General features: G+C 41.8%; 1 protein-coding gene across 1 annotated transcript; it reads right to left on the reverse strand.

Moving 5' to 3' along the window:
• Positions 1 to 30,306: 30,306 nt before the first annotated feature.
• On the reverse strand, positions 30,307 to 54,392 carry OLFM4 (olfactomedin 4). Its single transcript, XM_064474530.1, has 6 exons — positions 54,247 to 54,392; positions 51,991 to 52,068; positions 48,265 to 48,417; positions 41,984 to 42,196; positions 40,895 to 41,048; positions 30,307 to 32,468 (listed from the first exon to the last, which is right to left on the reverse strand). The coding sequence occupies exons 1-6, from the start codon at positions 54,325 to 54,327 to the stop codon at positions 31,675 to 31,677; spliced, it is 1,473 nt and encodes a 490-aa protein (XP_064330600.1). The 5' UTR covers positions 54,328 to 54,392; the 3' UTR covers positions 30,307 to 31,674.
• Positions 54,393 to 72,089: the final 17,697 nt, after the last annotated feature.

Below are 72,089 nucleotides of genomic sequence, written 5' to 3' on the forward strand. Positions count from 1 at the left end.
CCTCTGAGCTATCAACCTGATCATTTTCTCTCAGACTAAATACACTTTCAGATAGTTTTGGCAACAAGCAATTCTAGTGCCAACAACTGCAGCTTTTAGATATGAAAAAAAAAATTACAGCCTCCCTCTAAAACTTTGATTTATTCTCCACAATAAAATAAAATTACGGTGTAGCTGAAAATAACAGCAGCCCACAGCTCTCAAATACCCAGTAGAAACGATCTGCCTGGCTGACCCCTTGCCTGTGTTTCCTGATTATAGTGTCACCAAAATCTAGTTATAATGATATTTTCTTTATTAAATTATATGCTCCTGGCAGTTATGCTCTTTTGTAGAGGACAAAGTATTAACTAATCTGTTTTAACTGATCTCAATGCAGTTAAACATCTAAGTCATCTTTAAAATACACTTTGTGTAGAACAGAAACAGTACCAAAATGAAAAATGTACATGCATTGAATCGACTAAGTTTAAAACCAGCGTTGTGTTTTTTTTATTATTTTCTCTTTTTATTATTATGCTATGCTGTATGTTATGTTATTCCAGACATCATCAAGGACTTCTCACAAAATTCTGCATTTATGGAATCACTTTTTCTAACCTCCAGCTGAGAAAATGTCTTTTAGTTTCCTTTAAATCTGATCATTATTTTCCTTTCCATTCTGCATACGTACTCCCTGACACAAAGTCTCTCGACAGAAAAGTGAATAGATAGGTAATTGCAGTGTTTTGTTTGAAGACTTATGGTACATAATTCAAGGTTTAATTCTACTAAAAGGTAACACTGACCAATTTCCATTTTTTATCTGAAAAATCAAGCTTGTTCTCCGTGTGTAATCTCTATTATAGAAGCATCAAACCGAATAAAAGGCAGAATTCCTCCTACAAATGTCATGTATTCCATTACATTTCTGTGTTCGATCTATATGTACAGATATGTACATACATATAGCCAGGCCCATACCTACTACAAATGCTTGGAGTGCCATTATTTTCAGCAAAGTTATGAGGGTTACATGAGATAAGATCTTGACCTATAGTTTTGTGTAATGAAAATACAATACTCTGAAATTCCAATGATGCAGGCACTTCTAATAGGAAATAATTATGTTGGCAAGCCAGCTCTGAATGGTAATGTAATAATAGTTTCATTCTGAGTTCTGAAAGAACCGTCCTCAGGCAAAGATCAAGCATTCACAGCAGCACAGACAAAATCAAATTTTCCTGTCCCAGGAATGAGGACAAATTCTTGCAGTCTCGCTACTAGATAAGGAAATGCAGTTTCGCAGCGCTCTTGGCACTACACGCCTGCTGCAGCCAGCAGCAAAGCAGCTGGCATGGTGGAGGGTTGATAGTAGGGGTGGCCATGTGGGCAGTATGATCATGGCTGCCCACTGGTGGGGACATGGAGGTCCACCATTCGTGGTGTCCCCAGTTACTCAGGAAGGACTATGCCTACAGGAGCAATTTGTCCTGGCTTGGGTGAGCCAGTATAAGCCAAGTTCAGAAGTGCAGTAGCCACTGTGGCACCAAGAATATCCTTCTCATGCTTTCCCTTGCTTTCCTGGCATGATTTTTTCTGCTGCCTTCCTATTCCTGGACATGGCTGGTCATGCTGAAAGGTGCCCCAGAGCATAGCTGTAGGACAGCTTTCTAGCATATTGAAGTATCTTGATCAAGAGTAGAGTAAGCTCTATTTCACATGAAAGCAAACTGTGGAAGTATGAAGCTTTACCAACCAAGTAAGATGACCAGACAATGCCATCTGACAAAAGTGGCCAAAACCAGAGTACACACCACCCTGCAGGGATTTATTTCTGCACTGAATCATCTCACTTTCTTATCTCCAACAATGGCATAAACCAAAGCTGTGAAAACAAGCCTTCTCAGCCCTTCTGAAATGTTTGACTCTCAGGGTTTCAGCTTCGTCTGACCCTTAGCAAAATCCTGACATCTGCAAATACAGGCTTTTCACATGCAAATAGAGGGGTGTAAATAGGGAGCCAAGCATTTTGGAAATGCTTTGACATACTGGGCCCTTAGATCAACCTTTTCTTTTGCCACTTTTTTCTCTGTAGTTAAGAAATGTTAAGACATATGCCATGCAACGTTGTCAGGACTTCTTCCCCTCGCTACCCATGTGCCTAATGGTTTAGATGAAAACATGCTCAGAAGGGTCATTCACCAATCTCCCTGTAGGTTTAAATATTTTCAACTCGGTGTCAAAGGATGCTAGGATGGGAGTGATACTCTGCCTAGTCCTTTTCACAATACAAATCATCCAAGAAGAGGGTATGTGAAAAAACATGGACGAGCCTGATGTTACTGTAAAGCTTCAGTATTAGCACCCTGTACTGGGATAGTGCTGTACTTAACTCCTCCTGTGCTGATAAGATTCACCTGTGCATGCAGCACATTTCCAGACCCTGTGCCTCTGTAAAGGCAAGGTCACGCCTTCACCAGATAACATGGGTTTCCCCTGCACAAAATCCTCTGCTGCAGTGATCACATCCAGTTTCCAAGGTGCAGGTTCCAGACATTTTGGGGCCTTGCTAAAATCTCAGGAGCAATTATGATTAGTCCAAATAACCTTGGTCACATTTAAGTGGCTTCTCCTTGGGATACTGGCTTAAGTTACTGTTCATCTCAACCCCAGCTGGCTTCCTTGTTAACACATGGATTCTGTTCTTCAGTAACCCTTACCACCTAGTTAATTGAATATTATGGAAATGTTGTTTTTAGCACAGAAAACACCATGGATTCTGATTTTTAGCTGGGTTCTGATTTTCTCTTTCATGCAACTCACAGCAAGTAAAATTTCAACAGTTGAAGGTCCTGTAGCAAGTCAGTTTGTTTTTGTGCTTTTGATATTATCAGGTTTTTAGTCAGGTCACTAAGGACTTAAATGACTACAAGGTCTTCTCCAGGGAAAGTCTATCAGTAAGAAAGATATTATTGGAAGAGTTTTAACCTTTCCTAACTACAAAAGCATTGTAAAATTCCCTCTTAAGGCAATATATGACTGACAGTTTTCCCATTTTATTGCAATAATCTTGCAATCCTGCTTTACTATACATCTTAATCTTCCACTTTCTTCTGCACTGTTGGATTGAGATCACCAGCATCAATAAAGAAGCAGAAACAGCATCTACTTATATTTATCAGGAGGAAAGAATTTCAGGTGACAGTGATGAAGAAAGATTAAAATCTTGTTCACTTTCAGCCTGGTTCCTGGGGATTTTTTGTTGTATTTTAATCTGATGGATTTTGCAGGACCTGTAAACAAACTAAACTAAAAAACGAAACCCAAAAAAATTTAAAAAAACCCAAAACCCTGCCTAACAAAGTTTTTCCTTCAATTCACTGTATAAATCTTCCTCATATGTTTTCCCTTATTCTCTCATTTCCAGGTTAGAAACCAGTGCCTACATTCCAGAACCAAATGTTTTTAAACAGCACTGTAAAATATAGAGGTGGCCTAGTCACTTATTACATGCATATAGTGATAAGTGACCAAGTCTTTTATTGCTGTTTAGGTTGGCAGAGAAAGCTATAACATATCCGTGTAAAGGGAATCATTTTGGTTTTGATTTAGCAGGGGAAGGAAGGAAAGAAGGGAGGAAGGGAGGAATTTGCAAACATGCCTGTGTGTCTCAAAAGGGTTTAAATCTGGCTTATTCTTGCCATACAAACAGGTCATAAATCTGAAGAAGAACTAGACAATGCTAGCTGCAGGTCTTTATGAACAAACCGTTTATTGGATGCAGCAAGCATGAGTACATTTCAGGGACGTATACTTCTGTTACAGTGGCCCTCTCTTCCTCCTGCCAACTCTACTGTGACTTTATAGGACTGGTCAAAACATAGGCCAATTTTGGTAACATCCAAGTTCAAAAGGTACCATGAAGAATTTTTAAAAACATTTTGTTTGCTTGTTTTACATTTCTTCTTTCCTTCTCTATTTGACATCCTTTTCCTTTTCTGTGGAAAGTTTCTGCATTTCCTTTCAAGTTATTTTTCCTCCCTATGTACTAAGGTAGTCAGGCATCCTGTCAAATTCTGGATGTAGTCCCAGGGGGACTGTGTTTCCCTGGTGCACATGATCCCAAAGAGGGTGGCCTGGTCTGACAATTTTATGTTATTATGTTACAGAGTGCTTACTACTGGGCAAAGTACATGGGAAATGTAGTTTCACTTTTTCAATTTTGCAGAAGGGGAATTTAGGCCAATATTAAAGTCCATCTTAGAATATCATACTCTCAAAATAGCCTGGCGATATGTGCAATACCTGATGTCACAGTCAAGCCCTAACAGACAGCAATACTTCTGTTGGTTTCGCCAATGAGCAATGGACACAGCTGAATTCAGGAGTTAACAAAGTCAGGGAAAACTCAGTCTGGAGACTCAGTGAAAAATAGGAGCTTGGCTCACCATGGGTCGCTACCTCATGTAATCACTTTCATTTCTAAAGCATATTGTGTAAATAGGAACATGTGACAGTGGACTATTCTGATCTGGAAACATTTTGGACCCACATTATGTAAATGCACAGCGTGGTTCTCTCTTGGCTGAAGTTTGTGTTTGGAGGCAGATGATCTCTCCAGCTGCTTTAGCAAGCAGTTAGGACCACTAGAAGTGGATCTACAGGCCTCAGGAGTTGGTGCAGGGGTTCTGGCGTCTCAGTAAAAATATTTCTGAGTATTTCACTTTGTAATAGTTCTAGTCTGATCCTATGGACTGAATGCCTCTCTGCAGCTCGAGTGCAGTAGGTGATGTCCTCAGACATTGCTTCCAGTTTAGTTTCAACTCAAAAGACTGTAGTTCATGAACGCCGAGAGCACTTCATGATACAAATCAAAGCACAGTAAATGGGGAATAGTCTGCTTTTAACATTAAGGAGACTTGTTGGAGATTCCCAAGCAGTAGAAACACATCCAACTAATTCCAATAATGCACTTATAGTAGGTAATGGTTACCACAACAATGGCTCCTTCGGTGGTATTAGTTGAAATTTGTTATGCACATATTCATCAGTCCCATTCCTCCAAATCTGGCTGTGCTCTGCTTGGTTCAGCACCCAACAACAGATCAATTTTTCCTGCTTTTTCTGGTCCCTGTACTTATCATTTCAGCCCTTGGCATAATTAGACTCGCTGTTGGAAATTACTGCTTCAGTCAGAGATCGCTCAAAGCAGCAATGATCCACCAATGCTCTTTCCTTCAGGAAAATTTATTTTGGGGTAAGCTTGGTTCTGCACTATCCACAGATTACTCCCAGCCTGGGTAACCTCACTGCAGCATGAGGAGGACAGAATCTGTTCCATAGCGTATTTCCAGGTTATCATACTAATATGTCATTTGCTGTTGTTCTGATTTGTTAATCACTATATATCAGCAGCAGTCATTAGGCTTGTGTTCATCATCCCAGATGAAATCTGGCAACACTCAAAGTTCTAGCTTTCACTTTTTTTCCTACAGCTTGATAAATGGCACCACTCTGTGTTAAACTCTCCCCTCCAACATTTGCTCTATTCTATACATAGGATGATTTCTGTAAGAACGTAAAGATGCAGTTCTAACAGAAAAATTGCTTAGGAAGTTCAGAGCATCTGAAATCAGAAGATGAGAAAAGAAACCATTCTGCAGACTTAATTAAGGTTTTTGCTAGCAGCAAAAACTATAATGCAACATGACAGTTATTTGAATTATTTTTCTTAAGATGACTATTGCATTTCATTATCTAATTTGACATTAAGGTTGGTGCTGTGTGTCTAGCCTGCAAAACAAAAATAAAAAGTTAAGAAAACACATGCTAGAAATAGAACACAAGTTCAGAGGGAATGCTTTGGGGGCTAGGCCTTTCTCATGCTTTGGGGAGAAATATACTACCATACCCTTGTCCTAATTTTTTTCACTGTAGTTTAGAAAAGTCCTTATGGCTAATATGTCACATCTAATATAATTTGCTGTTTCTGCCTTGCATTTTATTGAACTTTACTTTTTCATATTATAACCACTCTGCTAGAAGGGCTATAGATAAAGTTGTGTCAGCATTTCATTATTAACACTGTTTTTTCAGTATTTTTCAAATCAGACATTAAAACAATTCTCATCCCTGACTTTAGACTGGTAGATATTTTCAGCTTAGGTGTGAATCATTTGGAAAATTTTTTAAAGAAACAGCCTGGCCCACTTTTTATCTGAAGATCCATTTTTGCTCCTGAACAGGGAGACAGCAGGATTTCTACTGAGTGCTGGAGATTAACTGCAGGCCATGCAATTGCTCCCAGTGGTGTAACCTTCTTCTTGCAGAATGTTTTCTTCCCAGTCCTCCTCCAAAATGTGCCAGTAGACTAATGAATGATAAAGTCTGGTTTTTGCAGATGCTAAGTGTTTCTGCCTTATGCAAGCTACTGGACCACTAAAACACAAGAGTGTACCTTCCTTGGGCAGGGAGTTGGCTCTACAAAATAAATAGATCCACATAACTGCCAGCACAGTCCAGTCAATTCAGGCTTGAATTCAGAGATTAAATGCAATGGTGTCTTTGTGATAATGTTTTTAAAGAAAACTACACTTCCTCTTCAAGTCTTGACCAAAAAAAGAAAAAAAAAAAAGAAGGCAAACTATTTAACTCAAGCATCTGTTTTGACTGCACAGGAATACACGACCAAATCTCCTGGGAACTTTACTTACTACACAGCAAAAAATAAATAAATGAACACAGTAATTCTCCCTTGAATTATTGAACAATTGAATTGGTTAATACCCTCAATGCCAGCTGCACAAAGAAAATAAATAAGGAAGAATGTTTAATGAAAAAAACTCCTGTCCCAACTGTGTGCCCTTCTCTTGAACAATGTAGATGCTGAACGGGAATATTGATTGATAGGTAATTAACAAAACATATCTAATTTATCTGATGATTAAAGATCTAAGTATCTCTTCCAAGTGGATTAAAAGGAATTCAAATATAAGTATTTCATTTGTATTGCTTAAGTAATTCTGTATTAATTACTTGCAAATGAGGTATTTTTGTTTCATATGTCTTAAACCTCAACAAATACCCTTAATGAATTAACTGATAATGAGTGTCTTTTTAAAGCACATCAGATACTAATTTGAAGCAGCTTAATAGGTTCTTACTGCTGATATTGTCATTATGTATTGCAAGCATCAGCAAAATAAAATGTTTTCCTTCTTTTTTGCTCTCTACTTTCTTTTATTCCTTTCTAGCAATGCAATAATGTGTAAAGAAGAGCATTTCCTTAGTCCATGTCTTCTGTAGGAAATTTTACAGGACAACAGCAGAAGGTCTTTATGCGCTCAATAGCAATGAAAAGAAATTTTGCCATCTATTGATATACAAACTAAAGAAAAATACTATGTTTCAGTGATTGAAGGATGGAAAAGAGGCACTATATGATAGAGCAGCTGAGGTTGGAATCCATCTCTGGAATCATCTCGTCTGACACCCTGCTAAAAGCAGGGTCAGCTTAGTTCAGGTTGCTCAGGGCTTTATCTACTTGAGGCCTGAACATCTCTAAAGACAGACAGTCCTCAAGTTCCTATGGAGCATTGCAAGAACCTCACTGTCTCCATCTTTCTCCATGAATTCTCTCTGTCTTCTTTTGATGGCTTTCACTAGCTATACTTTACCTTCTGAAGGAGACCCAGCGCTCTTGTATTCAGTATCCAAACTTCACTGTTTGTCTCTTGATTTCTGCATCACTAATAAGTAGATACTAACTGCAATTTATTTAACTAGAAGTAATGGTTTTCTGACATCTTTCACAGCATTTAGATCAAGGTCAGAATGCATTTACTTTAACTTTCTAATGCCTCATTCAGATTTTTCATTAGAGTGCTCTTCTCGTGTTAAACTACCACGTATCTATATTAACCTCTCTTTTTCTCAAAGTTGCATCATAATTTGCATTAGATCTTGCCTTAAAATGCCTGAAATGCTATGGAAAGTAAACAACCAAACCTTCTATCTAAAAAATCAAAATATTATTTTTTTCTATCCAGAAAAGCAAATATTTTGATGAAACACAGAGATGCTGGCACACAGAAGTTAAAAATCAGATGTTTCATCCTCCAGTTCATGACCATAATCTACTTCCCATTAGCTATGTATCTACTCTAAGGCAGTCATTTAGTCAGCCTTGATAGTTAGTAGAAAGGTATAATTGCCTCAGAGATAGATTCACCCAACTTACCATGATGCTTACCCCGAGATAGGATGAACTACCTACCTCATATGCTTCTGTCTCCCTGTCTCCAGACATGGGAATCTCCATCCTCTTTATGGCCTTACTGTCTGCCTCTGCACTTTGGATTTTATAGCCAATGACTTACAAAGAGCTTTGGAGGACACAAAATATCTTGTAACATCAAGTCCTTAGGACCATGCTGTTGGCTATTGTTCCTAGACACAGCAAATGCAATCTGTGACACAGGTGTGGCAGAACAAATATGTGTGAATGAAGGCTGAAAATTCATGATGTGCAGTCAGTGAAACATAGAAAAGACAGAAGCAAGGCCAAGACAGAAGGGAAAGGAAAGGTGAAAATGCTGAAGGAGAAAAAGAAGTATGCCCGATGCAAAGAAGCAGCATATTCTGAGCAAAGAAGGACATGACAGCAAACAAGCCTGAGGTGTGCAGAACAGTTTTAGATATAGAGAATAAAACAAATTCATCCATCAATGGATGACATGAAAACTGCACATGGAGAGAAGGATGGGTAGTCAGAACAACGAAACATTTAAGCTGAATATGTCTATCAATTATTGCTAATTATCAGTATGTCACTCTTAAGGGCATCACTGTGATTACACACAAAGATGTGATAAAATGTTTAGCACAAAAAGAAAGAGACGAGGCAAAATGGTTCATAACTGATCCTATAAATATAAATTCAGCATATCTCAATCTGTGTCTGCCAACAGATTCAGCCAAAACGTGCATTCAGAGCAGATGATCTCTGAATGCAGCCAGCCAGGCAAGATGCACTGTTTGGATGTAAAAATGGGACCACCTGCCCAAGACCACTTCCTGGTATGATGTGCATCCATCCTCTTTCCACAAGAAAGTGAATATAAATCTGCTGACAATAGACTGCTTCTCTTACTCATCTTTCATAAATTCCTTTATATGCACAATATACTTTAGGGATCTGTGACTCAAAGCTACTGATAAGAGAGAACACTTCCATTAAGTGGTTCACAGGCACCCCATGGAAAGCAGTATCTAATTGCATGGTGCAAGAGAAAGAGGACAAGACGGACTACCGATTAATTTTGGAGTGTGTCTTTGCCCCCTCATTCACTCCAGCGTGATTGACAAGGACATCTCCCCACTGCCATGGGGTTCACACTCTGAAGGAGAGGACAGTACACTGCGTCCTTATACAACTCACTGAAAGCTGGTCTCCGTTGAAAGAACAGGGTAGAAGGGAAAAAGAGTATTCAGTTTTCCCCTCATTTAATAAAATCAGTTTAATGTGCATGCTCTCTCTGTTAAATGTTTACTATCTGTGACCTTCTCCTAGAGGAGAAGATTCACTTCCAGAAAACTGTCAAGATAAAAATGTGATACTTTTAAAGTGGAGATTTTAACTGCACTTCTGATAAGAACATATATAAGAATGCCTTTGAGATTGATCTTCCTATGATTTCATTGATGCCTTGAGTGTTTCATTTGAAAAGTTAGACATTCTGTAGACAGAACTATGAGGTTTGGCTTTCAGCAAGACAATCAAGTTTCATGCTTTTAATTACCATATGTTGTTCAATAAATGTCAAATTCTTCCTAATGCTATATTCTAGAATACAAGTTTTTAGTTTGATTTTGTGTTTTGTGTTCATTACTGGCAATTGAGAGCTTGTTGTATAAGATTTTCATTTCAAGGATTTTCATTTCCTATACTGTCTTGATGCCAGTCAGAAATAAATATACATTTGCAATCTTTGAGAGGTTGTGGAGGGCAGGACAGGTGCCCAAGGACTGGAGAAAAGCAAATGAGTGTCTAATCTTCAAAAAGGGCAAGAAGGAGGACCTGGGAAACTATAGGCCAGTCAGCTTCATCGCTGTCCCTGGAAAGGTGATGGAAGTCATCTCCAGGCATGTAAAAGACAGGTAGGTTATCAGAAATAGTCAACATGGATTCACCAAGGGAAGATCATGCTTGACCAACCTGATAGCCTTCTATGGTGGCGTGACTGGCTGGGTCGATGAAGGGAGAGCAGTGAATGTTGTCTATCTTGACTTCAGTAAGGCATTCAACACTGTCTCCCATAGCCTCCTCACAGGCAAGCTAAGGAGGTGTGGGTTGGATGAGTGGACAGTGGGGCAGACAGAGAACTGGCTCAACAACAGAACTCAGAGAGTTGTGATCAATGGAGCAGAGTCTGGATGGAGGCCTGTCACTAAGTCGTGTTCCCCAGGGGTCTGTGCTGGGTCCAGTTCTGTTCAATGTATTCATCAATGACCTGGATGAAGGGATGGAGTGTAACCTCAGCAAGTTTGCTGATGATACCAAGCTGGGAGGAGTGGCTGATACACCAGAAGGATGTGCTGCCATCCAGCGAGACCTGGACAGTCTGGAGAGCTGGGCCGAGGGGAACCTCATGAAATTCAACAAGAGCAAGTGCAAGGTCCTGCACCTGGGGAGGAACAACCCCATGCACTGGTATATGTTGGGGGCTCACCTACCGGAAAGCAGCTCCACTGAGAAGGACCTGGCAGTGCTGGTGGACAGCAAGCTGACCATGAGCCAGCAATGTGCCCTTGTGGCCAAGAAGGCCAACGGTATCCTGGGCTGCATTCAAAAGAGTGTGGCCAGCAGGTGGAGGGAGGTTATCCTCCACCTCTACTCTGCCCTAGTGAGACCACATCTGGAGTACTGCATCCAGTTTTGGACCCCCCAGTTTAAGAAGCATGTGGAACTGCCTGAGCAAGTCCAGCAGAGAGCCACCAAGATGATCAGGGGACTGGAGCATCTCCCTTATGAGGAAAGGCTGAGAGACCTGGGTTTGTTCAGCCTGAAGAAAAGAAGACTGAGGGGGGATCTCATCAGTGCTTATAAATGTGTAAAGAGAGGGTGTCAAGAGGATGGGACCAGACCCTTTTCAGTGGTGCCCAGTGACAGGACAAGGGGCGATGGGCACAAGCTGGAACACAGGAAGTTCCACCTCGATATGAGAAAAGACTTCTTTCCTGTGAGGGTGGCAGAGCAGTGGCACAGGTTGCCCAGGGAGGTTATGGAGTTTCCTTCCCTGGAGACATTCAAAACCTGCCTGGATGCGTTCCTGTGCCCCCTGCTCTGGGTGTCCCTGCTCAAGCAGGGGGGTTGGACAAGATGATCTCCAGAGGTCCATTCCAACCCCTGCCATTCTGTGGTCCTGTGTGATTCTGTAATCATACACAGACACACGAATACAAGAGATGTGCACACTTTTCAAAGCTGTAGAGGAATACAGAAAGCATATGAAATTGTTCTTCAGTGGTCACAGTAACTGTAGTCCCCACAAAGCATATAAAAAGGACCAAATAACAGATCTCAGGAAAACTGGATTGCCATACTGCATCTTTCAGTCAGAAAGATCAAAAGATATTGTAATTGAAAATACTCTGTATGTAACTGTGAGTTTCAGAGTTCCAATAGGAGGACTCTGCCTGAGCCACTAAAAGAAAATAATTCAGCTGTTGACTCAGAAGATGGTTTGGATGTCACAGCAAAGAGTCAGTACACCCTTAAACACCATGTGAATTCAGAGTGGCCAGACTGAGAGATTACATATGAGAATGTTTTCTTCTAATCACAGCAGACAAAGCAGATGCGAAAATGAACTACTTTTGATGAGCTTCTGCAAATGTCAGCAGAGGAAGCAGAAATTCTGTCCTGCCCTCTGATCCAGCACAACAGGTCATCTGCCAGTGATGGGTTAAATAACAGCAACATACAGCTTTCCTAAAGCATCTTACAAATACTTCAGGACTCCTTTTCTGAAGAATTTTCCTTGCATCAAGGAGAGATGAAATACTTTTCAACTGTCAATGTTCTGTTAACAATCTGAGCTCAGTATGACACATCTGATTGATTGGGTCAATTCTGAAATATTCTCCATAGCCTTAGGAAACCATATGTAAAGCTAATTGGGACAGATTAAAGATTCAAGGTTAGAAATATAGAAAACCAAGGTAGGTCACTGTAAAAAGCATCCTAACTAGTCAGGCTGACACTGTTTAGACTCTTGAGAGGTATAAACTGATGAAAACAAAACAAAACTAAATGCCTCATCAACATGCATAACAAGAGGCTAAGTGGCCACAAGCAAAGTTCAGGAGTGAAGCTGGAAATCAGTATCAAGTTTAATTCCAGAATTTGAAGTCATGGGTGTAGGTCAGAACAGGAAAAACTTAAAGCTGATCTACGAGGCCTGAACAGGATCTTTGGCATCACAAGCGCTGTTCAGACCAGTTCCAGCACCACAGCATGATCAACCAACCCTGTGTTATTCTTCACAGATATTTATCCAGCCTTAAAAACCTTCAAGACACTTTAACATCCCCAGTCAGTCTCTTCCATGCTTGATTGTCCTTCCAGCTGGAAAACTTTTCCAAATCTTGATCATAGTTCTCTCTTGATGTAACTTAAGCCTGTCACCCCTTGTCCTATGTCTTGCAGACATGTAAAACTCTTCATTCCTTTCCCAACTGACACAGCCCTTTGCCTATTTACTTCTTCCCTTAGTTTTCTCAGTACCATCCATCACCAGAAATTGAAAACCACTGATAGAATTGGAGGTTTTTCACCCACTTTCACAGTTAAGTCATGTTGAAATTGGCCAGATGGGACATAGTAAGTAACAGTTATGCATGGTAAAGTGGAAAGAAGCACCCAGTATAGAGCTAAGAAAATAATAACAGAGAAGTTTCTCAAAGGCAGCCGAACACCCCAGCTATTTGTTCCTTGCCAAGCATACAGCAGGTCACCAGATCAAAAGAAAAGGCAGGTCACGTGTCACAAACAGTAGCCAGGTGACAACAGCCTTTGCACGTGGCAAATAACATCAATAAGGTGGCAAATATATCGTACCTACAGAGCACCACAGAAACAGATACTACCAGACAAGACTTCATTCTTTTCCCTGCCTTTTTAGCTAAGCCACAGCCACGAACTAGACCAAGCTCCATTTGTATTGCTGCAAGAGGCTGCCCCAAGGACCTTGTCGGTATATTCAGGACATAGCAACATCCATGTTACCTCCCCTCTCTACAGCCACAAGCTGTTGGTGGTTCCAGTTAAAGTTGGTTGGTGGGCAGAAGCCAAGTCCTACAACGTACCAGTAATGCTGCTGTTTGACCTGCACAGCTGCAAACTGGAAGAGTGCTTAAGGTTTTCATGAAAATTTGGTCCCAGGTTCCAACCCAGAGCATCTTTTCACTGAATTTTCAGAAATCTTCCTGAGGTGGCTGAACACAATGGTGGTTTGTGAAATGATGGGAAAATAAGGGTCTAGATGGGAAATAACTGGGAGTGAGGGGTGGGGGGAAGGACCAATGTTATTATATTGTATAGGAAAAAACAGAGAGATTTTAACATGACCTGTATATTGGGATTTGAAGAGAGGATTCAGGTGAGTTAAAAAATGTTATACAATGCCCAGTGGCAGAGGAAAGGAAGAGGGCTTCAGGGGGATACTAAGAGCTCCATTTTGTCTGTGTTAAGCTTATGCTGATAGTTTCAAAAGTGAAATTGCTTCTAAAATAGTCAAATGGTGCATTATGAACACATCATCTCATGCATTTAGCCTTCTTTTTCTGCTGACAAATAACTCACAAAACAATCCTGATTTCTACAAATGTATCTACTTAAAGCTCAGAAATTGGTCTAAAAACAGATCTTTACAGCACTGAGAGAAACACCTCAGCTAGTTCAGCTACATTAGTAGGTCAGATAGATTTTCCATTAGACAGCCTTTCACACACACATATATGCACACAAGTCAGTACATACTATCCAGTGTCTATATTATGGCAGCCTCCTGAACGTTTCTCAGCTTACAAGAGCAATTGCCATGGAAATGTTGTGACAATCCCCTCAAGGCAAATAAGTGGTCTACACAACAGCATTTCTGAGCTCAAGAGGTCCCTTTTCAAGGCTATATTGAATTGAGTAAGTCACACCATTACTGAGGCAGTCTCAAGACTGGCAGTGCAAAACTATACAGTGATTTGCCAGCCTTAATCGCTTTTCAGCTCTATGCAGCAGCCCTGTGGAAGTCCTGAGACATGCTTTCCAACACTTGCGCAGTATAACTGAAGCATCCATTGTTAAGGGGCTGTTTTCAATTTTTCTTAGCAGTCCCTTTTGTAGCAGGGTCAGCTTTTTAAGGAGGGTTAACACTCCTTCAGTGTCAAAAGGACCCCAGTTTCCAAGAAAAAGATCCCACAAAGTAAAAAGAATTAAACAGAATATTTAAATAAAGTAATATTGTATTATCACAGCTCAGATTTTTCCTGTGCTCATTCTTCAGGACAGTTAACCTCCTCTCCCATTTCATATAGTTTTCAGGTATGAGCCTTTTAGAGTTTTAGGATTCCTTTTATCCTTTCCGTTCTTTACCTCTTCACATCTTTTCTCCTCCCAGGGCTTTTATCTCTCCTATCATTTGTGTGATACATAGATATTAAAAATTAGTGCATATCATGACCTGCTGTGTACTATCATCCTTCCACTGTACTAGAAATGGTATAACCTACCCCAATTCAAAATATTGTCCTATATGGAAGCATTTTATATAGGAGAGACTTAAGCTTTCGGTTATTGCTTCTAACCAATATTCCTAGCAGATCCAAGTTCAGGAGCGTTTGAACTGAGGAAGTGGTACTTGCTGTTTATATAGACTCAGCTGCAGCCTCTAAGTCATGTTCACTTACACGTCTGTCGACCTCCCAGAATGGGGGGTAGTCTGCATCTTGGATTTGGTTCAATGTCAGTTCTCTGTAAGAGAATTTACTGCTTGTTAGAAGTGTGAGAATGACAATCCAGGAATTTAGGAGACTTGCTGAGGGACAGACATGACATAGCATAAGCAGGAACATGACAAGGACTTCAGTTCATGGTATGCATCAGTGCTGAATTTGAGGGAACACGCCCATAGGAATGATACACATTCATTCTGCCCTGATACCTTTGCTGATGTGACCAACAGTGCAGAGCATTATGGTAGGAACACTGATATGAGAATAACTGTTCCTCTAGGAGTCAGGATAAAAAAAAATTAATTTCCCGTAAGCTGCCAAATGGCCATTTCCACAATCACAGACCATGGCAAGTACATGAAGAACTTCATATTTAAAATGTATTTACACCCTGCTCATCCCTGTTAGGAAATTACAAATAATGTCCCATTTTAAGGAGAGGAATAACAATGACAATCAATGTGAATAACTTGCCCACAAGGAATTAGTTCTCTTAATTCACTCTCAGGACATGCCTCCTACATTGTCTCTGGGGCAGTCCCTCCTCACCAAGTGGCAAATAATTCTTAAATCATGGGCCAAGAAACAGCTGTCTTCCTTTTCCCACTCAGTACAGCTATGCTCACCCCTCCAGTGTGTACAAAGCCCATGCTTATCCCCCTCAGATGAACAGACCTGAGACAGTCATGACAAGCCCCACAGTCCATATGCCCTCTGCACACACTCATAGAGGTGGTCTCAGCTCAGGGTGCCCACCCTGTGCTTAGCCAGCACCAAACTCCAACCATCCCCTGTTGCTCTGAGTTGTCAAATGCCTGGTCCCACTGTAGGCAGGTCCGTGAGGAAAGCAAGGGTCCATCTTAAAGCCATGACCCTGCTCAGCTGTCCCTCCCTAGAGGAACATGTAGCTCCACTTCACGACTACAAACAACTTGTAGTCAGAGGGAAGTGGAAAGCAGTTTGGACTTCTATGACCAAGCTTGGACCTGTAGTTTTATGATGTTTCAAATTTGCCTTGCCTGCCCAAATTCAATATTGTTCTTTTTTGAGAGACTTATTGCTAATATTATAATCCACACTGGCAAATAAATGTACACATCTCACTGATTTCTAGAATGACTGCAATGAAATTGCTTCCTCGCGTCTTTCCGTCGTCTTTTTTAGCTCTGCACATGTAATTTTCCACTCTATTGTACTTGCTCTGAACTCCACTTTGAAGAGCTTTTCCATTTATTGAAATACTAAAGAGTCACAACAATTTATTTGCACTTCTATTGTGCCTGCCTCCCCTCAGAGAATATCAACACAAATTACAAACATCAGTGATTTTAGCCTCCATTCATTCCAGCAATATAATCCCCAGCCTGCAGATGAGGAAACTAAAGCGTGACTTGTCCAAAGTCATATAGGAAACCCACTCCAGAAACCAGTGGTGTCTTAAGGATGCTGCAGGCCATAGGTACTGTGAGCATGTGCAGCAGAGACACTCTCTGCTGCAGTAAGACCAGATCCTGAGAAAGTTGTGTGGATTCACTCCATCTGAGTCTCCAGACTTGCAGAGCCACTGCCCAGAAAGTCTGACCTATTTGGCTGCAGGACTGCTTTTGAAGGAAGGGCCCAGAACCTGAGCCTTATGGTGCCATAATTTAAGATGTCACTGCCAAAAATAAGAACCTAATTCCTGTGCAGGTCCCTGCCTGCAGAAGTTTTAGGCCACAGTTAAGAAAACAATGTACACGTCAACAGAAGCTTTGCACTTTGGTTTGTTTTCCTCCTGATCTCAGCCATATTATATGATGCAAACAAATCACCTGCACCCTGCAAAGCTACCAATGCTTCCCTAAAAAAGATCCCATAAATGAATGATGCACTTCTACATGCTTTTGGGTTTTTTTAGAGCAAGGAGAAAAAGGGATTATAGGAATCATGGAAGACTCGGCTACCATTGTAGAAACATGCATGTACAGACATCTGTAGTCCTTCTACCCTTAATGCTCACCAATTGGCTGGAAACAATGCCATTAGGCTATTAGAATAAAATCCAGCTTGCTGATCTTGGCCCCTAATATTTAAGCTTTAAATATTAAGCTTGTGATGAGGCAGTCCTCCTAAATTAAGTGTTTCAGTCTCTACACAGCAAATATGCAAAAGTGAAGGCTTTGGCAGGGAGATGATGTGTCCAGCTCAATGACCAAATGTAGACGGACTATATAACTTTTCAGAGTTTTTTCATAAACACTTATCATTCCCAAATACCTACCCAGAGGGCACCCATATGAAAACTTAGGTAATTACTATAGAAGGATCATTTAACAAGCAGCTTAAAATTTAAGCTAAAGTTAAATACATAAAGTAGGAGGACTGGACCTTGCCTTATATGCCCAGTTCAGTTTATTTTTGTTTTCAATCCAAGCAAAACCATGGTCCAAATTTATTTCTTTAGAAGTCAAAATTAGTTTCCATTCATTGTCTACTCAGTAAAAATCATGATGTAGCCAAACTTTTTAACACAAATATTGTGGGAGCTGAATTTTCAGTCATTCTTTTACGATGTTGAAAGTCACAGAGAATGAATTGTCATCTTCTTCTTTTAAATGAATTCACAATGTGCTAGTTTTATATGTAAGTTGTCTGCTCACACATCAGAAGTAGAGCTATCCTGAAAGTATAGGTGAATAATAGATTTAATAAGATATGTTGTTTTCACATGATAGAAACTATATAAATTTGATTTGCGTTTATTTGACATTTCATCTGAAAAAAACAGGAGTGAAACTTTCAAAATGGCACAACATTTCAACATTTTCAAAGGGAATCTTCTGCATTTTTTATTTCGAAATGGCTTTTTCATATCAAAATTGACCTTGTTTAAAAATAAGGAGATTCAACCATAAATGGAACTTGTGGTTTTAGTTGACTACACTTTTAAGTTGGGAGCAAATCATAGTATTTTGGGGTCCCTGCATCTCCCCCATAAAAAGGAGAGATGTTCCAGTTTGATGTGAGTTGAGCTAGGTTTCTTCTTCACCAGTTTCTGTCCCAGCCTTCAAATTGTAAAATCTATTACTTGTTATTTTCTCACTAGAATCAAAGCCCTTGGGTCACATTCATCTCATCCAACTTAATTCCCCCAAAATGCAACAGTGGAATTCAGGTACTTGCATGTAGATGTCCAGGATGCAGGTCTTTACACGTGAGGTTGGCTTCCTCCAAGAGGCAAAGTGAATACAGCCAACAGAATCTAGAAAGGTACTGAGCACAACCTAGAGTAAACACGTACATCTGATCAGATAAAGAAACCTCTAGTTTCACTGACCATGGGATTCAGTTGCACACACTGCAAGCAAGTGGCCCTAGGAGGGCTATTTGAGATGACCTAGAAGAGATACATATAAACCAGGGGCTACAGGAAATGTGCCTCACTACACCAAATAGAGGCAAGGCAGTATACTCTAAGGCACTTCAAAAGGCCCTAAAAATATCAGGGTGGGCCACAGTATTAAACCCCACATGTTTAATCTAATCCACTTAATATGTGATAATACTCCAGAGTGTTATCCAGCCTACCTATTTTCATTATTTCATGGTTTTCCTTAAGGAGCAGGTGAATCACAGTTGGACAATGTCTAACTCTTTCTATAGATAGTGCCTACACAACTAGCTTAGAGTAAATACATCTTGTAGATCAATAAAGATGCATAAAATAAAGTCCATTCCATCTGATTCCTGTGGTTTTGCAGTATAATAGCAAGAGTGAACTTTGAATATTCACAGCAAACTTATTGGACTGAGAGGACCAGGAATGAAACACAGCCTGTTACAACAAGTACTTCATGATCTATTCACTAACATTTTGCAAAAAGGAAACATGGGTTTGGTTCTATAATTAAAGCACCCATGCTAAATCATTTGCTTTGGTAAAATAAAACTTCTCGTTACAGCGTCATAGATAACACTTAGTTTCACTCGTGGAAGCCCAGGCAGTGTTCTAACCAGCACTTGGGGGATTCACATTGCCAGCTTTAGGCTTCCCAATGAAATGCCTAAATGAGGAGGCCAAATCCCCTAGGCTCCCTGCATAATCCACAGAGAAAGAACACAAGGAACCAATCTCCCTATATGCTACCTAAATCTCAAACAGCAATCCATGCTGCAGACTTTAGAACCGTCACAGCCCTATAGATGCTTAACATCATTAATAAATTGGTTTTGGTTGGTCTCACACAGATATTTAGGACCACACGAGGTACCCTGGGCTACCATGACTATCAGATAGGAAGCACACACCCCTCTGGAATGGCTGCAGGGGCCATGCATGGCACCTCAGACGGCTCTAGACCTAAACGACATTACAGTCTAAGTGACTTCCTACTTCACCTCAAAATTCCCAGAAGTTTATCTTGAATTACCCATGTACACTGAAAAGGACCTCTGTTTTGAGGCTAAGCATTTATTGTATTGACTGCCTAAAGCTCTGTTACAATCCAGGATTAGGCGGACAGGTGACGTTCAGGAGGCTAACTGTCTTGGAAAAGGTTAGTGTGTTCTGGTCTGACAGAAATTCCATGGGAAGCCAAACATCCCTCTTGCTAAAAAGGCTCTTTGGTGGCAGCCGAAAAAAGGTAATGTAACAATCTAACTGTAATATTTGAAATTCACTTCACTTCACTGTGTCTGGACTTGTTCCCCCACAATTGCCTGCCCCTTGTCTGGAATGAACAATCCCCCCAATGTGACTACGGAGGTCCTTGAGATGTGCACCATATTTTGGACAAAATAATGCTATTATCATACAAATGATGCTGAAGAGCTGCCTCTGTTGTGCAGGCTACACTAAAAAATGAATGAAAAAAAGATTAGATTCTGTGAGATCCTTCCTTGCAGGAACAATGTATTGTAAAGGAGATTTGCTTCATTTCCTTCAAAATCCCTCAGATAATGCAGGACAACGCTTTTCAATGGTTCCCACTATAAGCACTGCGTGTCTAAGTAAATGGGAACATGGTACACTTCAGAAATCATTGTAAAGAATTACTGTTTATCTGGATAAGGAAGGGTAGTCTTGAGAACTGATTATGCCTACTGATCCGAATGCATTGAAAACTCTGTTCTCATTTTCACATTCCTCAAGTAGCAAAACTTGACATCTGTGCAAAAACTGTCCCGCTGAACAAAAAATATGGGTGCTAGTGCAACTAAAAGGGCTAGAGTTTGTTGCTAATGAAACTTTCACCACATTTTTATCTGTCCTTCAGAGGAGTTTGTGGTTATTGTGTTTTTTTAAAGTTCCCACAGGAAATCTCAGAGGTTTTATATGCACTTTGAGGGTCGTGTAAAAGGTTGGGGCGTGTTTGAACGTTGAAGAAATTCTTCAGAATGCAGATTTGTAAACGAGAGCAATGATTTACTCAGAACAATTGAGCCTGGGCATAAAAGCCAGGACGCACATATACAACGAGAGAGCCAGACGCCAGCTCTACGTGCTTGCTGCCTAACTGGGTTTCTGAGAAGCCATGTCTCTCGGCCACTGACACTAATGAGGGATGAGGTTTTTCAGCATCTCACAGGCATGACTGCTGTAGAGCTGTTTGCATGGACCTTCATGGGGTTTGCATGCTTGCCATAGTTCAAGGAAGTATGGCAGCGGGGGTATATCATCTTGCACCTGGATGTCTGCTTTAGCCTTAAATATGTGGTACTGGTTCTGGCTGCTGATATTTGTTCATCGTCTCTTTAATACTAGAACTGCCACGGTCGCAGCTATCCTGTATGACTTGACAGTATCCTGGCAACAATATTCATTAAAGGACGACAACTGTGAATTTTCCTAAATAGCCTTTCCATCCTGCATAACCTCACTCACATGCACAGAACACAACTAATGTCTCCCTGAAAGATTTTTACCTGTTTCATGTAAAGAAATGCTGAAGACAATCATTTGGTCATTTGTGTAGTGAAATCAGTCGTTGACCATAGCAGGGAGCAGGCTGGAAACAGTGCCGATTTCATTATACACTAAGAGCAGGTATTGAAATGATGGAGCATTCAGCTCTGCCTCCTAAAATTTCCCCACTACACAAAGCAGAGTAATATAATTGTTAAGAATGGAGGGGGACATTTTCAGAGTGCATTGCTCAGCAGTTTATTCTCCTGACTCTGATTAAAGTTAATGGGAGTCATGCAGCTGAAACCCCATGGATCACACATGGTTTGATGACACAATACAGCTGCAAACGAAGGCAGGATTCTGAAGAGTCAGGTACAAAATGGCAATTTTTGCTCCATTTCACCATCATCTCTTTTTCAGCTCTCAGCACATTAACCACTTTTCTGCTGATCATGTCTTCAGTGTCTACAACTAAGTGGTGCTCTTTGGAGTAAAACTGAGACCTTGTTCATACAGCCACTAGTACCTATGGTAACAGCTATCTTGTGTTTTCTTCCCAAAAGTAGGGTTTTTTTTTACAATGTGGGCTAATGCAGGATGGTTTTCACCCTGTTGCAGGCTACTAATAATTCCCCACCAAGATACACGAAGGATTAACTCCTGGGAATGCTCCACAGGTGCGACCGCTAAAATCTTGCTCAGTGCATTGTTCAATTAACATAATTTTTTACTGTATGAAATAAACTTGTGTGATGCAAAATAATTGTGTGATTGTATAAAATAATTGTTGGCCAAAAGTACATTGTGCACATATTTTTCAAGATGTAAACACACACTATTTATTTAAAGGAAAGTATGCTAAATGCTTACTTTATTAAGTATTGAAGTGCTAGGAAATTTTGGTCTTGAAGACTCTAAGTCCAGAAACCTTGCAGTCTGTCCTTGTTATTTCTTCACCCCAAAATCCTTTCAAAGCCAAGACATTCAAACCCCTCCTTTCTGTTTTGGTAACATCCCTGTATTTACAGCTTTCACTTTTACCCTGTTAATGTCATCTTCAACCTACCTTGGACACAGTACTTAAGACATCCTGTCCAAAACCCCACCATAGGCTGGCAGTGGAAAAAATCCTAGCTCAAGTTTTCCACATATATTTTATATGGAATTCAGTTTCTAGAGCTGCAAAAAAGTATATCCATGACCTGCCTGTGAGTCATAAAAACACCCGTGCTGGAAGCTGAATCTATGAACTAAAATAACAGAGCATGAGGAACCATGCTGAACTGCTGATCATCCACATGGTGTTTCCTTATTCCCTGGCTCTGCTCTGAACCTCTCTCACTAGATTTCTTCAAGACTTAGCTATAAATGAACTGGGAATTCTCACCAGTATGGACTAGTGCTAGTCTGTGCATCTTGGAATCCAAGCTGGGAGGAGTGGCTGATACACCAGAAGGATGTGCTGCCATCCAGCGAGACCTGGGCAGTCTGGAGAGCTGGGCTGAGGGGAACCTCATGAAATTCAACAAGAGCAAGTGCAAGGTCCTGCACCTGGGGAGGAACAACCCCATGCACTGGTATATGTTGGGGGCTCACTTACTGGAAAGCAGCTCCACTGAGAAGGACCTGGCAGTGCTGGTGGACAGCAAGCTGACCATGAGCCAGCAATGTGCCCTTGTGGCCAAGAAGGCCAACAGTATCCTGGGCTGCATTCAAAGGAGTGTGGCCAGCAGGTGTAGGGAGGTTATCCTCCACGTCACCTCTGCCCTAGTGAGACCACATCTGGAGTACTGCGTCCAGTTTTGGACCCCCCAGTTTAAGAAGCATGTGGAACTGCTTGAGCAAGTCCAGCAGAGAGCTGCTAAGATGATGATCAGGGGACTGGAGCATCTCCCTTATGAGGAAAGGCTGAGAGACCTGGGTTTGTTCAGCCTGAAGAAAAGAAGACTGAGGGGGGATCTCATCAGTGCTTATAAATGTGTAAAGAGAGGGTGTCAAGAGGATGGGACCAGACTCTTTTCAGTGGTGCCCAGTGACAGGACAAGGGGCAATGGGCACAAGTTGGAACACAGGAAGTTCCACCTCAATATGAGAAAAGACTTCTTTCCTGTGAGGGTGCCAGAGCAGGGGCACAGGTTGCCCAGGGAGGTTATGGAGTTTCCTTCCCTGGAGACATTCAAAACCTGCCTGGACGTGTTCCTGTGCCCCCTGCTCTGGGCGTCCCTGCTCAAGCAGGGGGGTTGGACAAGATGATCTCCAGAGATCCCTTCCAACCCCTGCCATTCTGTGATTCTGTGATTCTGTGACTCAGACCTATTTCCCTTACAGCATAGACAGTGACAGTTATTGTTCTGTGGGTTGCAAAGATGTTTTTTTGTGATCTGCTTATGAATCCACAATTCCATTTCCAGGAGGTGAATAGCTGCACTTAAAAAGCCATCGATTTATGGATCTAACTATATTAAAATGCTTTTAGGAAAGCTGCTTTGCAACAGAAAGTAGTTCTTCGTTCATGTTTCTCCATATGGAAACATGAAGAGTTAACATTAATCACTAAAAATCAACAGATAATTCTTGTGTCTTGAGGTTCTTATGCTGTGACCATCACCCCAGATTCTGGACATCACTCCAGAAGATCAGAATAAGAAAAATAATTGCCATCCTCCTTGAGCCCGATTCTGTGCCTGCAGACACACCTCTGAATCTCTCTGGGCTGCTCCTCTCACTGCCAATACGAAGGGAAAAGCAGAAATTAATCTGAGCTAGGGAAAAGAGAAAATACTTCCCATCTCCCACAGAGAACAGACACACAGTTAAAGCCCCCAGGCCCTCAATAAGAAGACATCAAAGAATCACTTCCAAAACATAATCCGGTTCCCAAAGATTTGCACTAAGAAATCCCTGCAGGAGCTGACAATGCCAGAAGCAGTACCAGCTCCCTTCCCGGTTCCTGTCCTGCACGGCAGGGCATAGAGTGCAGCTGCACACATTGTGCCTCAAAGTGTCTGTGGGAGTCTGGTTGCTCGAAGGGAGAAGACCCCAGTAGTCAACACAGAGACGAAAGCCCAGACGTACGCACTTTGTCTGACCTACAGAAACCTGACTGTCCCCCATTCTGCAAAGCTACACATTCCTCAAGGGGAGGGAAGCTATAAAAGGAATGCTTTGCAGATATAGAGATCTTTCACAACTTCCAGCTGACTTTTTTTTCTTTCCCCATTTATAAAGGCATGGAATTTAGCATAAATATGAAGAGTATTATTATATCTTCCCCTGCTTCACATTGAGGTTTCCATGCTAAATTACTGTTAGTGGAAGTCTGTGGTCCACAGATAAAAGACACTATGCAAAGAGCTAACCATTATTATTCCCATTTATAAAGCCAAGATAATTTCTTTCCCCTTTAAAACACACCAAAAAAGGAGGTGTAGAAAATATTAAAACATGGTGCATTTGATCACTCCAAACTTTCCTGAGTTCCAAAGTCCCAGCATCTTTAACGTCACTGTTTCTTGGGGGTATTTTTCATCACAATAAAATGATTCAGCAGAGAATGTTTCCATTCAAAATATTTCAAATTGCTTTCCTGTCAAATGTATAAAATGTCCTGCATTATGCATAAGAAGGATTTGTACCTCAGCTTTGCTAACATAAACAGTATTTCCAGCACAGGCAACTAATAGAACAGGTTAATGCTCTGGGGTCTGTTCATAATACAGATGGAAATGATTTGCAAGGCTTATGTATGTGCTTCCCACATAAATATCAAGAATCTTACTTCTTTTATGCCAGTCTTTCAAACACTGATCTTCCACTGCACAAGCAATGGCAGCAATTCTCCATCATCTCAGTCTTTCCAGAGCCTTCTTTGGCCCACCCTGATTACAGATCAGGAGCTAATTAATTGAGTCACACAGATGCACATAAAATTAGCCAATAACCCAGTAGATTAACAAAGCTATGGCTCGCTAGGTAGAGCCACAAAAAGCATTCCCACACCCAGCTGCAGAGTGCCCACCACTGAGGAAAGTGCCTGTTGATATCCTGACACCACACTGCACAGAGGGGCTTGTCAGGTATTTCCAAACAAGCTGGCTCATTTCTGTGGCACAGTGCTTGTGCTCTGGAAGCAAGTTAGTCACATTAGCATAGCCTGCTAGCCAAGTGCTCATGTTAGCATCATGCTAAAACAGCTATCCTGTTTTTCAGCTTAAAGAAGCTGTCTATACTGCCAAATGAAAGACGGCAAAGAAACTTCTGCCCTTGGTCCAAGAGGCACTGGCAGCTTTCTATCATCTAGGCTTAGGGCCAGCACTTAAGTGTCACTGTAAGGAATTGCACCACAGAGCACAGACGTATCCTCGGTTCCGTGTGCAATCTGGTGAGAGACCTGAGCTTCTAAGAGGAGGATGCAGAACAACCGACACACTGAGCCAGCCAGAAGGAAATGCCAAAGACTGAAATCTCCTAGTTAGTTGCCATTGCAACACTAGGAGTCAGAGCCAGACTGCGTACAAAGCCACATAACCCTCAACTCTCATTACAGCACCATACAGGGGCTGGGGTGTCGGGTTTGGGTGCAAATTCTCCATCCTTCTTCTGCAAACTGTTTTATCATGCAAGCACGAACACAATATCCCTGGAGCCTGAGGAATAACGACAGCCCAGTTCTTCTGAGCCTCTCTGATGAAAGAGTCTCAGGGGTGGCTCCTACAGTTTAGACACTCCATGCACACCATTCCTGAATATAGGTTCAGGAGGCAGACCTTGGGACTGTCCATGTTCAGGGAAGTTTCTTGGGCTAGGGTGTTAGCCTCCTTTTTGTTTCTTCTCTTAGTGCTTTCCTTTCAAACCAGACAGGGCCCAAACCCATCAGCAATACAAAAGATGGTGCCAGTTCACAGTATTATACATGAGATTTAGAGGCAACCGGTCCATTTTGCTCAATGATGATGAAGAGTTGTAGGTCAAATGAAAGGAGAGATCAACATAAATTTTGCAAGGTTTAGAAAACATGATCTAGGAGGAATGGGTGGGAAACTGGGCTTTCCTTATCTAGGAAAGAGAAGACATCGTAAATATATGAAAAGCATTTTCCACTACATGAATGGTTCTTACACAGATGAGAGTTAACTGCGCTTTGAATCTGTTGCAGACAGACCAAGAAAACATTCCCAAATCTGAGGCTAAGTAAGTCCAGTGGTAGGATTATCACTGCATTCTTCCCCTGCTCCTATACACTTTTCTGAAGCTTCTGCTATTGGCTACTGTTACAGGACGCTGGGACAGCTGAGCCTTTGGTCTCAGCAACACAGTTATGCTTATCTTCTTAAATCCACTTAATTTGCAGCAGAGAAGGTTTATGAAAAATTTCCTAGTTTTGAGGGTAGTTAAGTGCCCAAAGAGGCCACCTAGGGAGACTGAAATCTCTATCATTAGAGGTTTTAAAGAACAGATTACACAAACAGCTGTCAAGGGTAGCTCAGACATATGTGATCCTGCCTTCAAGCAGAGGGGTGGACAAGGAGATCTCCTGGGATCTCTGCCTAGGATTCTGCCACTCTTCTGTACAGCCCCAGCCAAAAGCAGCGGACTCAGATATCTTCTTCCAGTGACACCTTCTGCCATCAGTGGATCCACTAGCTGTACAGCAGTATTGTCCATCTCTTTCCCTCTCCAGCATAATACATGTACTAAAGGCAGGGAGGCATATGTGGGATATGGCTGTGCCCCACTACTCCCTAGGAATCACATGTAGCAGGCAGGAAACAAAGAAGTTCAGGAGCTGCTGCGTTGGGGATCAGGCCACCTCAGCCTCATTGCTGAGGAGAAGCAATGGTTTAAAGCCAGATTTTTCCCTCACCCATGGCCCAAGGCCAAGTACAGTCCAACTGGTCTGGACAATGTAGGCCAGTGGCAGGAGCCATTCCCTGAAGACTTGAAAGAATGGCTGCCCATGCAGCTTCCCTCACTTAATTTGCTTCCCTGAATGTGGCTAACAGCTTGCAAACTGGCAGCAACCCAGCAAGCGGAGGGGAAGATAGGATTCCTGCTAGACATACACATTCACCCTCACACGTGCTCTCTTTAACAAACCAAAATGTTGCAACTCCTTACTTCTCATCTCTTCAAACCCAGCTCAGCTACAAAGAGAGCATTTTGTCCTATTAGAAGGAGACCTCCTAGTCCTGCAAAATCACAGGTTGTTTGGCAGTATGAAAAAGATCATGGCTGCAGGCTCTGTGTGTGGTGCACACTTGTGCCATTGGTCTCTGGCTTTCAGGGAGCAACTGTTGTGCAGTCACAAAAACGCAAAGGAAGAAAGGGAAGAAATCAAATATTTACAGGATGAAAAGTGATCCTACCCCACATGGTACAAATTTAGGGATGCATTGTAGCTACATTATGTGCACATAGCTACTGAAACAGTTTCCAACAGAATGTTTACACAGTTGTCTGGAAGCATATTGTTTGCTTACTTTTCAAAGCCAATTTATATGCAGCACACGTAGCAGCATGCATGAAAATTCAGACAAAAACACAGATGCATGCAACAGTCCCTGGCCAGCTTTTGCTGCTCCTTATTGTTTGTCGCTTAGAAGTACCTAGGACGGAGAAGGAAGGTAGCAGCCCGTTGTGCTAGATGCTGTACTACCCCGAACTAAAAGACAGGTATTTCCCTTGAGGAACATACAATCTCCATTTAAGACAAGATACAACAAGTGAATGTAACAGAGAGTCAGGGAGTGACATACGGGAATGAATAAGAGAGTTTATATATGCCAGCTTTATGCTTTCATGTGCCAGCTAATTGAATACATGATGCAAATAAATACCCGTTGCCTACTGAAGGCAACAAGTTAGCTGTAGTCAGTTGGCAATTTATCAGGAGCTTTACAGAGGAATTAATGAGAAATTTGGAGGAGCCCAGGGAAGCCGATAGAGCAGTTTGGAGAAGGCATCCCAGAGAAAAGTGTCAGTGTGGGATAAAGTGAAGGGTGTGTGACAAGGGAACGGGAGGATGGCATCATTAAGCAGCAAAGCAGGGAGGCTCAGGTAACACAGTTGCTGAGAGAGAAGGATGTGAAAGTTCTAGACAAAAGAATAAAGAACTTGTATCTAACTTGTTAAAGAGAGGGTGGGACCAAGGACAACCACAAAAGGAAAGAGAGGATGAATTTGTCACTGCACTTTGAACAGACCTAGGTGAAACAAGGTCAATGAGCGTCACGAAAATCTGGGTGAAAAGGGTCAAAGTGAAACTTATGTCACTGCAAGCAAAAGCCACAGCAAGAAATGGTGTGGATCCACTGAACCAGTAAGAGCCCATGGTAGGAAGCATGGGGGTGAGATCTTATTCATGTCCAAGGAGGAAGAATAGGAGGAAACACCCCCCCAAACAAAAGAGAGGTACCACCAGCTACAGAGGAGGGGACAAGAGGGACAAGTAAAGCCTGCCCAAGTTGTGTGCCATGGCCAGCTCAAGAACACACTTTATTTTTAACAGATAGCACTACTGAACCACCTTCATCCAAGGCTTGAAAGGACAAGTCTAAGGGAAGAAGTGAAAAGATGTATTACTCCCTCTTCTTGAAGTGCTCCTTTGCAGAGGGTCCCTCTCTCCCTGCATGCAATCATTGCAAGGATCAGAGCTGAGTCTCCCACCCCATGTGCCTCGAGTTAGATGGTGTGAACACCACTCATCAGCGAAATTGCATCAAAGTCCCTGTACTGCAGTTCCCTGTGTCACCACGCAGACAGACGTCCTCTCCTCCGGGCTCTGTGTGACAGGTACTATTTATGTTCAATATTGTTTATATACCCCAAAACCTCCACGGGGAGATGCCAAATCAATAGGCCAATAGCTGAAATATAGCCATTTCGTGCCTTTATTTTTCTGGTTTTAAAAGGACAACCGTCTTTCTACAACTCTGCAAAGCCTCTTACAACGTTAACAAAAGCACTGCCAACTGCCAGGGCCCCAGGGGCACTTATGTACCTCATTTTCCCCCCTGCCCACACCTCTGGGTCTCCCCTCAACCCTGCCCAGGACTCCATGTCAGTCCCGCAGGGCCATCAGCCCCTGCCCCAGGGAAGACACAGGAGGGATGGTCTCCAGCTCCCAACAGCCCGGCCACCAGTCCCACTGAATGAGGCCCACCCATGGGCCCGTGTCCCAGCCTGGCCTCAGCCTGTCCCTGTCCCAATGGGGAGGTACCCAACGCCCAGAGCCAGGGCTGCCCCGGTGCCTCCCGGCTGCTCTGCTCCTGGCTGGGGTGGTGGGATGGGCCCTGTCTGCCAGGTCCTGCCATGACCCCAGGGAACTCCCTCTGCACCCTGGCACCAGATGCCTGAGAAATATTAGCACAGGACAAAAATTAAAGGACAAGCTCAGCCTTGCCAGGACTGAAACATCCTGACCCAGACCCTCCACACAAGATATTTAAAGGCATTATAAGTGCAAGGACGTTTCTGCTTTTCTTCTGGTACTAAGCTACTGGGGTCTAACCCAACTACATTTTATCTTCTCTGCAGCAACGTTGTGTGGCACCCTGAGGACATGCTTTATCTTCCCACCTCTGGGCCACCTCAGTGAGGTCCAGCTACAGCGTGGTGGGCAGCCACAGCATCCCCACCACCACCACCACCGTGGAAGCCTCCAGTCCAGGCCAACTGCTGTTTCCAAAGGAGAGAAGGCTAGACCACAAGGACCTGTCCCCAGGAAGGACTTGAGATTCACAGACAGTTTGCCAGAATTCATCACTTACATGCTAACATCAGCTCCCTCCCTAATCGGTGGTGAGCTGAGGGGCTTCAAGGCCCATGCTGATGGTATTTCTTGGTAGTAAGTGAAGAGTTGCTCACCTTCTGTGACACACACACAAACATAGATGAAAAATATATTTGGGGGGGTATTTTCTTCTTCCTTTCTCAGCCAAATCCTTACTTGGACTGTTACAGATTATCCACACAGCAGCCCTGCCTGTGCTGACTGATCAGATTACTGTACCAATGCCTCCATGGCTTTCAAATTCATTTCACAGGTTTGCAAGAAACAGATGCTGATACCTGATAAGTGACAGCACCTGGCTTCAAAATATCATCAGCCTCCGATGTCTCAAGTAACATCTCTGCTTGGTGGAGAAATGTTACCCTAACCAGCTAACATATTTTTGTGTGGAGAAATAAAGCTCCTCTTATGTACTTGATGACATACTGATTCACACCTTTGTGTTGTTCTCAGAACTATTTAAGCACACAGAACCCAAGTGAGTGCAATGATCCTGTTTCAAACGTTTGGTGCCCTGGTTTCCTGTTGCATCCCAGAAGTTATCTACTTGTCACGAGCAGCTTTACATGGCTCTATGGCACAGCTGAGATTCTTTGAAATATTGTTTTTATTAAAACAAAAGCAATCATTTGCATATGTATTGATTTTGATTATCAGAGGACACAGACATGCTTGCATAAGTAACAGATTAAAATTAACTATATGAACTGCTTTCTTCATCATTGTATAGCTCTGAATTTCAGTATTTCAGCCTGCTTTCTGACATGAAAGTAAGACATTGATAGAGTGCATACACTCAGAAACTATTACACAATGCTCATTAAAAAACCCCACATATATCCAACTAGTTTGACCACACTTGTTTTCCACAAGACCCTTTACCTTGCTATGAGACAGAATTACCCAGGGAACAAACTGGACCCTATCTAACAAGGCTCCCAGGAATCAAATTATGGAATGGCAAAAATGTTGAATAGAAGCACATTAAATAACACAGCTGTCATTCTATGGTAGTGCATGATATACTGATATTCTCCTAAGAGCTACTTGTGCCCAATAAAGAAAATGGGAGGATTTACGTCAGCTTACAAGAGCATAAAGGAAAGGAAAAGAGTGTTTCTTGCACTGTACTGCTAGGAAAATGGAGCCATGGTGACCACAAAACATGACTTGATTACAGTAACACCATTTGTAAGGCAGGTTTAGGAACTGCTAAGGCCAGAAGTGTGATACAGAGGGAAAGTTGATGAAAGCCCTGCTGCCAGTTTTGCTCCCACAGCCAGTCCGAGAAGCCAGCCTGGTGCTATGGCAGCTTGGGAGAGGGCTGAGGAGGTGGCTATAGGTGGGCACCCAGGGGCAGCTGTCCAACTGCATCAGTGATTGCAAGGGCAGTGAGCTCTGTCCCTGCACGAATGCCTTCTCTTCCCTCCCTGTGGTAGGTCTTCAAACAGCAAAGTGCATTTCTAGCTTCTTCTGAAGCCTTGAGCCAGATATTACTGCTTCCACCTAACAAATGGGTTGCTGTCTTCTGACCAAGTCTACTTCCTATACTATTTTAATAGTATAGGAACTTCAACTAATTTCTCCGAGGCCACAATTCACACTGATGAAGATCAGTGGAAATGCCTTCTCAGTTTCTGGGTGCTTTGCCTTTGTTACACTGACAAATGCGTATCAGTGCGTAATTAGCTTCTTGGTCAGTAGATAGGCTGTGCCCATCAATTTCTGTAAGTAAAAAGCATAGAGGCAGGACAGTTGTAAAGCACCGAGCACCAATAAACACCAATCAAAACCTAAAGAACCCAGTACTGCCAAACACTGCTGACAGCAATTCTACTGACCAGAGTGGGCAATTCCTTTGAAGAGTATAAATAATATATATAACACCCACAGATACAGTACATCAGACCAAATGAACTCTAAACTGGCAACAGCATTGTCTAAAGGCTATCAGATCTCGTTTTAGTTGCTGCCAGTTTTATAGTATGCTGATGTCACTGGGATGCTAAAGCTGAAAGGTCACATCATATCTTAGAAGGTAACCATCATTGTAAATGTACAGTTTCTGATCTGTGGGGTTATAATTTATACTCTGGATTGTGTCTAACTTTTTATCCAGAACGACACTAACACGAGCTTCTTGGCCAGTACTGGTGTCATACATGTAGAAGATTTCCTCTTTTCTAGTGTTCATTGGCCTTGTGGCATACAGAACACCACATAACATGAAAGCATTGGAAACAGATGGCTTGTACTGTCTTGTCTGCCAAGTATTTAGCACATCAAGTGTGGTCTCATTGATTTTGCTAATCACAATGTTGCCCATGCTCTGTTCTGTTGAATATATTACCCATAACCCACTTTCATCCACAGCAAAATCCATGTCTTGCCATGATACACCAGCATAAGAGAAACGGTTATTGATAGCAGCACCTGGAAGCTCCTTCCTCAAAACCATGGTGTTTGTTTTCAAATCATGCTTCACCATATTTCTTGAACTATAAGCATGATAGTACATATAATTTTTATAAAGGGCAACACCACTTCCTTGCCCATATGATATTCTACTTTCATACATGGGTTTAAACAGCAACAAATTATCAAAGGAACTATAAATTCTGTAGTATTCCAAGTATCTCCCATCTGTGTTCAATGGTGCAACCCAATAGACTTCCTTCTCTGGGTCAGAGGGAGAGTAATCTCTACCCCAGGAACCGTATTGGTAGGAAAATCCTCTCCAGTTCAGCTTTACAATGTAGGGCTGGCTAACATTCAGCAGTCCACGGTGAGTGCAGCTACCTGCAAATAAAGAGAAAAAAACAGGTTTTTCCAAATGTCATTATTAGGAGAGAGGATCTGCATACTGTAGCCTCTAGAGTGTGCTTACTAGGGATCAGCTTTGTGGCAAAGCACAGACATAAATTTATAGCTTCATGTGTAAAAGGCACATTTTGGGCCAAGGTCAGCAACTGGATGGCACTAAGTGTTCCTAGTTGACTCAGAAAGTTAGTAAAAAATAATAATAATTAAAAAGTACCTATTATTACATCTATCTGGGGGGCCAGGGGGGTGGAGAAAAGTTAGGGACATCCGTCCTTAGTCAGGATTGATTCACAGAAACTGTAAGTGCTCACTGTGCTGTTCCAGACAAGGGACACATTTCTCTTTCTATCCATTTGAAGCACGCCAGCCTGATGCACTAGGAAATCCCTTGGAAAATACAGTTTCAGAAGCATTTTAGGTTATTTTCTCCCTCAGTGGAACTGAGAGCATGGAAGATGGGGAAAAAAGGAAGCTGAACATCTGATTTCTGTGTATTTCACTGTGGAGGGTAAGGAAGAGCAGCAGCAGCAGTCATTCCAGAATCACATTTCAGATTAGCATTCTGCTGTCAGAACCACAGCTTTACAACAGAGCGTCACAGCCGCATGGTGCCTTCCACCTCAGGCCCTCAAAGAAATCTGCAGACAGTAACAATCACAGCCTAGGAAATGTAGACAGATATTACTCTGAGTTTTCCTGTGAGGCAACTCTAAAGGGAATATGACTTCAGGCTGAACCAGAACAGCTCTATTTTCCACGTATCAGCTACGAAGCCATTTTCAGGATCATGGAAAAATGAATTTAGATACTAGAAATACTTTCCTTTTACTCATGGTAAATGGCAGTACATGCCTGTTTCCTGATAAATTCTCAATATTGTAAGTCACTGGTAGAAAAAATCCTCCACTCAGAAACGTCCGTGGGCCTCTGATGAGCCTGAAGCTGCCACTGGCAAAAACCTGCATGCTTTTCCCCAAGTGTTAACATTAGGTTTTTTTATTGCTGCCACAAAAGTGTCCCAGATTTTTTATTGTAAGTGTATGTCCACCTCAGGTGATGGAGACAGAGATGTCAAGTGACTGGCACCAGCTCACAAGCTCAGTGGTGCTCCAATGTTTCCCAATTCAGTGGGGTGCTTTAGCTACTAGACAGCCTTCCTTATTAAAGATGGAGTACAATATGAATAGACCCAAGTCTCACATGACAATTAATGGATAAATTAATGGCCACAACTCTTTGATGTTAATAATACCTCCCTTAGCACAGGACCTCCGTGCACCACCAGCTATGGCATCAAAGGTGAAAGTCAAACTTATCTTTTGAGGTTTTAATACTTTGCATGGGTACCATGTCACGGTTGCTTATAGGATATATGAAAAGAATGGCTGTTCAGAAGCTCAGTCATATGAAGGGTTGTCTAGCATATAAATAACCTATGTCTTAGCACAAAGAAGAAAGAGAAATGACAGAGAAAGAATTTACCTTTTGCCCTCAAAACCGGCCATCCCTAAGCAAGGCTAGACAATTCTTACAGAGCTGAATTGAAAACTCCTGAAGCCGCTGCCAGAAAAAGCCTAGGAGGTGTCATGTTCTCAAAGGCCTCTTACTCTATCCCACAGATAGAGGGAGACAGACCAATGTGAAGTACTCTACTTGGAAATAGACAGGGAAACAAGATATTTGGTGAAAATGGACTGTTGCAAATGAAAAGAAATGTTTTTCTGATCTGCTTTGCCCGGGGGAAGGTGCTCTGCCTCTGGGACAAGGAAACCTGTGGCCTGAACGTCCAAGCAAAAGGGTAACACCTGTGCAAACGTGTATTTGGGCTGTGAAGCTCTCCTTGTCTACTCCTTTCTGAAAATGTAGTATTTCCCTCCTTCCACTATGTCATATCTTCACCCCTCACAGTTTTGTGCTGTTTTGCGCTAGTGACTTGAAGGACATGTGATTCACCTGCAGCCTCCTCTCAACATCTATGAGGAAAGGGAGAAGCAGCTTTATTTTAAATATGAATCATTATGCTGTGCTAAATCCCTGTGTCCCCAGGCGCCGTTAGCAACTTCCTTAGGGTGAGTATTGCCCATGGGAGCAGCTCTGCATCACCGAGTGCCCAGCTCATGGCAGAGAGAGTGACACGAGTTGTGAACAAGCCCGTCTCCTCCCCCAGCCCATTTTGTGTCCTGGGATTCTTGTGGCTGAAACGTGGGATGACCCTGGTTGAATCCTACTTCCCTCCGTGCCACCAAGAATCAATGCGAGTCAGCATTCCTGACTCAGAGCAGATGAGCATTTAAGCATGCACTTAAGTGCTTTACCAAGGACGAGGCCCTGGAGCAGAAACCTCATTTCCAAATATAGCACACAAGAAAGGCACTGCTATATGGCTGGCCAGGCTGTATCTCTGGAAATGGCACGTAGCATGGCTAGTAACATGGCCTCAGCACTTGGCACAGATACTAACGTTTGGAGGTGTTTATACCTCAGCTCATGCAAAGGAAGAAAGCTAAGGCAGACAGTGCAAAACGGCTTGCAGCCTGCCAACTCCATAAATCAATCTGAACTGTTTTTTTCTTATATCTCTATTATGTATTGTTACCTCTGGCATAAGGGCTTCTTTCAAGCTGGTGACATATTGAATATATTACTGTGCTTAAATCACAATAAACTTATCTCAGAATTAAATGGTTATTAAATGCTCTAAAACTCTTGATTTGTTTAGAAAAATATAGCACCGAAGCTTGCAGGTAGTGAAGCACTGCTAAGCTCATCTATATGCGACCTCAAATAATTTTTCATGTCATTAAGCAGAACACAATTCCAGATTTATTTTAATAATTCATACATAGTTTCATAAATAAAAAACAAACGTGTGTGCAGCAGAGAGACCTTTTTTTACAAAAGAAATAATAAATTATTATTTCTTCCCTTAAAGAGATCCCTCTGCTGAACACTTGTTTGGTTTTTATTTATGAAACAATGAATTATTAAAATAAAGTTAGAAGCATGTTCCGTTTTAATGACATCAAAAATTGTCCGAGGTTTCTATAGAGAATGTTCGTGATTTTGATTGCCTTGAAAACTCTCCCAGAATTTTTTTTTTTCCCAAAAAAAACCTCTGTGGCAGTCAGGAGGTGATCTGTCTTCTGCACAGGTTCAGAAGAATTCATTGTTGTTTATTTAATCTAAACTTGCCTCCCTGTCTGGATCTTGTGGGAAAAAAAATGCACAAAGGAAACAAAGTGTCATGTAATTTTGTAAATATTAGAAGGTACTTGAAATAAATCCATATGCATTATTCAGACTTTCAAGTTTTAACTCCTTTCTCCACTGTTTTGGGCCACTGTTAAATGACGTCCTGGTATTTTTGCCTGCCTTTGTTTCATGCTTATGTAGTGAATAGGCAAGAGAAGGACTAACATAGGTACGTACACAGATACTTCTCCTTCTCCCTACATAAAGAACCAATATCTCAGCTCAGTTGTTTACTAATCCTGATTCATCAGAAAAGAAGCTGGTGCTTAGTTGTCAGGACTGGAGGGAACCTGACTTGCTTGGCTAACGGGCTGCAGAACTGAGCATGAGACACATCGTGTTGGGTCTCGCTTCACCCACTTCGCACTGAAGCACTTGCAGAGCACATCAGCTTCTCACTCCAACAATACAGGTGCCAAAAATACTCCAGCAGCCTCCCCCCACCAAGCAGCTGCATCTGATCACAGAGGAGAAGGGACTGCAGTTCGCCTATGCAGCCAAAGATCATGAGACAAGGTGGGACCCATATTTAAAGGAACTCCCATGGGGAGCACAGAGACCAGGAGCAGGCTGGTGCTACACTGTCACACATAATCCCAAGCACCAGATGTGCATCCGCCTCTCTCATCAGATGAAACACTGCATCCAGATGTGTGAGCTGTTACCAGCCTTACTACGGCTTGAGACACAGGAGACAGAGCTGCTCAGGGAAAGGCTCATATTGGCTCCTCTTTTCCACCTGGAAAGCTGCCCAGCAGAGAAGGACCTGGGGGTGTTGGCTGACAGCCAGCTGAACATGAGCCAGCAGTGTGCCCAGGTGGCCAAGAAGGCCAATGGCATCCTGGCTTGTATCAGGAATAGCGCGGCCAGCAGGAGCAGGGAGGTGATCGTGCCCCTGTACTCGGCACTGGTGAGGCCGCACCTCGAGCACTGTGTTGTTTTGGGCCCCTCACTACAAGAAGGACATTTTGGTGCTGGAGCGTGTCCAGAGAAGGACAACAAAGCTGGTGAAGGGTCTGGAGAACAAGTCTTATGAGGAGCGGCTGAGGGAACAGTGGTTGTTTAGTCTGGAGAAGAGGAGGCTGCGGGGAGACCTTATTACTCTCTACAACTACCTGAAAGGAGGTTGTAGTGCGGTGGGTGTTGGTCTCTTCTCCCAAGTAACAAGCTATAAGACAAGAGGAAATGGATTCAAGTTGCACCAGGGGAGGTTTAGATTGGATATTAGGAAAAATTTCTTTACTGAAAGAGTGGTCAGGCATTGGAACGGGCTGCCCAGAGAGGTGGCGGAGTCACCATCCCTGGAAGTATTTAAAAGATGTGTAGATGTGGCACTTCAGGACATGGTTTAGGAGGCATGGTGGTGTTGGGTTGACCGTTGGACTTGATGATCCTAGAGGTCTTTTGCAACCTTAATGATTCTATGATTCCTCCAGTCTCACTGACAGAAGAAGACCCACACAGACACCTCGTCTTCATCAGTATCACAGGGCACAGACACAGGCTGACAGCTGCATCAGAGAAGACTTACATTGTCAGCATCTAACAAGGGATGAAGCAGAGGGCTGGAGTTCATCTGACCTACCTTCAGGCAACTAAAAATTCAGGTGCCTCAGCTAAGCTTCCTCTGCTGTCAATGGAGATATACATGTCTCTCCAGGGGAAGTTCAGGCAGTCCTGGAAAGGAGGCACTGGCCAGCTCTTTTCAGGTGCCTGTAAGCATGTCTCTCTCTTTGTGTATGGACATACTAATTTCAAAACACAACTCAAAACACTCAAAAAATACAGACATCTTGGGTACCTAGGAGGTAAAATATAAGGTAAAAGTGAAATTGCTATAAGACTCCAATAGGACTGCCTGAGTTTCAGCATTAGGCTACACCAGGTCTTCTTCCTGCTGAGACCTATTCACTAGTAACTTGAAATCCTTAATTTTTAAATTTATAAAAGCCAGAAAAAACAGCTTTCCTCTTTTTTTCCTTCCTTTCTTTTTTGCCTTTGAGAGTTTCATCTGACTCACTTCTCCCTGCTGCCTCTCAGATCATTTCAGTGAGATGTGACAAAGAATCTGCTGCAGAGTCCTCAAAGAACCATCCTGGGGTCTTTTCTTTCTATACTTGCCCTGATGCAACCAGATGAGATCAGTGCCAAAGAAAAAAGAATGTATAAATATTTCTTCCCACAGAAGTGGTGAGGAGAGAGATGCCAGTAACTGCTGCAGATAGGAAACCCAGTGATGATGAGGAGGATGATTATGTATTTACTGAGCCCCATCTCAGACCCTCAGACACCCACCTCTCCTGTCAGAAAGAAAGGCAAATGGAGACCAGATATTTCTTTACGTAGTTTGAGAACAGGCCTGCTCACTCTGAGAAATATAGCAGCAAAAGCCTTAGGGGACATAGTCAGAGGGGCTGTGTACTACAGCACTGAGAAGCAAGAATCTTTAATTAAACTTGCCTTTAGACTCATGGTCTTAGACAGCTTGGGGATTAGCCAAACTCTCTCTAGTTCATGTTGTCTACCCAAAATATGCAGGAGAAAGTATGAAGGGGGAAAGAAAATGCAGTCTGAAAACAGGACAAAGAGTCAGTTTAATGCAAACATTATAAATATAATATGAACTAAAAGCAGGGCAAGGCCAAATGGTTTGGCAGGAATTCAAGGCATTCATGCTTGCAGGGAAAACGTATGGAAATTGTGTTCAAATGTGTAAATGAGTGCTAGAGAGCTTCAGCGGCCTAGGTGTGAGCATCCACACAAAGCCTCCAAAATGGCCATCTAGAAAATGCATCTCTCCCACACCTCCCCAACCAATAACATCTTCCTCCTACTATTTGTTTTCAGATACCATCTACAAGGTATGTAACTGCTCTACAGAATTCTCTGCCCAGAGAACATTTGCTCCCCACCAGGCACACAAAGCCAGGATATGCCAGTCCTGAGTGGATTAGCAGGAATCCACATACATAATACCTGGATTATCTGTATATCTGGCACTACTCAACAGGCAGGAAACTTGCCAGCCCTCTGCAGTTGCTCTGCCATCCATTTGTGCCAGCCTCAGAGACCACCCTCACCCTAGAGGTAGCCATGACAATACACCCACTCACATCCTCCAACCCTTCCAGCATTCCTATTGCTGTGGGCAGGCAATAAAGTCACCGATAATACCAGAGGATGTCCTCAGCTGATGTCAGTGGTGGTAATTCTCTGGAAGTCAATGGAGTTATCATTGTTCATACCAGCTGGGGTTTTGGCCTCCTAGGCTATTTTCTGCTCTGTGGTTCCCACACAATGCAGCGACACGCAAAAGTGCCTGAGCTAGCTGGCACACCAGTCAGGAATAAGGCAACACTAAAGCAATACCATTTTGGTCCCAAATAAATGCTATCCATCTCCCCATTGTGCCCTAAGAAGAAATGCTAAATAATTCTATTACTGACACGACCCTATGCAGTTGCACTTACCCATCCCAGCACTATCATCCTGCTCTAGGCTTGACTTGCCTAACCCTTTCCCACTCTGTGAAAGCTCCTACCTCCCACAGATGCTCATGCCAACCACCCAGGCGTAAAAGCAGCACCTTCCTCCATCACTCATGGAAGGACACAGTATTCTTGTTCCAGAGCTCAGTACTTTCTCACCAAAAACAAAGGCTTGCTGTAGGCTTGAAGAGAAAGAGGCTGTTTCTTTCCACACACCGTCACCCTCAATAAATCAATGAGATGCCCTTCAAATACTTTTCAAACATTCCCTTTTTTTTTTTCACTGAAACGTTTTAAGCCCTTCCTTAAGGAGCAGAGAAGAGCCTTGAGATTTTGCAATGCAGGTTTTTGTTTCAGCTTTCTCTCCTGCCTGATCCCCAGACAAGGTGTTACTCGCGCATCCTGTCAGAGAAGTGCAGCAGCTGCCTGTACCACCATGAAACCCTAAGGAGATCACAATAGGAAAGGCTGCTGACCATAAGGGAAGCTTGTATTTCTGCCTCTCACCTTTCCAACGCGATGTTTGAATGTTTGAGCTAGCTGACTCCAAGGTGAAGAGAGGTAAATCCCGGTAGGTGCAAATCCATGCTCATTGTAAGCAGGACATCACTCCTCCTTTTTTATGGGGTCCTCTAGCTGATTGTAACCAGCTTACGTGAAAAAGGAGGATTCTTCCCCTGGGTGTTGTATACAATGGAGCACTTTCTCTCATACTATACTCCATCAAAAGGAGCCCCCTGTGTATGAAACACTCAGGGGATCAACACAGTTTGATAAATCCTCCTGTCTGTTAGCAAGTGGGATGCTTGACCTGGCATACGTAAACCCGTGTTTCCTAAACAGTTTGCTCCAGTGTATCATATCTAACTTTCAAAATTTCTTAGACTAAGATTCACTCACAAATGTCATGTTTCAAACTGAACACACTGACAAGACAAAAATTATTCCAGTTGTAAACTGCTTACCACATGCCCTGGGACTGTTGATACTTCTATATGAACAGCACTCTGGGAACCACTGGTCTAAGCCCCAAAACATAACCTTTCCTAGTTAAGAAAATTATAAAATCCTAGTTCTGCTGGAATCAGTGGAAAAGCTCCCACTTATTTGCCTGAGACCAGAATTTCCCCCCAAGGTTCTTGACCTTCTGATTTAGAAGGATCTTTTTCCTGTGAAGCAAAGGTAATCTTCATGCAAAGCTACCTTCAGGAGCTTGCATACCAACAGCTTTAGTACATCAATGGTTGCTCAAACATTTCCCAAGCAGCTTTAGAGCAAAATTGCCATGACACAGGTCACTTTTACAGGAACTATTAAAAATCAAAGCTGATCAGAAAAGAAAAAAAAAGCACAGTTTCCCACAAAAAAAGGTAATTGTTTTGAAAAAGAGAAGGGGGGTAGAGACTCATTTTTGCACTGCAGGTGAGGGTAAGATTACAAGTTTTTCCGTTTGAAAACAGCTCCTGTGTCTGGGTTTGCTTCCTGCCCTCATTTTTCTTTTGAACCTGTTGATGAAACATTAGGAGCTGTCTCCTCAATTTTTCAAGAGCTAAGTAGTATCATTACAATTGTATTTAATATTAACAAAGCGAAATCTCTGCATTTACTGTTCTACCCATGTACTATGTTGTTTCTTATCTGATATACAAGAGAAATGTTTACCTGCTGGGAAATAAGGGGGTACTGTAGTTTGGTTTTTGCTCTCTTCACACTCTTTCAATCGATTCTGCAGAGACACAATTTGTCGACGAATTGCCAGGATATTGTTTTTGTCCAGTGATTCTAGTTCATTTACCAGTATAGTCAGATTTGTGATCTAGAAAAAGAAAAAGAGGGAGCAAGTTTAAATTTCTGTCAACTTTATTTTGCAGGCAGGGTTGATCATACTATAGAAGATGCTACATAAACAGTTTTAAGAAATATCCCTAAGTCTACCCCTTATCCTGCTACCCTGACCTTTACATTTCTAGCAGAGGTATGTGGCCACAAGGAAATGTTTTAACACTCAGTTGTATACCATAATGCAAAAATATAGCACTATATTAGACATGGTATAAAATATCCAGTAGGTCTTAGGCAAGTATTAGCTATTCTATATAAAAAAAAAAACTTATTCCACTCTTACAAAAGTATCTCGATATTTTATTTGCAAAGATAAATAAAGTTCTCAGTCACCTACTTGATGATCTAGAGGACAATGGAGAAAATGATATTTCATTTTCCATCTGAAGTAATTATACTTTCTAGGTGAGTGATTAATTACAATTTTGAAAATGTGATTTATAGTCTGCTGGGAAGGTGACAGTCTTTCCCACTTTTTGATTTCATATTGATTGGGCCACTGCCCTAGCAACCAGAAGCTAATTTTTTAATTATCTAAGTTAAAGCACAGAGGCTTTCAAGCATGGGGGGTCTATAAATTAACATTTATTATAATAATTTAATCAGCTTGTGTGCTTAACACTATGCAAAACTGTTAAATTTCAGGCAGATGGTTAGGAAAAATAAAGAGGTCTCCATTTTTTTTTCGAGGTTTCTTTCTTTTCTGTGCTCTATATCAAGGAAAAAGACATTAATACATATAAGATCAAGCTTTCTTTTGATCTATGCTTATGAAATGTTAAAATAATTCCATTGGCTGCAGTAGAGACAGGCTGTATTTCCTCAACATAAACACTAAAGAGAAAACAGACTATCTGTATATTTGTGTATATTTGAACCTTCCGTGGCTAACTAAGAGTCTGGCAGTACCTCCAAATATATTTGCTCAATGATGACATTGCTTCCACCGAGGCTGGATTTCAGCTGAGTGACCAGTCTCTCTAGGTCACTGATTTCCACTTTCAGTAACTGGAAGTCCAGTTCTGTGAAAGATACACCGCTTATCTCCATATGCTCCACTCTGATGGTTAGATTAAGGATTTGCTGCTGATAGAATTCAATCATTTTTGAGTACTCTCGAACCTTGAAGAAAAAAAAAAAAGGTACATATTCAAGTCCAGGTTAGCAAATAAAACAAGCCTGTTTGACTTCTTTATTATATTTCTGAGTACCCCATGCATAACTTCCACGTACCTGACACATATATTCTTCACATAAACTACATAAATGAAATTCTCATCACATACATAAAAAATGTAAAATTTAACCCTCATTTATTGTTGGCAGCTCCACAAAGTCCCCTCAGGAATGCCTGGGGATAACTGAAGGCAGGATTTTACTCTGAGTCTTCCATTTTTTTTAGTTCTTTGCCAATATTGTCTCTGAGAGCTAATTTTATCCTCAGTATGCCAAGAACTTACATTGGTGAAAATTTTATTCGGAAATCTGCAGTGTGTTATCTCACAAAAGCAACCCAAGGAGGCTGAAAAATGCAATAAAGGATTCCCAAATTTTTAACTTCATTTCCTATTAACTCTGAATCCAAATAGGATTTTACCCTTTGTACATTTGAATTGTGTCAAAAATCAGCAGAACTGGTTAGGGGTTTGTCTTTGGGCAGAGGGAGAATGTTCAAACAGAGTGTTAAAAATCAAATCTAGTTCAAATGAAAGTGTAAAATTTATTTCAGGCTTTAGCTACAGAAATTTACATAGCAGCCTTTTCAGCCTTTGAACCATTAAACAGTTGTCCAGATAAATATATTTTCACACATGTATCTGCTGAGGTAAAGGTCACAAGCATTGTGATGCAGAATGTTAAGAATATTATACAGATTTGGGACATTCCTTGGAAAATATTAGTTTCTTGAAATCTAATACTTTGGGAAAGATACATAATTTCTCTCCTATATGCTTCATAAAAGTCATGTCTGGTTTCCCTTAAATCAATATAATTGTATCACAAAAGGTAAGAAGTAGGAATAAATATAATTAGTTTCTTGCAGCAGAAACTCCATATTTATACTCTCAGATGGTGTTTGCAGTAGAAGTCCTGCTCTCTACAGCACTATGATTTCCCTATCTGTTACTTCTTTGGCTGAAACATTTTTAGCCCACATCATCTCAAACATTCTTGCATTATCTTAAGATAAAAGGAAAGTCAGTATCTTTCCCCATTGGCTTTGGAATGGCCTCTAAAATCCTGTCATGGTGTGAAGACCATGGACTCCCTTTTCTCCTTTTCTGGCAGCAGCCCCTGGGATGGGGACCCCAACAAACACACATTAAATAATTCATTCCAATTTCGATTTAATACCTTGTGTACCAAAGAGGAGGTATGGGAGCTCAAGGCACAGAAGTTCATGATGGGCAGAAAGGATCCTTTCAGACCATAAGATATTCAGTGGTGAGTTTTAAGAAGGAGAAACATAAATGAGAAGACCTTCTTTTCAAAATTATAATTTCCAATAGTGGCACAACTACACTATAAATTTGAATGAACCCCTCTGCCTGTACATACATAAAATACACCAAAAACAGGCTGCTCAATCCTGTGCATTTAAATCAGGGTTTGAAACAGATCCTCTGTTCTAAATGTATGCAGTCAGACTTTGAGCTGCTCTGTTATAAAGTGACATGTCTCCACAAGCTGCAACAGAAGCACCCTGACTCATAACACTGGATGTTCTAGATCTCCCAGGTCAAGCCTGGGTAACAACAAAGACAGCTGGGGTCCCTTGTCCTGGCTGTCACCATCATCTGTTCAGGAAGAAAGAGTGGGAAGAACTGGGCGATGTTCTTGGAAAAGCCAGATGTAGTTGACCTCACACTTTCACTGATCACCAAAATCTGTTTGGGGTTGGAAGATACCCTCAAAAAGTCTTCTGGAAAAATTCTTCAAAGGTCAATGTTTGAACTGTGTGCCTAGAGTTTGCACAACAAAGAAGAAAGTATGTGCAATTACAGTCTGAGAAATACAAAGCAAGCCCATGGCTGAACAAATTGCACTGCTGTGTGAAGCTACATACATCATAGAGGTATTTGGAAATCTATCTAGGTATTAATAACCTCTCTCACAGTAATACTAATAATTGTAGTAGTAGTAGTAATAACAATAACGATAACAATAAGGGTAACAACAACAACAATAATAATTGTTATTATAATTATAATTATCATTATCATTATAATGCAATACAGACCAAATCTACAAAACACTGAAATAAACAGGCTGCTGGAATTAGTGATGGATACTCATTAGTGAGAAACTTGTGAATTTTGAGTTTTCTCCAGGGTCCTGAGAGCCTGGACAAAATGCCAAGGGCTGGAACAAGGCATACATAGTTATTTCAGCCCTGATTGCAGAGTGCTGCAGGACACAGACCTGAAGCTCTCCTCCCACATCAGAGGGTTTTCACTCAGTGAACCATCTAGGTCATTTAAGGACATGTCAACACCATCCAGTGGAGTATAGCTGAGAGATATCCATACAAGTTGAGCCTGAACTAGCCCCAGCACTCTGCAGTGCTCTATACAGCCCCACCAGCATCACAATGAACCTAAGCTAATAGCTCCCTTGGCAAATTATTGGACAAATACCATTTTCTCAGTAGTGCTGCTCTAACAGGTCTATGATGCTTTTGCAGACAAATCCAGCACATATGTCAAACATTGCAATGCCCTGTGTGGACGTTCCTGCCTGCTCAGATCTGGCTTAGGAGTTTCTGTAGTTTAGAATTATCAGCTGAAAAAGGAACATGATGTTGCTCTGCTGCTTGGCAGATAGATTTAAGCAGCTTGTAATCCCTGCCTTTCTACTGCGTCTACCTGCTAGGGACTGGCTGTTGTCTCTTGACAGGCTGGCACTGAAATTCTGTGCATATCCCATATTTAGGGATACAGACCAATAATTAGTGCTGATTGCTGCCACATTTTTCATAAAAGCCTAAAGCAGGCTATGATGAGTGTATAGGTCCTGTATTAGCCCTTTATAGGAAAAGAATGGAGCCATGTGAGGCATATGTAGGAAAAAATTCCTATGATTCTGTTTTTCCTCCTTTCCAAGCATTGTCACCCTTGTGGAATGAAAAGGGCAGGAAAAATCTGCAATGCTCATTTACTGTGTCGTTTACCTGAAATTGGTATTTATCAACACAGGTTTTGCAGCATGCAAAAAGACACTTCTGCAGCATGCGTTTGGAGAGTACCAAAGGGGGAACAAAGGTGCACAATGAAGATGTGAAAGAAAACAAGTGGGAGGATGGAGTGAAGATAAGAAAAAAGTGACAAAACCAGTAATTCTATCAAGTCACTCGACCCAGGACGCTGACTTCAGGCAGGCCTGACCTCTACAGACCCATAAGGAGCAAGGTTGGCAAGCAGTCTACAAGCTGACACTGAGAAGAATTCCACTGCAGGTTAACCTATTTTGAAAACAGCTGTTCCTGGCAGAGGGCAGGCATGCTTTTTTCTCCTGTTTTTGTTCTGTGAAGATGTTGTGGTTGTTGTGAGCCAAGTTCTGAAAACCACTTTCTCTCCTTGGGATCACATGCTGTTCCATCCCTGTTACGGAGGTGTCCTCTCCCTTTTCCTATTGAGAGGAGCAGCCAATTCCCGCTTTGCTTTGAAAGGTTAATTTTCTTCTGTAATCATAATTATGCTGGCAAAGGTTGATGTGACAGAGGAAAAATTAGTCTGGTATTTTCAGCCTACGGTTTGTACTCATTTGTCACATGAGAGCATCTCTTTATCTGCAAGCTTCCTTGCCTGCTGATTCTATAAAAGGACCCCCTTGCTTTTTGAATTAGCCTACAATCAGGCAAAAGGTTAACGATTCAATCAGGTTGTTTATCTGGGACTTCTAGCACATGGAAAGCATCCTTAAGAGGGTCCAATCCTGCAGCTCTTACCCAGGAAAAGCTCCCATGAGCTTCAAAGGGTGTTTTAGAAGAGCGACAAAAGCTTGGATTCTCAGAGTCAGAAAAGGAAGCACTCAGTAGAAATTTCCACCCCTGTGGTGAGATGAGGTTCTGTTTGAGTGTGATTCCCTAGGAATTTGCTCAGGATCATTTCTAATAATGATCAATAATGAGAGCTTGGCTTTCCTCCAATTCATTATTTCCTTCTTTCTATGAGTACTACCATGACTAAAGTCATATCCAGGATTGTATAAGGAGGATTTTTTTCCACAACTGGAAAGGTGAAGAGTTTTTAAGCATGGAAACTCATGCATCAAAAGATGTCAGATTACTTAAGTTCAGATATCAACAGGCCAATGCTCAACAGCTTTCTTCTTTCTACAGAAAAACATCATAACTGAGAAATCTTACACACTTAGAGTTACACCAAAATGCAGTCTGTTCATTTTCATTTCTGACCCAAAGTGTCGCTCTGCCTATATCACGTCAAAGTATATGTCACACTTTATCTAACTAGATGCATTGTAACACTGCTTGGCTGATTGGTCTCGACAGGATGAAATTCAGTCAAGCGTGAGTTAGGTCAAGAATTTTCACTGTCTGCAGTGAGAATTGAAAGCCAAGGTCAGTGTCCACATGGCTGTACACTGCTGGGCACCTAAGGATAACCACACAGTTACACACATTGATACCAGCTGGCAACCTAGACATTAAAGTCCACAAGGGGATTCTGCTTGCCCTGAATTTAGAGGTGAGTTTCAGATACAAATCTGGACAACTAATTTTAGGTATCTGTAGTAACTTGTGTCTTATATAAGCAAGATGTCTCAACTCAATAGAGGTCTGAGATTGTCCACACAGAGAGGTCAAGCAGCACTGGAGATGCTCTGCAGATCTGCATGGGACTAGCAGATAAATCACACATCCTAAAGAAAACATGCGCCATTCTGAGGAAAGTGCAGGTAAGAGACTTGTAACACCAGGGCAAGTGACTGGGAAAAGTGGTACACAAGCACCTTGAAGAATCACACCAACTTTCTGGCTAGGAATCATGCCCCTGGCCATGTCCCAGTGCAATTAGCTTAAAATGCTGGCACTGACCACAGTGGGAACAGTATGGGGACCTGAAATCTCAGTGATTTTCATGGATCATTAACTCTGAGCTACACCTCCATGCTGCAAAGAATCAGGTAACTCCTGTGCTTGGAGGCAGTGGGACTGCTGTCAGCTTGCCCTTCATATCCCTGCTGACAGCTGAATGTGTTTCATTGTTAGCTCCAGTTCTTTCAAAACAAATGATTTGAACTGAAAGGTTCCTCTGCCTGTTGTTGTGTTTTTTATGCACAACTTCTTATCTGTTCCTGATTATACCAGAGGAGGGTTATGAATATTTATGGTTAGAATTTATAATTTAATGCCGTGCCTTTTCTGCTGATTAATTCAAGGACACTTCATTTCTTAAGATGCTTGGTTCCTGAAGAAAACACTTTCTGCTGGACATCTAATTTGAATCCTGAATATTTATTCGCTATCAAAAGTCAAAGACAGATTTCTGTCTTCACAGGCAGCTTCACCCAGTGCACTGCAGCATGTGTAGGTTTGCCCAAGTTCCTCAAAAAATAGATCTGAATTTATGCAACAAGCAGCCAAAGTAGTGTAAGGTGTGTTTGTCTTCAACAACAATGCATACTTCAGCAGTCTCATTGTCACAGCTTTGGATGTTGACAAGGAAGATATTTCATTTTTTAAATTTTTTTTTTTTTTAATCTGTGAGAGCAGAAGAAGTGAAGGGGCAAATATTCACCTACATCTTCACTCTGGGCTGTGGTGACCTTTCTCCTCTTTCCCTTCATTTCCCTCTTACAATCTGGCTGGCTTGATATAAATAATAACACATGAACGAGCAGGAGGCTTGGCTTCCCACAGCTCTGTGTAGCAATCACAAACCAATAAAACTGAGCCAAAAGGGGAAAAACATACTGATTCTTCCAGAAATACTGTGTGCCTCTAGCTGCAAAGGCTTAGAAAAGGGACCTAAGGATATTCCAATGTATGACATGCTACAGTGTCAAGGATTTGAGATTTAATCACCCTTCTCCTGCTCTTACAGAGCCCTCTTTCCCGGTGTTTGAAAGGCAAGTTATAGAAAACCACTGACTGCGGTACTTTTTCACAGGCAACCATTTTTCAGCAAAGATACAATTGTTATATTTATGAGGAAAGAACACCTTACTTTAGAAAGCTCTTTCTCAAACTTCTCCGAGAGCATTGTGGCTGTAATTTCCAATTGCTCAACCTTCTGCACTGGAAAGGTAGTATCTGGCAAGTACACAGAGCACTGGCAAGTTCCCTTGTCATCCACAGAGCCAGAGACATTGGTGAAGAGCTGCAATAACAAATCAGTAAGGAAAAAAGTGTTAATATTCTTCTCTGGAATCAGTAGCTAATGCCTGACAATGATACAAGCTGTGACAATCATGAGATTAACAACTTCATTACTAGACATCTTTTACCTTTTTCTTCCAAGAAACTTAAAATATCTAGCAATTTTTATGACTCAGCCTTATAAATATTTCTGAAAATAGCTAAATATTGCTGTAAAGATTTTACCATTGGAAAAACAGAGGCATATAATAGTTCTTACTTTCACAATCTTGTGGACAATGTTCCTAAGATAATGAAATAACTTTTCCAGCAGATGGAAAAACACACAACAGCAGGAAAATAACAACTTAGTAAGTTACATCTTATACTCACTGTTTTGTGAATCTGAATTGAATTGATCAGATCATTTAGTCATTTCCATTCATAGAGATGAAAGCACCGAAATAGAACTAGTAACAGGGGAAGTTTTGAAAAGAAAAATACCTCATTTGAAGTTTCTCAGCCAGCCCCAGCAAACAGACATAAGTGTTTAATTACACACCCACTGAAAGGTGACAAATTAAATATGCAGCTCAGCCTAAGGTAGAGATACTTATTTTGCTACGAAATATTGCACGTAACACCTACACATCACAGCTCGCTCATGCACGTTTGTGGACGGTTTGCAAAGCTATCTCTTGTCCTGGCTGGCTGCATGTTTAAAGCATCACCATTGGAGAAATGTGTATGGCGTATGGAAAGGTCAGGGCCAGCAATTCATGATCTTGCTATAATTTACAGCCAAAGCACATCATCTCTCATAAACACTGGGCTGAATACTGAGTGTGTTTGAAGCAGTTCTTTTTTGTTTGTACACAAAATGTTTCCCAGTTCATAAACCTATCACGAATTTATTAATAAAAGTATTTGATGTTACTTTAAAATATTCTTGCACATGCTTCAATGTGGCTGCATATTTTAAAACTACAGGCTTGCTCTTTAAATATACTTCTTTCTATAATCTCTCCTCTTGCCTTGCAGAAATCCCAGTTATTCCTCTGTTTTCTCTCTCTCTCCCTCTTAAAAATAAACAAGCAAACAACAAAACTATCTACTGAAAGCTGACATCTCAGCACTTCTTCTGTCACTTTTTCACAGTGATTTTGACTAAATTCCTCACTGCCAAAGCAGCCCAGAACATGCAGGGATGGCCAGCAGCAAAGCTGTCTTGATCTGGGAGCCCAAGAAGAGAACAGCAGCAAGCAGGAATGATCCCAGTTCATACTTCTGGCAACCTCCTTACCACAGCTGTAACAAACACCACACATCTCATTTTGAAAGAAAGCATGAAAAGAGGTTTTATCTGTGTTACTCAAGCACCATGGGCCTTAAAACTTCACTCATGGCCAGACTGCTGAAGACATTTAACATAAAAGGAAGCAGAGGAGTATCTAATGGTGTTCCAGAATGCCCCAGCACATAACTTTCATTGATTTCACTGCCAGGTAGGTTACCAAAGCACATCTGAATAGAAGAAATAAATGTGACTTCGTGAGTACATGGGACTTTCTATAAGACTGTTGCACACTGGCATGCTAATTTTTGTGTAGAAGGTATTGTATTCTATCCCTTCTGCGTATAACACAAATATAATGTATATACGTATATGTATACCAAAAGAGAGTATACCATACATAGTATAGCATAGTATATACTATACTTATATATGTTTCCATATACAGTATAGTGCAAATCACACATTGTGTAGTCTGCTGTAAACTACAGTCCTGACTATACACAGCCATCAGTTTACCTAGAGGTACCATGCTTACTCCATGTGCTAAATAAACCATTCCTAAATGCATTCAGATCATCTCCCAAAAAAACTCCAACTTGTGCATTTGAACTCCCTGTGAAAAACAATCATTATATTTTAACATTTGTGTTACAAGAGAGCCTTGCATTTCAGGCAGAGCTTCATTGCAGTAAGCGCAGCTTATATCCAAGCCAAGAGACAGTTTCCCCAAAGGAACAAACAGCCTGGGCACACAGAGTTGCTTCCATGCTTCCATTGACATTCGAAACGCCTGGATCATGATGTTAATGAGACCAAGAAGTATTGTTTAGTTAAAAGCCCCTTGGGTCAGTAAGAACTTCAATCAAAATATAATATTAGTCAAATAATAACCATATAACAAAAATGTCTTCCCTCATCCTGTAGAAAAATGCACAAGATAGGCCGTTGCTTTTGATGGAGTTGTATGTTTTTTAAAGTTTAATAATTTACATTGAATGCTTAAAAGAGAGCAAACTCTCCAGGCCTACAGCAAGGACTTGACAGCAACATTTCACTCTGTAAAATTAATCTGTTACATATACATATTTGAAGCTGTAAGAAGTGCTCCTTTTCCACATCCCTTCAGTTTAAGAAAGGGAGTAGGAGCCAGCAGGTACTTGATTTTCTGAAAACCGGGAAATTTATTCAGCTGCCTAAATGTGGACATAGGGTTACATCCTCAAAACAGTCCAGCCAATTCAGTGCTTAATTTCCAGCTACACTGTAGCCCAGTGGCATTCACAGCTCTGAATTAGCTGCTTGCTTTTCCTGAGGCAAGGAATGGGATCCACAGAAACCACACGGCAGAAACAGAGGCCACCTCAGCTGGGCAAGGAGATGGATGATGTTTGGGTCCTGCTACTGAGACTGAGAGAGAGACTCCTAACTCCATTTAACTTTGTAAACCCACTGCTGGAGCCAGAGACAGATCTCCTCTCAGAAGAAGACCTTCCACACATCCCAGGTGCCACACTGGGCCTGCCTGGACACCAAAGACTTGCCATCGAGCTGTCTGCCATCTCTGACCTGATCTGGAGCTGTGCTTTGGACAAACCCTGTTCTTGACACTAGGTTGCCAGACCATGCAGAGCAAATGTGCCTCATTGAATCTGCTCCAAAACAAACATGTTATTAAGTAGCCACTGGCAGAGAGAGGGAAAGAAACCAGACCCTGAAATCTGCACACCGTGGACTTGAGCAGTGTACCAGAAGGCACAGAAGTCAGATTCAAGTCCCTCTAACACCAAATAGTTGAATAAAATTTGAGCTGAGTAGAACAGGAAGAATCAAGATTTTCTCGCCCCCAGCAACCACAAGTGGGCGCTTGTCAAAAGGTTGTTTCAAGGTCTTGCTCTGGTTTACATGGCGAGATGGAGTTGAAAAGGTGTTGCCCTTTCTCCAGGGAGGCTGGAGCCGCCAAATTGTTGGTTGGTACCTTGGTACATTGCCTTCAAACCTCCACGGCCCCAGTTGTTTCATGTCTGGGGTCCGGTTCAGTAGCCACAAGGGCAATGCCAGAGCTTTGAATGTGACTTAAGGCATTGAATGACATTGCAGCAGCACTGATGATTTTGGGAACTCACTACTACCTAAAATCCTGGATACACAACACCTAAACAACTTTTCTTGGTCAGTCTGACTGATGAACATGTATCAAGGTTAAATCTCTGAGTGACTGTGTAGCACCTAAAAAATGGGACACAAGTTTCTAATTTTGTTTTTTTTCTGGACTTCATTGAAGAACTGTAATGCTCATACCTTTGGGGGAGTGTACAGATCATCAGTCATCTTGCTGGGCTGAGCCAGATACTGAAGCGTCGTACTGAGCTGAGGAGTCTAAAAAGTAAAGGAAAGCCTTTCTCAGTGTGAATTCCTGCATACGTAACCATCCCCTCCCCAGCAGCTAGTCTGTCTTTCTGCAGCTCCAAAGCACTTTAATTTTATTATGGGAGCCATCCACAGTATCTGTAAAATTAATTGGCTTTTCTGATCTGCTGCTGAGGCAACTAACATTTCCCCGGGCACATTGTCACTTCATAGACACCTCTTCTTGAAGAAAGGCTCTGTGTGAGCAGTGCAAGGCAGGGGACACTCATCCTGCCTGGGAGGTGTGAGCTGGGTCTCTGACAGGCAGCCCTGGCAGACTGCATGGCAGTCTAAAATGACAGTACCGTGCCCCCTTGCCCTAAATCTGGAGACTACTGTCCTCCCAGCAGGGACATCCACTTCTTGCTGCCTCGCTCACACTCCAGCCTCTCGATGCAGGACTCTCTGCCCCTTTCACGCCAAGCTGTCAGGCTGTGAGCTGTGATGGCTGGGGCACACATCCCACTCTGCCACAGAGGCAGCAGCATCCCACCGTGGGGAGGGAGCACCAGGGAAGCTACCACACTGCCAAGGATACAGCCAGGTCCACCTTGGAAGTCTTATGTAGTAAGACAATATACAACCCCTTTAACTTTCACCTGTGGCTGGCACCTGCCTTCCCATCACAGCAAGGAGAGCAGTTGTCACCCTGGCACTGTACTGTGTGTCCCTAAAGGTTTACTGCATCCCCACATAGTGTGCAGAGCGCGGTGCATCACCATGATTCAGCACGCTGTTACCTATAGTGGGGTCTCACCAAAATCCATGGCAAACTGGGAACTGCAGCGAGACACCCTCAATGTCAAATGGTGTGACAGACTGAGCATCAAATGGTCTTCCCCCGCAGCAGGACACCTACCCCTCAGTCTTTCTGCATTTCCCAAATCCCAGCCGGAGCCCCATTCCTGAGAGAAGGAATGGTGGGGAACTCCAAATGGCTGGCAAAGGGCAGGTCTATTAAAGACCACAGCGTAAACAAGCTTTTGTGGGACAGTTTGTCAAATAAACCCATTTGAATAAGTATTTGTGGCTCATATGATTACACTGAACATGGGAGAGGGGCGCAGCTAGTAGCAATTAACAGTGGTAGGGCAGAGAGCCTCACAAATTGTGTAAATTACACAAACTGGGGACTAGCTTAAAGCTAAGCAGACTGAGGAGGAACATCCCCCATATTAAGCTTTCTACCCTCAGCTTACCAACATATATTTACAACTCCGTCCTGACTTTTGCAACTCTGTTCCTTTAGCAGACAAACACACCTTCCCAGGAGATGCTGACTTCACTGCCTGCATCCACAGCGCTCCCAGACTTCAAAAAACGTAACTAAGGGCACACAGGGCTTTTCTGGTTGGTCACTAAGCCAAAATGGTGTTTTTTTTTTCCAAATTTTAGCTTAAAAATACCAAAAGGTAGTCCCTTTGGATCAAACAAAACCAAAAGGGTTTTTTTCATTTGGAAGAACTTTTAAGCTATTAGCAGAATTTTCTTCTGATAATTTAAGTCCAGTTTAAATTTAAAAAGGATGAGGCAGTACAATATAATTTTTACTTTTTACTTTTTTTTTTTCAAAGTTTTCTCCCTTTCTCCCTGAATTTGTTGGTGGTTTTTTGTTTTGGTGGGGTTTTTTTTCTGATAAATAGCTTTGAGTTGAAATTCTCTTGTGTGAACAGATACCATTTTATGGGGAAGAGGGAGAGCACCCCACAGAAATCACCCAGCATGCCTTTTATATACGTGGTCACAGAGTATGACAGCAGTCAATGAACTGGGAAAGCCCCCACCTCCCAACTCCATCCACATCAAAGATGTGGATCCTTTCCTGCTATAAGCCCTTGCTAATTAATTAGAAGCTACACAGAACATTTAATATCCACTCAGATCCTCACTGGGAGTTGTACTCATCTAACCAAAGGCAGAATTTGACTCGGATTTTAAACTTGTGCCTCATTTTTACATTTATTAGCCATTCCCTATACATTAGTTGCAGGGAGGATGGAGGAATACTTCAAACTTTCTCCACACAGGGATCTCAACGTTTGCCTAATAATTTTCCAGTAGCTTTTTTTTAGATTTGTCAGCAATCTAAATTACATGAGAAGATAAGAAGGCAGCAAAGCTCAGATTACGAGACCCCCCCCATCTTACCACTTCTGTTGTTGCAGTTGTTCCAGCCACAGCAATCATGCTTTGCATGAGGAGCAACACAGCCACCTGTGTGGGCTTCATCTTCTCAGCCAGCAGTAGTGACAGCAAAGGGACAAAGGAGACCTTATATAGTAGAGTCTGGGAATTTCCCCAACCAAAACTTACGGAACTTGCATGATATTTTTTTAAGTTTCTGGAGAGGTGACATCATGAAGTCATGTAACAATAGGTGCCAAATAATAACCTACAAAGAACATACGAGTGACTCGCCTTCAGAAATTAACTATATCTAATTTCCTAATAGGGACACTTTCCCATATGGTGCCGTTATCTAATCTTAATCTTGGTTATGTAGAACATAGGTTGCTTTTTACTAGGATCCTGTTACTGTGACTCAACCACATAAATTCTTATAGATTCCTTATAAGTTATGCAGACGATAGGTCTGGATAGTATTTATTGCTTCTTATAGGTACAGAGAAGAGTAGGTCAGGTTAGACTTTTCACACACCAGAAACATCCTCCCCGTATTTCAAAGGCTGACAGACCTTTCACAATAAGTAAAATGCACAGGGGTCTCTACAGCTTTACAGTTCCCTCAACTCTCACACTACACAGGCGGGACACAAACATTTCCTCCCGTTTCCTTCCCAGTAGGCTTATGTCTCATATGTTAACACTGTTTACCCATTAATATTTAGTCGTGCATTAATACTGTGTACCCATTAATGCTTACTCACTTGCTCTCTTTTCACAGAGCTGCATGCCACCTAACCACATCAATTCACTGTCCTGTCTCTAGAGCACTGATCCAGAAAGAGATAAAAAAAGTCTGCAGGCAATGTCTAGTGTGGCCTCTACACTCCCCAGCTGTACCACACTATGTTATGACAGGCAGTGATTTGCCGACAGTTCCCAAGGCATCCAGCCCACCATGGGATCTCCCCACTTCCAACAAGCTGCTGCCTTGGTGGAGTCAGCTGCAAGCCTCCACCCAGTGCAACAGAAATTAAAATTTCTCTCTAGACTTGTGTGGATCACTGGGAAAACGAGTTTGGTGTCTGGGAGGAAGGTTCCAGTCAGGGCTAAGGGCATGACCATGTCTGTGCACTTGTAAAAGAAGTCAAGAAGTCCCTAGACCAAAAAATGTCATCTCTTGTCCTTTCCTATGCCTGTATCTTCAATGCAGCATTTGCCCTTTCCTTCTTCATTTTATCATACTTAGCTCTTCTGCTAGGTCAGCAGCAAATGGCTGCAGTTGTTTGTAAGTGGAGAAGGTGGTTAAGAGACCCTTATTCCCTTCCAACATTGGAGGGCAGTGGTACGGGCAGGAGCAGCAGTACTGCCTCATACAAAACCCATCTCCCAGCTGAGGACTCAGGCAGCTTTCTTGTGTTACCATAGCACTATCAGCTCCAGGTGGCAAATGGGAAAGCTGAGGCTTAGGGCAGATCCATACTAGAAAACTCTTCAGAGCAGTCAAGTCCATTGGGGTAACATGTTTTTACCACAACTTTGCATAAGCATAAGCCTCCTGACAGATTCACAAGGCTGGCAGCAGCATCTTTGTTGAGGAGTAGCTCATTTTGTAGGGAATGGATATAATATGTTCTTGCAAAAACTTTTTCACAGCAGAAGCTGCATCTCCACTGGAGGATTTCATGGCTAATAATTCAATATAAGATAGACAAGACCTGGAAGGCATGTGATAATTCCTAAGCAAAAAGAACCAGAGGCATGGTGGCAGAGCAAGAAAATTAATCCAGGCTTCTTCCTCCCAGGTTATAGTGATCTGCTTTCCTGGGGTAAATCACAGTACTTTCAAGGGAATGGAGAGACTGAAGCTGTAATTACAGTGTCTTTGTAAGGGCTCAGGCTGTGAGCTCCAATCCAAGAAAAGCAGACTGGCCAACATTAGAGCAGCTGATGAACTACCCTTGGCACCGTAAGAAAACCACTTTGGCCACTCCAGAGCAAACTTCAGTGCAAACCAGCACATACGTATTGCAGATAACAGGTAAGCCTATGCTGCCCACCAAGTTAACTCCCAGTTTATTCTCAGGTTGTGATAACTTGATGTTGCATAATTACCTCTTTCTTCCCAGCCTCTTTTTTGGATTGAATTAACTGATCTCTCCATACAAATCTGAAGGAAGTCCTGGAAACAGATAACTCACAAAGGTGGCGTTGATGATGGTTTGTTCTTTATTAGCCCTCCCTGGCCCTAACCAGCCCTCCAGGCTCACCAGGTTTCATACTGACAAACACCTGCCATAAGCCCTGCTGGCACATCCCTTGTTATGGAAATACCACTCTGGTGGGCCGCAACCCATTGCTCAGATTTCGGATGCTCCAAGCAAAAAGAAGAAGGAAAAAAAACCAAACCAAACCAAACAAAAAACACACAACAGCAACAAAAAAAAAAAGCCCACACAGACACACAGAAAAGCAATGATCGCATTTCAGAGCCAAAGGGCCCAGAAGAGACCCAACAGGACAAGTGCTTCATCACATGGTTACAAGGGAAACCAGCAGGCTGCCATAAAGGAGTCAGCTCTGAGCAGGGTGCAAACAGGCCACTTTTCCTGGCATCATTCCTGGGGTGGATGCATTTAGCAGGATAGATTCAGCCTCAAGGGAAAGCCTAACACAGAGAAGTAGGTAAATCAACCTGACAGAACAGATGCATCTGTATGTATGCAGACCCCAAATGAACAGCATGCTCCATGTCCCATCCATGCAGCCACACCATGGCAGCCCGCAAACTGCCTGAAGGCAGCTGGCTACGGCACATACAAGCCCACTGGCCTTGCTAGGGCACCTAGAGCCCTGCTGGCTACAGAGGGGGCAACCTTGCCGCACACGCGGTCACAATCGCAGGCTCCAGTGCATAGCAAGCAAGTGCAGCTTTGAAGACAACTTTGTGCAATCAGAAAAGGCAGCCTATGAGTTTGGAGCATGGATCTCTAATCGCGATAAAAACCTGTTTTCTGAGCCTAACAATGAGCCTCTGTTCCTTCCAGAGGCTGGTACTGCAAATCGCCCACAAAGCACAGGATTTTGTTACCAGTTTTTCTCTAACACTTAAAAGCAAGTTCCAAGATAGGAAGCAAATATTAGCTAAGTAATGATAGTTAATCAGTTGCTTTGGCAATTTCTCCTGCATTTCTGTTTGCACAGGACCTCACAGAGACAGGGGGGACTTATATTTTTATTCCTAGTCAATGCATAATTATTACTAAATAAAAATATTTTCTTTAGATCTATGTAGAGCACTTCATCTGAAATATAAGTCAGACTCATTGTCTGCCTTTCAGAGGAGAGAAACTTTACTTATATGTCATACAGGGAAGTTGCACTTATTTAGGAATTTCCACTTAGGAAAACAGCAAAATACAAGGGTTCTCTCTTTGTAGAACTGCACACACCAGTATTTCCTTGTTGTGCAACAGACCTAGCCGGCAATCCAGGGCAAAGTCCCTGGGGCACCGACCTCTTTGATTTTAGTGGGAGTTATATACCAAAATGTCTTTGCAAAAAAAACCCCCTTTTGTCACACAGAGGTCTGTTCAGCAGAGCCCTTCTCAAAACCAGCGCAACTTAACCATTGTGTTTATTACAGCAGAGATAATTGTGCTTATTATTCAAAAGAGAGGTAGGTGATTCAGATCATCTGCTCTCTAAGGCTGCTGACTCTGTCTAAAGCCATTGGAGTCAAATATTATTTGATCATGCTTGGTGGTGTGAACATAACCCTCTATGTCTCAGTTTCCCAACTACATTTGGAAAAGGTAGTATTTCCCTGCCTCAGAGTCACATTTGAGATTAGCTACATTAAGAAGAATAAGAGGCACTAATCTATTACAGGAACAGGGACCGTATTAAACATGCAAAAATAAAGGCAAAAGAAAGTATATGTCAGCTTAGTAGGCCAACGACAGGATGAATAATTGAATGCAGATTATGTATCTTTGTTCTATCTGTGAAATAATTATCAACTAATATATTTATTCTAGCTGATGTGACAATTTCAAAATCTCTCTGAACTGTTCAGGACATCCCCAGGACAGATGTGTATGGCTTACACTTTCTTAAAACAAAAACAAAACAAAACAAAAAAGCAGATTCAAAACAGGGTGTAGTACCTAATCATGCTAACCTGACAGAATGGTTCAGGCAGGAACTACTGCGCTGCACATTGCGTTTCTACTCTTTGCCTGCAGACGTGATAAGACTCCGAGCCTCATGGAATCAGCATTCCAGTGCATGTCGTCCAGTATCCTGTATGCTGTGGATTTAGTAAAGCTTGCCTAAAGCTTGTCAAATCCCCCTCCCACCAAACTATGTATTTCTGAAGTAAAGCCAAAAAGAGGGAGAAAATATTAATTCAAATTCATCCTGTGATACAAGAACATAACTGCCAATATCCCTTTTTTTTCTGAAGGTGACTGCAAAATGGTCCTTTCTGAAGCTAACCAGTCTGGGCTTTTTTGGTTATAGGAACATCCTGTAGTGAAACAAGGAAGTCAGGGAAGGCAGGTCTCTTTGGTAAGATGCTGTGTAACAACTGACATCACGAAATCCTATTTCACAATATCAACGTCCAACATATCCCTGTTCTACTCTGCTAATCTCTTTACAAATTACTTGTACTTCTTCCCCCTCTAAACAATGAACTTTCTTATGCAATGTATTTTGGTTTCACCTATCACAAAGCCCATCTTTTTGGAAGATATTATTCAAATACTTTCATTTAATCCCTTTATCAGTAGGTTAGTGTTTTAAAAACAAATCCTTCCGGGCTATGTCCGAAAAAAGAAAGCGTATGAGAAATGTTAACACCTAGTTTAAAAAATGGTGTTAGTAAGGGTGAGTCTCAGCTTTCTGAGGCTGTAGGAAAGGGATGTCTTTCTGCAGCAGAATGAAAAACTGAGTACTATTTGCAGAGAGGGCAACATTTCCTTTACAGCTTTAAAAATGCCACTGACACAAACTGAGCTGACTGAGCTGCCAAAACTGAAAGAAAAAAAATTATCTGTAATGTCAAAAAAGAAAGACCTTCAGTAAGAAAGACATAAGAGGAAGAAGACAGCAGGTGAGGTACACGCCAGACAGAAGGATGAGAAATGATTAGCCACATATTCTGTGACTTGGCAGAAACGCTTGTTACCCTGAAACAAAGCAACCTAGAGACTCTTGGATAAATTAACTGTGTCTAGCCATAACCTGCCTGTGAGTCAAAGCCAAAAGAAATCAGGGAAGTACAGTCCTGGTCTCTAAGAATGGGAAGACAGCAGGCAGAAGAGAGAGAGGATAGCAAAAAGGAAAGAGCATAGATGAAAACTGGCACACTTTGTTAGAGGACGTCAAAATGCATGAAAAGCAAAACCTAGAGAAGGCTAAGTGTGTATATATGAAACACAGACAGCAGTGTAGAAATATGCTGGGGTGGTGAGTAAGAATGAAATCCCATTGCAAGGACACTTAAAGAAAAGCAATAACTACTTCATTAGAAGAAACAAGAACAAAACCAGGGAGTAAGGTATACTCATACAGCATAGCAAAGAAAGGTAGAAGAAAACATCTGGGAGAAGGAAGGTCATAGAACAGCCTGGCTAGGAAAGAGGTGCACCATTGCATTGGGATTTTGATAGATTTGCAGGGATGGCTAGCCCCATGTATAAAGGCAGGGGAAGCCTGCATGCAAATGCTTTTAAAGAAGAAAGAAAAATTGCTCAACAATAACCTGGGGCAATGACAAGGCAGGGGGCATATTATTGCTGACAACAGATAACTGCTCCTTCAAAAGGCATCTCCGAAACAGAGCCAGCATGACATTGAAGGGAGATTTACTTTGGTATTTTGTTGCAGATAAATCAATTTCCAAAAGCAAAAGTTGACACACAATTAGGAAATACCCCAACTTAATAAGGGTTGTCTTCTCATCTGAGCAGCTATTTGTTTAGCACTTCAGTACACTGCAGCTGAAACTCTGAGCCTTGCATTTATTTCCTGTCCCTTCCCCTAAATGTGCATCCAATGATGAGAATACCTACTCCTTCAGAAAGTCTTGTCCTTCATACTGTCCCCAGTCTCAGGGAACAGAGGAACATGGTCTGGACATGGTCTGAGTCATTAACACCAATGCGAACACCTTTAGGCAACTATATAATAAAGACTTGATATATAAAGGTGCTTGAAACATCTGCTCCACATACCACCATATTACAGGTCCCAACAACAATAAGACCTTTATTAAAAAAAACAAAAGCCATTTCTCTAATGCCTGCACATGCCTCTGGTTGGTGAATACAAATACAGCCACTTGGCCAGAGGGAAAAGGCTCCCAGCTGCTTTTATGGCTCTGCACGTTCCAGGCAAACTGCTGCTTCTGTTAACTCGCAGAGCAGCACCAGGCTCATGCATCGACAGCCCCAGCTGCTCCATGGACGAGAAATGGAGCGAGCCCAGCCAGGAGGCGGCAAGCATTTAGTGACCACTTGACTAAATGTGCACATACCACATTGCACAGAGTTAAGGGACGGGAAAGAAAAAAATCTTCTCCCCACAATAAACGCACATCTGAATGATGTGGTCCTCTGCTGCTTATTCTTTCTACCTGTTTTGAATCTTGCTTTGACCAGCCTAAGTAGGTGATGAGAGAAATGGGTTTTCATGGCAGTTCTGCTAATACTTTCCTTCTCACAGATACAAAGAGGATCTCTAAAGTGCAATATGTTCAATTGCACCAAAAATATTAATGGCCACTTGTTCTTCAATAGACAAAATCTTCTGAGTTTGGCATGGTAGCAAAAAGGCCCTTCTTCAGGTCTTCATCCAGATATCACAATGAAGAGGATATGGAAAATACCTGAGCTGGAGTAAGAGATGAGGAAACCTATAGACTATCAGCTGGATACAGTTGCAGATTTATTTAGCCATTAACACTGTATTTTCACACTAATATTAAATATCTCCAAGGAGGCCCATAACAGGTATTTCAAAGGCCTCATTGTTCCTAGGCAAGGAGAATATTCTCATGTCTTCCCTGTGGCATGCACACAGAGTTAAACCGACCCTACACCTACTCAGCATCCTTGGAACACTGCATCATCAGAGCATTAATATACCTGGGTTCAAGTTGTGGCCATTGTATCTTCAAACAGCCCAACATTGTGCAGCATAGACATGCCATATTTGTATGCAAGATAGGTTATATAGGGACTTGTCTATGATCAAACAGACTAGATGACCAGCTATTCATATGAGTCCCTTCTCTTCAGCTACATTCATCACTTAGAGATCAGTGAAAAGAAAGTTCATACCCAGATAACGTCTGACCCTAGAAAAGAAAGTCATCATTGAGTTTTATAAACTATTCAGATGTTCCATTTTGCTGTACCTGTAAACATGGACATGTGTGCTTTGGGCTTTACAATGGACACAATAATCCACTCTGACCAGATACACACTTTGCATAATGGTAACTGCAGGCAATGCCAAAGCAGCCGTACTCTCCTAGAAATAAATAGATGGACCACAGGAGAACGTGCATATTGGACAGCACAGAGGAGAGTCATGCTAAGAGATGTTCTCTGCAGATGATTGACCTGAACTGTATAGTGGCAAGCCAGATTTCTGCAAATCTCAGGACGGGACAGGCTCTGCGTTACCTCCAGTTGCTATTATGCAACTCAGCCTGCTTCTCAGAACAAATTAACATACCTGCTTTCAACTTTTGAGACAACTGAAGCAAGAGAGCCTGAATAAAATAGAGTGACCCAAGCAGCTCACCCTCTCCCTGCCCCAGGGACCCTTGAGCAAGGAAAGCTTTCCTACGATAATGCTCACACTATAACATGCACACTGATTGCTTTCCCTGCTGTTAACTACTGCAGGCTGTCTATAGGCTCCACAGTTTATTAGTCCAATCCATCCTCAGCTGCAGTGCGTTTGATCCAGTCATAGAGAGAGCACAGGTAATGACCCCTCTATTAAGGCATTTACCAGGGCAAATGCCTCATTTTCGGTCCTTTGTAATACAGCCAAATTTCAAGTGTCGGAGCTCAGTGCTTGTCCTAATGGTTTTTTAAGACTCAGGAGGACCAGAACAATTTTTTGTTGCTGTTGCTTTGAGAGCAAGATTAAAGGAGAACAGACAGCTCTCCTGAATGTTATTTTTTGGCAGAATTCTGAACTGCCTCACTGGCTTTCGGAGGAACATGACATTCAAATGAACCTAGCACAGGGGCTGAAAAATATTCCTTGTTGATCTCAGAAAAAACTGATCCAATTTGGCCAAGTTATAAATTCACCTTTTATAGAAAAATATCAAAGACACTGTGCAAGGTCACTCATACAATGATGGGGGAAAGAACATGAGTCTATAATACCCAGACCCCAGGGTGAACTACTGAGTCACACCACCTCTCAGATACCTTCTGACAAATCTCTGTGCCTAGTTAATCTCACTGCAGCAGCAGAAGGTGGTGCTGCATCCAGCTGCCCCCCTGCAACTGTCTAGCACCCCCAAAACAGGGGCAAAAGAACAGAACGTGCATCCTCAACCACATTCCAGTTCACAGCCTCATGAGTCCAGGTTTGTGCTAAGACGGTACCCTTTGAACTGGAGCGGTAAGACTTGAATGAGCCGGTGCTCCAGTCTGCCATCTGCCACCCTGGCAGGAACTTCTGATGGAGCGGCTGTGATAAATAGCAGAGAAGGTGGGGAAGTGATAACATCTTGAATTGCTGTAGGTTGAATTGCACATGAGCATGAGTTGGAGTACTCACGCAAGCTTGCAAATGTAATTCAGAACACATGGCATGCTCCGGAGGGCTTGTTTACATGACACAGTGTATTTAGACTGAAATAGTGTCAACTTTAAAGAAAAATAAGCCTTTCCTCAATCAATTTTTGGATAGTCTCTCTTATATCAAAATAGGAGTGACTTAATCTGATTTAGTTTAAAACTACTCTGACTTGAGCTAAGCTAATTCAAAAGAAGACACTCTATTGATGGAATTAGAGCACCTGCCTAGAGAATGAATAACTATTAATAGATCTCTATGTAGACAAGTCTAGAGCAATTTCTCAAAACACATATCAAAAACAAGTAAGAACGTACCACCAGAGGAAATGATGGTAAAAAGAGAAGCAGAGAGAAAATCCAGGTGTAAAAATCCCCAGACTTAAAATGTTCACTTACTAGCCATTAATTGTTGTAAATGCACTTCTTCGCAATGCCTTTTTGAATAGTCAAGAGCAATATCTGCAAAAAAAATTTTTTTTCACAGATCCTGCCTATGGAAACTGTATTTTCTTTACAGTTTGGATTTTAGCTTCTCCCTGAAGGTAAATGAGTGTCACACCATAAACCTGACAAGGACCCATCTGCACATATACCTATTAAAAACTCAGTCCTCTTCCCATAAGACCTACCACCAATCACTGTTTTAGTGGAACAGCAGCTAATTTCCAATAGCCTGTGAAAGTTTGCCACTGGGCCTGAAACTTCCTGCCAGGCTGGTTTCTGCCAGTTTGTGACAGTATTTGTGCTGCTTTATCATTATGATCTCACTAGGACTCTGAAGCAATGGTAAAATGTGTTCACACAGAAACAGACTTTGTTTCCACACACATACATGCTATGACATCCGAATACTTCATTTTGCCCACAAGAAAATTAAGTCCACCTTCATGAATGATCCTCTGCATTTCTCTTAAATAGTAATAAATTAATCCTCTAGATTTTCTGTTTCAGTGGCAGTTTTTTAAAGAACAGCGTTAGCTCCCTAGTCAAGTAGGATCTCAGCTCTGGTCTCTTCAGCTGTTTAATTAAAAAGTATAACTTCACCTTTCTCACGTATTAAGTTATAAACTCAAAATGAAAGTAGAAACTCTGCCCCTCCTTTAAAATGCAATGAAAATTTCTCAACTCATTAGTTTTGATTTTGACTTTAATTCAAGTAATGCTGCTCCCTGGTTTGCTTAAAAACAGGGGTTGAAATATCCATCTTCTTACACACCTTGTTCAGTATCTGCCCACCCAGACTCTGTTCTCATTATCAGAAGTATATCAGAGGGATCTCAACAGAGCTTCAGTGCAGATCTGAGGAGAAAGGAGAATAACCCTCACCATCTGTAGATACCAAGACAACCTGAAGTCTCCGATAGCCAAGTTCTGGCAGTTCTTGGCATGACATTTTCCGAGGTTTCTGCCTCAACTGTCCACTGCATCACTCTGCTGGTAGTACCACATGGTCACATGGCAGAAAGTGTGGGACTGCCCAGGCCACCTCTGCTCACATGTCAGCATGACAGCTTGTATGGCTGGAGGAGGCGATGTCCGCATGCAGTATGTGCTACCCTTTTCTTGCTGCCCCTTTCCTGCAGGGGGTGAAGCAGAACATGAGGTAGGTCCATCAGTGGAGAAGTGGCAAGGACTGCAACGCCTCCCACATGGGTGACAGCAATGGACCCAAGCCTGCATGAAACAGGGTGTAGGAGAGAGGGAACTGGACGGCCTGAGGCAACACAGCTCTGAGAATAATAAAACACAGTGTGAAATGAGTTTCCAAAGGTGACTTGCTTCCCCGTCTGGTTCAGCTGAATTCAGCTGCGCTACTGAAGTCAGGGTGAAGCCACCTTGCTGAGCCCAGTAAGAGTGTTGTCCAACAGCAGAGCACATGGCAGGTGCCAGACCATAAGAGGGGAAAAGCACGGCTGAGAGATGCTTCCCGTTTCCCTGCTACACTCACACCAAATGCTGTATAGATATTATAAAAACATCTTCCCTTCTGTTGGATTCGCTTGCACCTGTTGTAATCTAATTAGGAGGAAATTGGACTTCTTTTGCTCACATCATAAACAGAGGCAACATAAATATATAAATCTTTCTCTTAAATTCCTTTTTCTTCTTTCTGAAATACCAGAAGACTGCCCTGTGAACCCAATGTGCAATTCTCTTTTGCATAGCGTGATGAATAATGGATCAAGCTTATATCTAACACAGATGAAAATCATGCCTTTCTGAAATTCATTCAGTGCTTCACGGACCCCAGATCCTCTAGGTGCTATACATTTCAGCTGTCATAAATCCATGTAATGTTCCTGTGCATGGCACTATTCATTTAGACCACCAATTCAGTTAAAATGACAGATGTGAAAAAAACCACATGTAACCAAACAACTCCCTAGCGATCACACAGCTGCTGATGCTGAAGGGACTGTGTACTTTATTCAGCGATAGTCAGGCACTTCCATCCCCATTTACCACCTGCTGTCAAGATAATGTTGGGTGGAGCTGTGCAGTTCTCACTCAGCTTACTTTTATTCAAGCTGTTCTCCTCAAGGTTTCTGAAAGCAAGTTAAGTGCAGTAGGTGGGATCCTGCACCCACTAACCCTGTAACTAGCAGGAATCTCTCCACTGTTGGATCAGGGCCCAGAGATCAACTCTTCAAGATGAGGAAACCTAGCAACTGATCTTCATTTCAACTCTTTCTTTGCAAAAAGCCCTCGAGCATATCAAGAATAATTCAATGTAAAACCAGAGAATAGGACAACACACTAAACAAAGGGTATTTATTACACTTATCTTTAAAGTCTGTGTCCTGCCATTCACACTACAGTTCAACAGTCTCTATCCTCTGAGTAGTCCTGGGCATCCTCAAAGTAGTCTAGGGACCTTCTCAAAGGCAACTAGACAAGGTATAGCAAATCAGGCTATTAGGCCCCTATTCAGTAATGCCCTTAAGCAAATGCTTATGACTCATTAATGTAAGTAGCAAAGAGCTTTGATGAATTGGGTCTTTAAACAACAAGGAAGCCACATTTCAAAGTGACACCGTATATCTCTAAAATGAACATATGGCTTTTAATGTTTTCTGAAAGGCTTTTGTTTTACAATATGCATTAATTTTTTTGTGCAGGATCCAGTTTTTCTCAATTTTTAACATAATGAAAGTCATGGGGAAAACTGAGTTTGGTTTTTTGATAGAATGACCAAAATGTCCTCAGATTATATTTCTCTTTGGTATACGACAAAGAACAACCAAAGGATGTGCTTTCTTCACCCAGAATTCACCATTGTCTTGATATGAAATGGGGGAACTATATGTTTCTCTGTTCAAATCACCATAAATCAGCTTTCATCGTGGACTTTGTGCATAAAATTAGCCTGGCCAACCATGTAAGCAAATAAATGAATCAATGTAACATTGTTTTTATATGGCATATTTTCATCACTCATTAGTAATTTAATTCTGCATGTGTTCTGCAGTTTGATAGACAAGTTGTGCACAGGGGAAAAAAAACCATTCTTAAGACTTTGGCACCTACAGCTAAGCTGTTAAATTCATATTAATGCGTCAAAATAAGTAATCAGCAACTCTGAAAATCAGGTCATTCATTTTTGTGCCTAAATATAGATCTAGATGACTAACTTTAGGCATTCACAGTTGAAAAATGTTCATCCAAATGTGTCATCAGGGAAGGTTGAATAGATTTCTAGAAGAAACACTTGAGAGAAAAATTCTAAACGATAACAATTTAGATGATAAACAGTATTATAATTTATTATTCATATAGTTCTATTGGTATGCCTGGCATTCTAAAGGCAACAGAAGAAATACGGCTAAATACGCTATTCTAAATATACTTTAAAGACTTGAAACTGAGGCTATAAAGATTTAGAACACAGTTACTAGTGTTCAGTTGATTGTAGTATTTTTCTGAGGAAAGAATTTACGCAGAGATTTTTCTCCCCTGCCCAGTGAAAATAAAAGGTAAGATGATACTTGTGAACTTAGAAGCAGACAGAAATATCATCAAACATAAGTTTCCAACTTAGCCCTAGATCCATAAAGATATTTAGATGTTTAATTTCTGCGTCAACTTCCAACTTCCCACTGACATCAAGGGAAAAACAATGGAAAGCAGGCATGGGGTTTATCTCTAAAAGCAGCAGAGAGAATGGTAATTCCAAAGAGCGACTTACATGACACTAAAGTAGGTGTCCTAGAAAGATTTGTGATATGACTCTCTGTTAATTAGAGAGGAAGAATTCTTTTGGATTGCAACACTTAAAAATTCCAACGTCAGTAGATGTTGGAATATAGGAATATTCAGCACCCAAAGATCCCATGGCATTGTATAAAAATGCATGACCCCTCGTGGTCAAGAATCAGGTATTTGAGCAGACACCTTAAAAGGGCCAACAAAATTTCCAAAGGGAGTAGTCACGTTCTTGACAAAGAGAAAAGCAAGTGTTCACTTGAACAGAGGGGAGCAGGTATGAACACCCAGGAAAGATGTGCTCCTTTTTAAAGATATGTTAAACAATTCATATATTCCCAGTGAATCCTGCTTCTGGCGGGCTGTGTAGTAAACAGATAGTGATCATCTGAGTTTCATTCTGTGCCAGCTTCTGTATCTGGCATCCCAGACAGTTAGTACGGTAGATTGTTCTTCCTAAGGATCTAACAACATTAATGAAGAGCTGCTGGTCAAGTTTAAATGCAAAAGAAAATACATTATTGCAGGGATATTCACAGAACTAACTTAATAATAGCTGCCCATTTTGCAAAGAGGAAGATGGATGCTCTTTAACAGGGTCTTTTTTCAGTAAAATACTCATTTCTATCCCTCTAGGTAAATGTCATCATACGTTACAGAGAACCTGTTCCTTTTATGTCTAGGGAGAAAACAATTGCAGTGTAAAAATTTCCCATGAAGACAGCAATAAGGTCAGAATCTGGAAAGCACTTTAAATGTGCATGCCTGGACTACACTTAAGAAAAAACTTTTACATATTAAATTCTATCTGTGTTACCACTCCCTGACATGGGAATGGCAGTGAACCACCTCTGAGTCCATCTTCATCAGCAACACTTGAGACTTTGTGGAGTGTTTCAATGTAGGTATACAGAGTGATCAGTACAACTGTTTGTATGACAGTACATCTTTTTAGTCTGGTCAGCACAGACGACAAAGCTGGAGCCCAGGCTCTGGTAACTATAAATGCTGCAGCCACCAAACCCTTTCATAAAGAACAGAAGCATGAGGAGGTTCAGAGTGGGTCAAGTCTATCTACATAACACAGGCTAGATGGATCACCTCTCCCTCCCTCCCCACTTGCAGTAGAGTCTAGAGGCAAGCTGCCTGACTAGCTTAGGCTAGACACGTTTTAGACGGTTAACAATTCTAGACGGTTATGTAGGGTAAGAACAATGCAGGGAATAGCCTACGGCAGGGAATAGCCCTAAAGCACCAAGGTGTAAAAGGTGTGCTGAAAGGTTAAAGGAAGCTGGCTATGTGGAGGTAACTTAGCTCCTTACTACCTCACTTGCAGAGTCCCCTTCTTGGTCCTGCTGTGGTAAGCCCTTCACCTTTAGTCAACCAGAGAAGAGCAAGTACAAAAGGTAGTCAGCCAGGAACGCATGTGATTTTCACCCGCATCTCATGGCCAGCCAGAGCAAAAATGGCATCTTTCAGTTTAAGAGAGGTGTGTTAAGGTTGGACTAGATGATCCCTGAGGTCCCTTCCAACCTGTGATTCTGTGATTCTGTGTTTTGCTGAAACAGAAGTAATTCTTACAATCTGTTTTCTGAAAAAAAAAAAAAGAAAAAAAAAGTATCAAAATCACATGCAAACTTCAGTAGTAGCAAGGCAAACCAATATATGAGAAGCATATATTTAACTAGCTTCACCTCCACAAAACAGTATGTAAAGTTCTGCTACCCTCACAGCACAGCTAAACAAGCCATGCTTCAGCTGGTTACCAAATCTGAAAAGCACAGGCTGTCAGTGCTTTCCTGACATCTCTAAACTTCTGCGGGACTCCTACCATGCCAGCAGTACCTCTGTCTTTGTGCAGTGTGTTTCCCACCAGCAGGTCATGCAGCAGTGCAGTTGGGGGGGTGTGATGGATATAATGCCAGCTCCTGATCACCCCCGTCACCAACAAAATTGACTACCTTTCCACTGCTCCCAAGCAGTCCCTGATGAGGAACTCCTACTGGGAGTTGTCATTTTGATAGAAGGCATCAATGACCCACTTTCTCTCCCTGACACCTCTGGCAGAGGTCCCACTCTTCCTTCTATTGTCTCTGCACATCTTTAACGAGAAATATTAAACACTCACATTCTCAGAGTCCTCCCCACTCAGGCCCTCCTTGTAGTAGGGTGAGATAGCAATAATGAGACTGAATAAATCTCTGATGCAGTGAATATCACTCTGCTTAAGACTGCTCAAGAGCAAGCACAAAAATAGCTTTGCATCCTGCAGCCACCATCATCCTCATGATTTGGGTCCAGCTAATCCAGGCCCAGAACAAATATCATGTGTCAAATTTGGAAAACCACTCCCTCCGCATGATAAAATCAACCTGATGAACAACTGATCTCACAAAGAGAAAACACTGTCCAAAAACTATAAAGATATTTTTACATTAAGCCTATTATGGGAGAGCATAGAGAAATTGTATTTCATTATATTACATGTTTTATACCATTTTTACTAACTTCTCTCATTTTATGGACTGGACAATTTTTGACCACTTACAAAGGCAAATATTCTTCCTTAACCTGCTCAGTGTTGATGGGGAAACAGAATAAAGAGGGTGTTTGCAGTTTATGGGTACATCTGGTGATGCTGCAGCTCATGAGCCAAACTGATATCATTTAGAGTGCCATCTACCACCAGTTAAATACAATCCCCACAGTTACCATGCTAAAAAGCTTGAAACTGGGCGTATTTGAATCAGGGTTTTAAATATAGCCCCTCTTGTCTTTCCAGCCATTTCAAAAGAAAATTGTAATTTATAACCATAATGGGTTATTCTGCTACCAAGCAGCTAGATGAAAAGGAAGAAGTCTTCATAGTCATAGGGCCTTCACACAGCTATAGCGTGTAACCTCAGTGACCTGCAACATCAAATGAGAAACGACAACGCTCAGTCTTTCAGCTTTTAGCTTTAAGCACTTTGAATCCACAATTAACTCAATTCTAAGCATCTGGTCTTTTTAACCCCTTACATTCAAAGGTCATTTGATCTTTCAGCAGAGTCAGGATTTATCAATATGACAAATATAATTTTATACTTATTAAAAATGGAGGCCAGCTCATGACTTGGGAAATTGGCTATAGCAAGGTTATATGTTTTTCCTGTCTTTCCTGTTATTTACAATTTCATTGAAATGCTAAATATTTTAAAAATTAAATTAATTCTGAACATTTGTATTACACCTCTTCTAGCAGACATGCAGGGTGGTGCATGACAGAGTTAACACATGCTATGCTGATGAGAGTTACCGATTTACAAGTAGCTCAAGCTGTCTTTTGTCTTTCCCTCAGGCATTTATCATGGAGTTTAGTCTGGTGTGCCTGGTTTGGTTTGAGCCACAGGTACTTTTCTAACTCATTTAGGTTCTGGTGCTGATGAAAACAGGTCCCTGCTGCCACTGAAGTCAATAGCAGAGTCCTGAGATCTTCAGCCTGTACAGATAATTGGCTGAGAAACAGTTGTGGCTTACTATATTTTTACACTAATATTCTGTGCAGAGATGAATCCACCTCTCAGAATTCCAATGTGAAATTTAAATCCAAACTTCCCACCTATTTCACTAGTATCAGGTATAATGCATGTGCTTGGATTTCTGCTCAAGATGAGTGACAAAGTCTGGGTTTCTGTCCCAGTTTCTTCAAATATGGAGCTTTCCAAAACAAAGACTGGGGGTCTTAGTGTCTGAGATTCATTTTAGGCATATCTTTAATTCTCCAATATTCTGAGAGTATATTTGTAACTCTGTTGGAAGCATTAATGAGTCAACTTGAACATCCACCCAGCTTGCTCAGAAATGAACTCTTCAATTTATACTGTAAAGTTGGTAACTATAAAAGATTCACTACTCTTACAAACACTTAGGCTTTGTTTAACTAACCCACTGAAGTCAATCGGACTGTTAGGTGCACGACTCGAAGCAATTGAGTTCAGCACCTTATTTAGAGGCTGGGAAAGAGGTGAGAAAGAAAGAATGAATTTCACCTAATTTGAGACAACTCACTCAGGTAATAAATAGGGAATTTAGTAATCTTAAATTATTTTATACAATAAATAAAGCAAAGAAGGTATCTCCAGGGAGCAACTCATATTAAATCACCCTTAACTGGCATTGTCACACACCGCAGTCCAATACTTCAGTGTAGGAATTATAAATAATACCAGAATCAAGTCATCTTTTTCAGCTCCTTCTTGATTACCGTTCACACCAGAATTAGCATATCAAGGTAGGAAGAAATACATGAATATTTATTACCTTCTTTCCTACATGGAAGCTTAAACGAAGAATTTGCAAGAACGTGAGGGGCAGACCTACAAACATTATTTATATGTTTAAGCAAAACCTTTGAGTTAAAATTCTGTTGGCCCAGTGATGACTATGAAGGAGTGAGAAAGCCGTGTCTACTGAGTGTGTTATTTCTGTGAGATATCACTGAAATAACGGCAACAGTTACCCTAATTGGCTGTACTGACAATGAGTGCAATCCATGAACCCTTGAAAGCAGGCAACTAGGAAACAAGGGGAAGAGCACAGCTGAAGTCGGCTGAACAATAGCAGTGCACAGGAGCCAGCCAGGCAAGCATTGCTTGGGTGATGTTGTGGCACTATAGGGGCACATGAACTCCCGGGACCTTCTTCCTTTCACCCTGACAACTTTCAGAATGGCAAAACTCCCCTTCTCTGCTCAACAGCTCCTCCCCATTGCCAAGCCCTCCTTCCCCCCAGTCACTCACCCAGGAGACTTCAGGGAAGACTCTACCAGTGGGTATCCTGCTATCC

This window comes from Phalacrocorax carbo, chromosome 1 (genome assembly GCF_963921805.1).
Source record: "Phalacrocorax carbo chromosome 1, bPhaCar2.1, whole genome shotgun sequence".
NCBI lineage: Eukaryota > Metazoa > Chordata > Aves > Suliformes > Phalacrocoracidae > Phalacrocorax > Phalacrocorax carbo.

What these genes read in the sequence shown, in the direction of transcription:
- OLFM4 (XM_064474530.1), bottom strand. Translation starts at nt 54,327, where the DNA reads ATGAAGCCCACACAGGTGGCTGTGTTGCTCCTCATGCAAAGCATGATT. An exon ending in CAACTGCAACAACAGAAGTG is followed by an intron (nt 52,069 to 54,246) that starts GTAAGATGGGGG and finishes TTTACTTTTTAG; the next exon opens with ACTCCTCAGCTCAGTACGAC. An exon ending in ACCCCCTTATTTCCCAGCAG is followed by an intron (nt 32,469 to 40,894) that starts GTAAACATTTCT and finishes CTTTATTTGCAG; the next exon opens with GTAGCTGCACTCACCGTGGA.